At 44.9% G+C, this 72,089-nt stretch overlaps 2 protein-coding genes and 2 long non-coding RNA genes across 4 annotated transcripts; 1 reads left to right on the top strand and 3 right to left on the bottom strand.

The window, feature by feature from the left end:
- The first annotated feature begins 15,721 nt into the window (after positions 1–15,721).
- On the top strand, positions 15,722–19,297 carry LOC119363920 (sugar transport protein MST3-like). Its single transcript, XM_037629289.1, has 3 exons — positions 15,722–15,925; positions 16,014–16,336; positions 18,036–19,297. Exons 1-3 carry the CDS (start codon positions 15,793–15,795, stop codon positions 19,131–19,133), a joined length of 1,554 nt encoding a protein of 517 aa, XP_037485186.1. The 5' UTR covers positions 15,722–15,792; the 3' UTR covers positions 19,134–19,297.
- A 23,380-nt stretch (positions 19,298–42,677) lies between these two features.
- On the bottom strand, positions 42,678–47,533 carry LOC119363921. The gene is made up of 5 exons (XM_037629290.1): positions 47,297–47,533; positions 45,685–46,090; positions 44,135–45,578; positions 43,877–44,023; positions 42,678–43,499 (listed from the first exon to the last, which is right to left on the bottom strand). The coding sequence occupies exons 2-5, from the start codon at positions 45,733–45,735 to the stop codon at positions 42,943–42,945; spliced, it is 2,199 nt and encodes a 732-aa protein (XP_037485187.1). The 5' UTR covers positions 45,736–46,090; positions 47,297–47,533; the 3' UTR covers positions 42,678–42,942.
- Positions 47,534–68,651: 21,118 nt separating this feature from the next.
- Positions 68,652–69,958, bottom strand: LOC119367758. Its single transcript, XR_005176427.1, has 6 exons — positions 69,761–69,958; positions 69,505–69,691; positions 69,313–69,434; positions 68,993–69,245; positions 68,842–68,917; positions 68,652–68,763 (listed from the first exon to the last, which is right to left on the bottom strand). It is a non-coding gene; the product is annotated as an uncharacterized LOC119367758 (long non-coding RNA).
- A 79-nt stretch (positions 69,959–70,037) lies between these two features.
- Positions 70,038–70,949, bottom strand: LOC119367759. The gene is made up of 3 exons (XR_005176428.1): positions 70,780–70,949; positions 70,533–70,631; positions 70,038–70,114 (listed from the first exon to the last, which is right to left on the bottom strand). It is a non-coding gene; the product is annotated as an uncharacterized LOC119367759 (long non-coding RNA).
- Between the last annotated feature and the right edge of the window lie 1,140 nt (positions 70,950–72,089).

The raw sequence follows: 72,089 nt of genomic DNA on the forward strand, positions 1-72,089 counted from the left end.
CTGATGGAGATCTAGATCTAGCTGAGTAACAGTTACTTCAGACTTTGATGATGGGGGAAGATCTCACAATGATTACCAAGAAGGAAATGTCACCACAACTTCAGTGCAAATTTAACTGCAGCAAGTTCAAGGCCATGGACTGGGTAGTTCTTTTGGAAAGACATCTTGAAATTCACAAACGACTGGAGCGTTTTCAATTCTCACAAAAGGAGAATCATTACACGCATTCCTGGAATAAATCCATGCTTCGGCGTTTCAAACAAGATGATCGTGGTAGCTTACTATCTCACTCGAAGGATGTAGTAGATGGACGTTTTTTTTGTGGCACAAATGATTGAAGCGGTATGTGTTTTCAACCATTCCATACCCAGAATGAGGTCAATATTGGATGACTTCAAAACAATGGGGGGAAACATGGAATTCCAGCCCTTCAAGTTCAACAGGCATGTTAGGACTAACCATTGTGGTTCAACATTGGCCCGCAGAACGCAACTTGGAATTCTGGCCAAGTGATGGCGGTTCCAACAGGTAAGGAATGCATGTGGTTGTCCCACCATTGAGCAGCGGGACCTTTCGGGTGATAAGTCGCAAAGGCGACATAGTTGGCAGGGGTTACAACAGCAGACTCCAACTCGAAAGTGATGTTACAGAGCTAGTCATCAGCATCAAGGGGCTGAGTTGAGCTACGATAGATGACAGGGTTGAGACACGCAAAGTCTTGTAGAGTCACTGGGGCTGGTTGCTGATTCATATTGGGATGCGGGAACTAGCCATGACTCCTTCCATGAACTCGCGATTCAGCTCAACTGCTGTATCGTTCCGGCCATGTATTCGGGCGGCCATGACCAGCGGGTCTTACCATCCTGCTTAATGAAACATGGGTAGTTTAGCAAGGGGTGGAGCAAGTGTATGGAGTCACTCATGAGGTACTCATAACAATGAGCAAGGGCGCAGTATGTACAAAGCAGTAGTCATTAAAGACATACCGGTACATATACGGAACCAATTATACGCTGTTCATAAGATTTCGGACAAGAGAAACATCCTAGACATACTAGGTGGCACACATGCACGTGACGGAGGGCTACAATAGTGGGACATAGCAAAGGCTACATCAACGTCAGAGAAAACCACTAGAGTGAGGAATTTGCAAGGGACCACGCAGGGTGCCCTCGACAAGAGGATCCTGCGGTCAATGAAATTATGAAGCAGAACTTGGCGCTCAATTCAAAAAAGGCGTAATAAAAATCTCTGGGTGGATGTGATCACGAGATCCTAATGTTAGATTTAGCAAGATCATTTAACCCGAATAGAAGATATATCAGAGTCCGAGAGTATAGACAAGGAATAAAAGATCCTAATACCATCCATTGGCGACGTGGGCCCCGTAAGCCACACAACCATGTTAGAAAATAGTTTTTCAAAGACTAGACTCAACTTCGGCCAAGAAGTTGGAAAGGGGGTTCCTACAGGCAGTCGGCTCTGATACCAACTTATGACGCCCTCGATTCAATGGTACACTAATCATACATGTAAATATGTACGATCAAGATCAAGTACTCAGGGGAAGATATCACAGCACAACTCTAGACACAAATAAAATAATACAAGCTTTATATTACAAGCCAAGGGCCTCGAGGGCTCGAATACACAAGAGTCAGAGGAAGCAACAATATCTGAATGCAGACATAAGTTAAACAAGACTGCCTTAAGAAGGCTAGCACAAAAGCAACACGATGATCGAAAAGCCAAGGCCTCTTGCCTGGGACCTCCTAACTACTCCTAGTCGTCGGCAGTCTCCACGTAGTAGTAGGCACCCTCGGGGTAGTAGTAGTAGTCGACGGGGGTGACATCTGGCTCATGGGACCCGCCATCTGATCGGAGCAACCGGTATAGGGGAAAAAGAGGTAGCAAAGCAACCATGAGTACTCATACAAAGTACCCACAAGACTTACATCAGAACTACACTAAGTATGCATCAGTATCAAAGGAATGGGCTGTATCTGTGGACTGAACTACAGAATGCCAGAGGAGAAGGGAAAGCCTAGCATATCGAAGACTAGCATCTTCAAGCATCTTGTAGCATTTAGAAGAGTACAGAATAGCATTTCATAATTAACAAGCATGTTGTAGCATTAACACCAGAGATCCTTCCTCAACTCCCTGCGAGAAAGCAATCCCGGAGCCAACATATCCATCTCATGTCTCAAGTATCCATTTATAGTTGTAATAGGTCAGGATACAACTCCGAGCGCCATTACCATGGACACGGCTATTCGAATAGATAAACTTACCTGCAGGGGTGCACCACATTACCCAACATGCTTGATTACTCTGGCCGGACACACTTTCCTGGGTCATGCCCGGCCTCAGAAGATCAACACGTTGTAGTCCTACCTAGGCTCCGTAGAGAGGTCCCTGTCGGTCTACATCCTAAGCGCTCCGGGGTCTTGGGCCCATTGCCCTTTGCACTCCGGGTCGTTATGCGATGAGCCGGGACGAGTACCACCTCAACCTGGATGGAACTGGCCTGACAGGCCCACAATGCTGAACTGGACGTCTGACAGAGCTTTCGGAAGAAACGTACGACGCTGAGTGCCCATAACTGTTCCCGCGTGGCGGTTAGTGTGTATAGGCCAATGGCCAACTCAGATCAAATACCCAAACCCTTAGTGTATTGGGAGCCCGCGGAGGTGAGTAGAGACTCACGATCATGTGACCCGCCACCCCGTCTCGAGGAATACAGCAAGGGCCAGGCCCAACCCTCTCACTAGGGCGGTCTACCTGCCCGGTCGTGCCTCGTCTTTATCTCGCGGGTACCCTCCAGGTCAACCCGACTAACCAGAGACTATTGGGAACTCAGGCCCACCTCTACCGGCTGGTACCGCCAGTCCCTTCAGTCCCGCATAACAGTAACGCTTGCTGGTACCCCCACGGTCAGCCCGACTTCACATATCTCGTGGGTACCCCTCGGGGCCGACCCGACTTTAACCTGGGCCAGAAGTAAAACCAAGGTAATTGTGTCTCCATAACATCAAGGGGGAATCCGAGGAATCACCCTCGATGGAATCCACTTGATGTAATCGTCAAGGTGAACATATGTGGAATCACCCTCGAGGTTCACACTTGAGGTGTTGCACGTCAGAGTTGTATCGGGAGTGGTGAAGGAGGAATCACCCTCGACAGACCACGACCGATTAGCTACACTATAGAGTTATCATCAAGAGTGCAGTACGAGGTATCACCCTTGGCACTCGATAGTAGCCCTGCAGAGTCGTACAACTAAGGGGGGGAGGGTGATGTGATGTGTCGGGCTCTATACGTCGATCATGTTAATCGAGTCATCGGTGATGAAGCAGGGGCGACAGGGACAAGATGAGAGGCCACTGATGGATCACTAACCAACCTATACTAAGAAGTTTAGGATAATCAGGTAAGGTACAACATCAGGTTACAAAAGCAGGCTATGCGTCATATATAGGAACAATTAATTACAGTAGCAAAATCTAATGCAAGCATGAGAGAGAATGAAATGGGCGATATCAGAATGATCAAGGGGGCTTTGCTTGCCTGGAAGCTTTGCTGAAAGGTAAGAAGGGTTGTTGGCGACATAGTGGATCACAGGGCAGCGTCGGTCTCTTGGTCTACCAGAGAGAAGAGGGGGAAGAAACAGTCAGTATAAAGCAAACAGATGCATGACATGACAACATGCAAAGCTAGGGGTGTTCTAACGCGGTATTACGTGATTCCGGCGAAGGGGGGAACATCCAAAAATATTTTCCTAAAGTTTGGCATTTTCGGACAGATAAAACGGAGTGGCACGGTTACATGTTCGCTATGCTAGAGGCATGTGACAGACGAACGGAGGGTCCATTCGGATTCGTCATATTTTTCTGATCAATTTTCATATATAAAGTATTTCATCAAAGTTACAAATTATTTTATATTAATTTTCAAAGTTTTATACATTTTTAGATATTTATATTAACTATTAAATTCAAATTTAAAACATTAAATATTTTTATGCATAGACTGAGTCAGCCATAGTCAATGACACGTGGGGCCAGTCAAAGCCCAGTCAGCAGTCAACAGAGTTGACCACTGACCAGTCAAACTGACAGGTGAGGCACACCTCTCATACGCAACAGTTAATTAAGTTTAATTAATTGAAATGATTAGCTATCTGGACCGTAATATCAGTGACTGACTAAACTAACAGAGTAATTAATAGATTTAATTAGTAGTTTAATTAATTTATAAAAACGTTTTGAACTATGGGGCCCTCATGTCAGTGACCCAGAGGCGCTCAGTCAGCAGGGTTGATTGGGCCAACCCAGCCAACGGGACCCATTGGGCCCACTAGTCAGTGGCCCAGGGCATGCCACATGGGTGCCATGCCAGCGGACGAGACTTGCCTGCTCCCCGCTCGTGTGCCCATCCGTGCTCCCACGTACGTGGCTTGATTTGATTGGAACAAAATAAGGCCCGACCCCACCCCCTTAAAATCAGGGGGGGATAATTAGATTAGAAAGGAAAAAGAAAAAAGGACAACCGTAGGATGAAGTGGGAGCACGGATGGGAGCATGGGGGAGCAGGCAAGCCGGATCCCATGCCAGCGCCGGCTGCCGGAGTTGCCCCAGCGAGCCCGAACGCGACGGCGCTCGTCGGGAGGGGATCGGGCTACGAGGCATCGTTTGGCGCGCGGGGCGGCTCTTTCAAAAGAACGGAAGCCCCATCATTTGGTGGCGGTGGCGTGGCCGGAGGAGGCCAGGAACGACGGCGGTGGCAAACACGGGCGGTGGCGGCGCTCTGGTTCCGATCGAGAACACGGAGGGGGCGACCTAGGGGGACCAACGCGGGCACGGCGCGGCGCTGCGGACGCTCTCGAGCGCGCCCAAAGTAGCAGCGGGCGCCCAGGAGCACGCACGACACGCAGACGGAGGCAATGGCGGGCGGCGGAGCCCGGTAACATGGCGGGGCGGCTACGAGCAGGGGAAGGAGTAGGAGAGAGAGAGGAGGCGGCGCGGGGCTCATGGTGGGTGAAGGGGAGCGGTCGAGGGAGCCGGAGGGAGCTCGACGGTGACAAAGCGGCCGACGACGTCCTTGGCTATCCGAGGTTGAGGAAGGGGTCACCGGCATCGTTGTAGTGGACCCCGACTCGATCTGCTCCACGTAGACGGCTTGGACGAGGGTGGCGGTGCTCGGGGACAGGTCGGAGAGGCGCGAGGGAGGCGGTGGCCGCGGTGGGGCGAGTTGAACGGCCGATGACTGCGCTCGGGAGGTGGGGATTTGGAGAAGGGGGGAGAGAGGAGAGGGCAAGGGGGAGCGTGCGGGGGGTGACTAGAGTAGGGGGAAAACCGAGGGAACATGGGGCTTATCCCCTCGCCGGCGACGTGGAGGCGTGGGGGAGGGGGGGCGAGCGGGTGCGACGGCAACCGCGGGCGCGAGTCGGTCGAACAAGAGAAGGGGGAAGACGACAGGGGAAGGGGTGCAGGCTGGGCTGCTGGGCCGGCAAGGCCCAGGGGTAGTGGGGTGGGGTTTCTCTCCTTTTTTTCCTTTTCTTTTAAAACCTTATAGTTTTCTATTTAGTTTTATTTTTGTTTTATAAAATATACTAATAGCACCTAAATTAGTATTACTAGCTATACTACTGCCACATTAACTTCGACTCCTAAATAAAATTGTTTAGCATTTTTATAATTGAAATAGCATTTAAACAATTATTTTAACGATTGCTTTAATTAGTTTAGGGCATTTAAACATTCTGCTAAAATGTTGGTTCACCACCATAATTAGTTATGAAATATTTTCAACATTATGAGCATTTTAGTTTCGACAATTTGAAAACTTTAATTATTTGACTCTGAACTCGAACCGGATTGAATCAAAGGGGATTTAGCAACTGTAAAAGTGATGACATGGCATCATTAGCAGGGGATTACTATAGCTTAATTATCTGGGCGTTATAGCGAGCCAAGATCTGGAAGAAAGTGTAGATGCGGGCCGCTGAGACCGAAGTAGGGACGCTGACGGGCCTAGGGAGCTAGAAGGGGGCGCAACTCCTGGAGCGTGCCGGAGACAAAGATGCACTAGGATGGATGGCCAACCAAGGGACCGCGGGGGTGGTGGAGGTGCAGATATGCCAAGGAGCCAATGAGCCAAGGGGGTCGGAAAGAGCGCAGCTCCCGTGCCTCGCCGATTGCGAAGCCGCGCCGGCCGGCCATTGACACATGTCCATGGCCGTTGGGCCAAAGCCGTCCCTACGGGGGGAGGGGGGTTGGCGGTGGAGGTGGTGTCAGAGTGGTCTCACGCGGAGCCAAATACACAACCTGCGAGCTACAGGAGGCAGTCGCCGTTGGGCACAACCTCAACCAGCAGCCTCCATGGTTGCCTCCCGAAGAGGCAGACCTGATGCTCGAGTAGAGGGGTGGAGGGTGGGGGCCGGGAGGGGCTGTAGCTGCAGCTAACAGGGCCCAACCGACCGACATGGCCGGCCGGCCGGAGCACCGCAGCTAGCCGAAGAAGACGCCCAAATCGCGTCAGTGCGGACAGGAAGCCACCGGGGGGACTGCGGCCGGGGCAGACCACATGCGCCACCAGCCATCAGAGGGATCCAGGGGAGGCCGTTGTCGCAGCCGGTGGAGGCCACCGCCGCGGACAACCCAAATCTGGAGCGGGAGGAGGGGGTGGGGGCGGAGGATGGGATAAGGAAGGACGACCCTGCCGCCGCCATCCTAGGGCACGACACGGCTTCACCGATCGGTCCTCCGGCGGCGGTGACGCGGGGGCGGAGGGTGGGTGCCGGGTCGCCAGCGGCTAGGTTTCCCCCAAGTCATCCGACTCGGGTGACATGGGGGTCAAGGGAGCTCGGGCTATTTCCAGAAGCTTACCAACAAGAGAGTTTGTGACTCCATTACTAGTGCAAGATGTTGAAGTTGGTTGCACAAGTTCTTGCCATAAATGAATATGAGTGAAGTTTGTTGGCGGAGTCACCCTCAAGAACTCTCTAGTTCTTCTTCTTTGGGACCCACATCAACTTGATGGGAATCCTTGGAGTTGTAGTAGCACTTGATGAAGTAGAATTTGATGAAGTCTTGGGACCCATTTGACCAAAGCTTGAGGTGGTTCTTCAAATGAGTCAATCTCTTGTTGAAGCTCGCCCTTGCCTTTTTGTTTGTGGTGTTGTGGAGGAAGATCATCTTGAGCTTGTGTTCCCTCAAAAGAAGTGGGGTCATACTTCTCTTGTTGAGGAACAAACTTCGTCTTGGGATATTGATCTTCTTCCCACCCGACTCCATTGGCATCGAACTTTCGTTCAAAACCAATACCTTGGTTCTTCTGGTGCCTTCCTTGCTTGCACACAATTTCCTCAAATTGCTTACTTCCGGAAAGACTCTTGTAGACACCCTTTTCTACAATCCCTTTCAACAAATTGTTTTATTTCTCAAGTGTAACTTGGCTAAGAGAATCATTAGTGGAATCAATAAAACTACTAGAAGCAACAATATTGGATTTAGTATTGTTATTGTTACTACTAGAGGTAGAACATTTCTTACTCTTGTTACTAGTTTGAGTAAATTTAACTTGTGGCATAAAATTAGACAAGAGAAGACGTTTGGCAATGTAAGAAGATATCTTCTTTCGAAGATCATCATTGGTTGCTTTTAGAAGCTCATGGTCTTGCTCTAAATTTAGCTTCTCGAAGCGTAGCTTCTCATGAGTCCTTATAAGCTCTCTATGATCTTCTTGAGTTGTTTCATGAGCTAACTTAAGAGTGTTTAGTTCTTTATTTAGACTCTCAATGTACTTGTTAGCATTGTTATTCGTTTCATCTTGACTATCATGATTACTAGCAAGTTCATTGTAGCTCACATCACTAGTTTTATCAACAAGCAAATCATACTCATCACTATTGAAATCAAGATACTCAGGGTGTGATACCTTGTGGCCTTTAGCCATGAAGCATCTTCCAATTACTTCATTTGGTGAATCAAATATGTCATGGGAGTTGGAGGATACGAGAGCAAGTCCGGCACCACCTTCATCTTGACTATAGTCGGAGTCGGAGTGATAACTTCTCTCGGAGTGGTTGTCGGAGTCGGAGCCGAAAACCCATTCACCAACATGAGTTTGATGTCTTCTTGTAGAGTAGCTCTTGATTGACGTGTCCTTCCTTTCAGAATCCTTGTTCCTTCGAGAAGGTCTTCGTTCATAGCAATCATCTCTACTGCTCTCTCTATGAGGTGATTCATCTCTTCTACCTTTTCTTCTACGTGAGTCATCTATTTTCTTGTGAGGTGCCGTGCACTCATTGGAGTAGTGTCCAGGTCTTCCACAATTGTAGCAATTATAGTCATGACTTGATGATCTTTGCTCATAGTGTCTTGAGTTGGAGCTTCTCTCTTTGCTTCTATTCTTGTAGAATTTGTTGAATTTCTTCACCACTAGTCTTATCTCCTCATTGGATACTAGCTTGTCACTTGATGTTGTAGGATCATCACTTGAAGCTTTGTATGCACCACTTGACTTGTTGTGGAGCTCCTCCTTATCCTTGAGTGACATCTCATGAGCAACAATCCTACCAATGACTTCCGTGGGCTTGAGATTTTTGTAATTGGACATCATTTGGATCAATGTGCACACGGTATCATATTTTCCATTCAAGGCTCTAAGGATCTTCTTTATGATGAATTTGCCAGTCATCTCTTCACTTCCTAAGCCGACAATCTCATTTGTGATGACATCAAGCCTAGAGAATATTTCTTCAACTCCTTCACCATCCTTTATTTTGAACTTGTCAAGTTGAGTTTGAAGCACATCTACTTGGATTCCTTGACAGACTCGGTACCTTCGTGCACATCAACCAAAGTATCCCAAATTTCCTTTGCATTCTCGAGGCGGGGTGAGAAGATCCACCATGTTCATATAACCATGCTTCACGGTCCCAACACTATGACGCGACCACGAGGTTATTGGGCCGGCCCAGTAACATCTCCTTGCAGGAAACCCTGTGCTAGGAGTCTACGAGCGCGACGACTATATCTTGCACTCAGCGAGATGGTTGGATGTCTGACTGAAGCGTCTACAATAATCAAGCCAGCCTATCCGCGCGAAAAAGAGAAGGAGAAGGGGAGAACGCAGGGATCGATCCAGGGAGATGGTCGGCGCTGCTAATCACTCCATCCACGCCCCGGTTGTGGTAAGTAGTAGGGGCACGACTTACTTGAGGCGATTCGAGACGGTTTTCTCCGTGTTTTTTTTCTTTTCTTTTTCTTCTCTGTTTTTCCATTCTTTTTGCATTCGTTTCTTTGGTTTTATTTTCACTTTCTCTTTTCTTTGTTTTTTATTCTTTTTTTTGGTTTTTTATTTTTTCAGTTTTCTTTGTTTCTTTTGGTTTTTCTTTCTACATTTTTTGTATATGTCAACAACATTTTTCTAATACCTGTTTTACATTTTTTCAATATAAATTTAACATTTTTTTAATACATGCTCAACAATTTTTCCATACACTTTTTTTACATTTTTCAAATGCTTGATTGATTTTTTTAAAATACAAGATTAATATTATTTTGAATACATGGTAAACATTTTTCCTATACACACTTTTAAACATTTTCAAATGCTTGATTAATATTTTTCAAATACAAGATTAACATTTTCTAATAAATGGCCAACATTTTTTCTATGCACATTTTTAAAATGCTTGATTAACATTTTTTGAACACATGGTCAACATTTTTTCTAATTACATTTGACTTTTCGAATACTAGATTAACATTTTTCAAATACTTCTTCAACATTTTTTTCAAATGCTTGATTAATATTTTTATATACGTTGATCAATTTTTCCACCATTTTTTTAATACATGGACCAAAATTACAACAGGGCACTATAATTTCATCCGAGTTAATTGCACGTTGGTACCACACTTGCTTACCTACTCACGAATCAGTACCACTACTCGTGCATGTCGCAGTTCAGTACCAACTCAGGGCCTAAGTGATGCAAAACAGTCTGAGCTGCGTATAAATGCGTATTGACGGTGTATCTGACCGCCGGGACCCGCTGTCAGGGGCTGATGTGGCATGCTCTTTTACAAATAAAACCCTTACCTTGTATTTAATCACGCACATATCCTCTGTTTGTCAAAAAAAGGTCTTGCCGCAAAAAATATTTGAAAAAAAGTGTTTGTGCATTTGAAAAAAAAGTTCAGAACATTTTTGGAAAAAGTTGAACGCGTATTTAAAAGTTGTAAATGTATTTTCTAAAATGTTCATCATGCATTATAAAATTTATTACGATAACACAATAAATTTTAGTACATGTTATCATTTTTTCGAGTAACTCTGCATTAAAAAATACAACAAATATACGCAGTAACTCTGAGTTGGGCATATAATTTTTTTAACAGTGTATTTGAAAATTAGAATGAGGATGCATAATAATTGTGCATGCATGTGGTCCTGAGTGAAGACACATATTCTTACATTCTTTTTTTAATCCACATAAATTTTAGAAAAAAGTTCATGCTTGGCACTAAATAATACTAACCCACATAAAATATTGCCGTGCGTGGGTTCTAGTGTGGTGCTTGTCACTAAATAGTACTAACATATAATTACAAAAAAAGCTGATAAGAATTATCCTTTTTTAGGAATATATGTGTGTGGTCCTGGGCCGCGGTTGGGCCGTCCTGCAGCCCATGCGAAGCTGCATCTTCTAGCTCGATCGGAATATCGGATCTGGGATTCGTGGACGAACCACACGGGCAGCGGGGTTTGACTCCAGTGGCTGTTCCTGTTTGGCCACCGGCGACCACGCCGCCCTCAGCCCTCGTCACCCACACCGCCACCATCACCCACCTGTGCAACCCCACCAGCGTCGCCGACCACCACCGCCCCGGCGAGCCAGCGAACAGGAGAGGAAATGAAGGGGATGGGAGAGGGGCACCGTGCTCTGGCGAGCCAGCCGCTGCTCCGACGAGCCAGCGGCTGGGCTCCGGCGCCCGGCAACGGGGCTCCGGCGAGCAAGCCCGGCAAGGTAGAGGCGGTGGGGCACAGGTGAGGCGGCTGGGAGTGATTTAATTAAAAACAAAGGTGTTTTCTACAAAAAATATGCCAAGTTGGCTTCTGGCACGCGGGTCCCAGCGGTCAGATACGCCGTCAATACGTCTTTATACGCAGCTTAGACCGTTTTGCATCACTTAGGCCCTGAGTTGGTACTGAACAGCGACATGCACGAGTAATGGTACTGATTCGTGAGTAGGTGAGCAAGTGTGGTACCAACGTGCAATTAACTCATTTCATCCATGGTTCACCTAGGTCCCAACTAGCTTTTGCCCTGCTCTTTCCACCGTGGTGATTGCATCTAGCAGAGCCCTCGGCCTATGATGACTGCATTTAGCACATGGCCATGCGGCTTCCCTCACGATCCATCCATTTTACCATTGGCTTCCTCGTTTCAGATTGATTGTGGGGGGATATCTATTTTTCGTGACCGTTCTCATAAAACAGTCTCTCTCTCTCTCTGTCTCTGAAAGAGATCGATAAAAGGACGAGCAGCCAATTTCATGGATGGCTTCGTCGGAAGAAATAGTTCACGTCAGTTTGGATAGAAGAAGAGTAGGTTGGTAGCTAGCGGGGTTTCCGTAGTCAGCGGTCAGCGTGGGTGTGAAAGAAAGAAAGAAAGAAAGAAAGAAAGAAAGAAGAGCAGCACAGGAGTAGCAAAGACTTGACTGATAGTGACATGCCTTAATCTGTAGACGCGTGCGTTTGACAATTCAAAAGTTGAGAGAAATGGTTTGATGATATTTTCCCGGTTTCCCCATCTCTCTCTGCTCCTTTTCTGCTACAGTACAGTGTTTCAACGGGAGAAGAAGAAAAACTAGTCTCTGCATGTCCCTATCGCGCATCAAGACGGCAACTGGTTCATTGATTGTACATAGATAGAATTGTTACTATACTATACACTGCATGACATATTGTTAAGCGGCAGGACAGTTTGCATAATGCATGTGCTAAACAAACTAAGATGCATGTGGATGAAGGCCAGCAGTCTGCGGATTGCGCGGCTTAGCTAAAGTAAGCAAGGCTTTTGTCTGCAGATTAAGTAACTAACGAAGCTAAGTTAGCTCGGCCGGTGTCTGTTCCAACGGATTGCGGCGGCGTGTAAACAAGTGATACATAATCTATCTCTGTGTCTGTACGCCTAGTTTCTACGGCCATACGCATGCAGGTATGACTAAGGACCGATCGAGCAGCTTGGTTATTCTTCTTATCCATAGAGAATACAAGAGAGATAGCCGTTGCCTTTGCAAACACTACTTACAAAGTCAACGATCCATCCATATCCAGATGTATATGTTTCCTTCTCCCCATTTCACATCTGTAACGCAGTGGAACCCAGCCAATGCTTCACAGGCAGCACGTGCACCCGGAGAGTCTTCTCTTCCATCTCCATCATCAGAAGAAGAAAAAAACAAGTAATCGTGCTCCGTGATTCGTGCAGTTAATCATGCATACCATGTATCCAACTGGTTGTCAGGCATGTGCGCAAGCAGTAAACAACTGCGCGCGTAATTCTTCTTGTCAGCTAGGGCAGAGTTGCGTATGCACTTGTTTAATTTGGAAGTATCTTTGAACTGAACAAGACGAAGGAGCCGTTGGTTTTGTCAGGCTCGGCAGCTAGTTAGCGGCCGACTTGCATATCAACATCGAAAGATCCGAAATGAGGAAGCTTCCGTTTTTCTAATTATATTATATGTACCTCTGATGAAAGGAACAGCATGATGGATGGATCGATGGATATACTGACCATCCCAGGGATAAGAATTAGGATGGAGAGCACACGAGATACCCTTGAATCGTTGGATCAACTTTAGGGTCCGAATTCATGGCCGATGCGTGCAGTAAAGCACCCCAAAAGAGTCACGAGCGAACCGCCAATTTCGCGTGGAATATTCTCCCACGAAAATAAAGCTGCTCGCTGGGTTTTTCTCCCCGAAAAAACGAAAAGAAGACCTGCTCGCTGGTTAAAACAGTTAACCACCGGCGGCGGTCGTATCTGATGCCAGGGTTTGCTGAATATTCTATTTCCGCGTGGGAAACAATATGAATATGCATGATTTGTTTCAGATTGCAGTTCAGACGATTGTTTGGACTTGCATTAGATTAGATTAGATTATTATTCGACCCTCCATCGACCAGCACAACTCGCGCACTACTCCCTGGGGCGGACGGGAGACGAATGAGTGTGTGTGTGCATGTGATTGAATTTGAACCAACGGTGCTCGATTGAATCATATCGATCAAGTCAAAACCTAGCAACCAGCTTGACAGCCGCATGACGGCCGGCCAGCGGGATTAAGATAATGCCTCCAACTCAGCATTCATATTTGCAGCCATCTCCCATCTCTCTATCTAGTCCCAATTTTGACCACCACCTCAGCCGTTGACCCGCTTGAATGCTACTACTAGCTGCAACCATACACACAATGCAATCTACCTGTTAGAGCATCTCCAACAGCCGCGCTAAACTAGCGCCGCGCCGCAAAATAGGTCGTTTTAGCGCGCGCGCAACGCATCAGGGCGCTCCAGCGGGCGCGCAAAAACGGCGCGCGCGCTAAAACGGGTTGGACGCGCGGTCAAAAACACTTACCCGCGCGGCGTATTTCGAGCGCCCACTACAGCGTGCGGCACACTCGAGCGCTCGCGCCCGCTCTTCCTCTCGCGCTTCCACCCCCGACCGGCCGCGCCGCCGCCGCCGCCCGCGCACCCCGGCGACCGTCTCAGGCTTCCCCGGCCTATCCCCGCGCGCCCGCGCTTCCGCCCATCCCCTCCTAGTACCGCCGGCGCCCGCGCGCCTCCGTCGTCCGAGGAACAGCGCCTGAGCGCTCGCTGCCGCGCCGCGCCCGCAAGGTGTTTGACAAAACGCCTACAAGGTATGTATTGCTCAAGCTTCATGAATTTGGTGCATGTTTTGAATTGTAGTTTTTATAGTATAGTATTGAACATTGTAGATGAGTTCGTCGTATGATTCTTCCGAAGAAGAATTTGATATGGAAGAGGAGGAGGATCTTGCAATGATCGTAGCTATGCATATCAATAAAAAACCGAAGCACGGTGGTTCGGTTATGGGTCGGGAGAAAATTTGGAGAGATAGGATTGATGCCCATAACAGATTGATGAAGAACTATTTCGTGGAGAATCCCACATACCCGGAGTCGTATTTTCGTCGCCGGTTTAGGATGAGCACCGACTTGTTCAGGCGCATTGCAGAGAAACTAGCGAGCCATGACCGGTTTTTCCAGCAAAGGAGGAATGCCGCCGGAGAGCTCGGGCATAGCACTTTTCTGAAGGTGACAGCCGCTTTGCGTATGTTGGCATACGGTATCCCGGCTGATCTAGTTGATGATCATTTGGCTATGGGTGAGAGCCAAGCCATCATGTGTGTCAAGCGCTTTGCAGTAGGAATTGTGCAAGTGTTTGGCGAGGAGTATTTGAGATCTCCCACTGCTGAAGACGCCGCAAGGCTATTGGCGATGAACAAAGCGCGCGGCTTTCCTGGCATGCTTGGCTCAATAGATTGCATGCATTGGAGTTGAAAAAATTATCCAAAGGCATGGCATGGGCAATTCCACGGCCAAAAAAAGGGTTCCACTATAATCCTTGAAGCGGTGGCCGATCAGGAGACTTGGATTTGGCATGCATTTTTTGGAATGCCTGGATCTTTGAATGATATCAATGTTGTCAACCGGTCATCACTGATGAATAAGATTGCAAACGGTGAGTTGCCACCTGTGCAGTTTGTAGCAAATGGCCGTACGTACAACTATGGCTATTATCTAGCGGATGGCATCTATCCAAAGTGGCAAACCTTCGTGAAGCCGTTGAAAAAACCGGAAGGTAAGAAAAATCTTGATTTCCACAATGCTCAGGCGGCGGCTAGAAAAGATGTGGAGAGAGCATTTGGGATTTTGCAAGCCCAATTTACTATTGTGAGAGGACCGGCAAGATTTTGGGATCAAAAAATGCTTTGGTACATCATGCACGCTTGTGTGATCATGCATAACATGATCATCGAAAATGAGCGTGGCCAAGATTTAGACTACTCACAGTATGAGTTCTTGGGACATCCCGTGCGAGTGCAGCGGAGGGCTGAAAGGGTAGCCCGTTTTGTTGCCTCCTATCATGCCATTCGGCGTCCCGCAACGCACAAGGAACTTCAGAATGATCTAATTGAAGAGTGGTGGGCATGACATGGACGGTAAAGAGTATGATGATATCTGCACTCGACATTGTATTGTTCATGAACTATTTGTTGTGTTGTAATAATTTATTTTGAACTATTTGTTGTTGTACTGAACGATAAACTATTTGTTTGAGTTGTAATGATTTATTTTGAACTGTTTGTTATTGATTTTTATTTTGTCTGCTTGATCATTTTTGCTCATCTTCTTTGAAATGTACATGTGGTTTGTGCGGCGCGCGCTGTATTTTTGCGCCCTGCTGGAGCGGCGCGCGCGCTGCATTATAGCGCCGCTGCTGGAGCCAGCGCAGGCGGGCGCGCAAAACCAGCCGCAGCGCGCGCGCTAACAGGTTTTTGCGCGCGGCGCTTTAGCGCGGCTGTTGGAGATGCTCTTAGCTAGCTAGCTACCAGTATTACCCAAACAAAGTTCTATATAAGGGGCTTGAGCCTCCCTGCCCTCTCACCACATCCCATACCTCCTTCATCATCAGCTTTGAGCCAGCTTAATCATTCTAGTGCTCTGAGTTCTTACCGACCGACCAACCATGGCGGGCGGCGCCGTCGTGAACACGTCCGGCGGCAAGGACTACCCTGGCAGGCTCACCCTCTTCGTCTTCTTCACCTGCGTCGTCGCCGCCACCGGCGGCCTCATCTTTGGATATGACATCGGTATCTCAGGTCTGTACATGGATCACGCATGCACATCCTCTACTCTATTCGACAAGCAAAATTACTGACTGTTGAGTTCCTACGTACGTACGTACAGGGGGCGTTACGTCCATGAACCCTTTCCTGAAAAAGTTCTTCCCGGAGGTGTATGACAAGAAGCAGATGAAGGGCTCCGCCAGCCAGTACTGCAAGTACGACAACCAGCTGCTCCAGACCTTCACCTCCTCCCTCTACCTCGCGGCGCTCGTCTCCTCCTTCTTCGCCGCCACCGTCACACGTGTCGTGGGCCGTAAGTGGTCCATGTTCACCGGAGGGCTCACCTTTCTCATCGGCGCTGCGCTTAACGGGGCGGCGGAGAACATCGCCATGCTCATCGTCGGACGCATCCTCCTCGGTGTCGGCGTTGGCTTCGCCAATCAGGTAATCACTAGTACCTATAATACTCCGCTCCTTAGCTCCTTCATTTGTACTCTCTCCTATTATCTGTGGCTTATGTCCTCGATCGTTGTAACTAACGTCAAGGCAGCCCATGTGATGTACGCGTATATACTACTGTAGTACGTAGTACTCCAAGTTCAATCGCCGACGATACTCTTTTTTAGTTGGATCAATCGTCGGTACATAACCTAACTAGTATAGCTGCACTTGATTATTACTACAATAATGATTTTGTTGATAAACTACTCCACAAAGTAGCATATATACACAAATTTAGTAGACAGTAGCCAGTGGTAGGTGGCAAGATGAAATGAATTTAGAGCTACGTACTACAAGTACTACATGTCATCCTCATATCCATCCATGTCGAGCCATCTAATGAGACAAGAAAGAAATATGCATGTCCAAGGTATCCATCAAATACATCACCGGACGAGTTTTCAAAAGAGAGCGAGATTCTCTATAGGAAGTTACAACCACCGTGCATGTGCAAAGTCCAAGCCAGTAGGCTATCTTATTTAGCAAATAATAAAATTTAATTAATTAATTAGTAGTTGTAGGGCCCACCTTGATGCTCCCCAAAGTCCAAGCTGGGCGTAGGTGATGTTTACTTGCAAGATGTTGACGACCGCTTTGTTGTTTTGATTCATTAGATTACTTGCTTCCATGGCCAAAGCTGTATATGTACCAGCTGCTAATTTTGACTCTTTTTAGCTACTATCCTAAAAATATGTATATAATACACTAAAACTAGCATTTCTACTACTGCGTACGTATCCTGATTGATCTCGCGTAGATATTAAATCTTCTATTGAACTACGATGGGCTGTTGAAAGTATACTACTCCCTTCGTTCGGAATTACTTGTTGAAAAAATGAATGTATCTAATACATCTAGATACATCCATTTTTGTGACAAGTAATTCCGAACGGAGGGAGTAGTGTATAGTATTCATTTTAGCAGCTGGTTCAATTCATTGGGCCGGCCGGCTAGCTGTTGGTTGAGTGCAAGTCCATCCGAGGATTCACGTGCATGCAGCAAGCAAGCCTTCTTCACGGTCTGTCGTAAACACCTGTTGATGCATGTGAAACTGATTAAAAGTTCCTTGCATCTACTACTCTTCCAAAAGAAATATGCACAGTACGAAAAAAGTGCATCATGAACAAAGTAGGAACCACGGAAAGAGATTCGTGGATGTCCTTGTAGTACGATTTGTCACATAATTCATACAGTAGGATATAAAATTGCCAGTTCAGAGAAATGAGATACGCAAGTTGGAATTTTCCACGGGCCATTGCTTTATTTATTTAATCCTCCAAAGACTTTGACTCCGTTAGATCAACGGCATCGTTTTCAGAGCAATAGTCATGTGAGGAAGAAGCAAGGAACAAAGACGTACTGAAAGCAATGCAAACAAAACAGTGGGAAGAATACTAGCAAATACTCCTACTGTAGCAATTTAATTTATTCGGATAGTAGAAATGTATCTCAAACATGCATTCTAATTAAGCGTGTCGTGTTACCCCCTCCTTTCCGGTTTAAGGGCTTATCTCAAAATTTTAGTTTTTCATTTTATAAGGTTCAATTTGGTATTAGTTTGTGCATTCAAATTTGATAAAAGAAAGAAAAATAAATATGTGTTTGATCTGACATTAGATTGGACGTTTTTTGATGCATGCAGTCTGTGCCGGTGTACCTGTCGGAGATGGCGCCTGCGCGTCTCCGGGGCATGCTCAACATCGGGTTCCAGCTCATGATCACCATCGGCATCCTGGCGGCGGCGCTCATCAACTACGGCACCAACAAGATCAAGGCCGGGTACGGGTGGCGCATCAGCCTGGCCCTCGCGGCCGTCCCCGCGGGCATCATCACCCTCGGCTCCCTCTTCCTCCCCGACACCCCCAACTCCCTCATCGAGCGTGGCCACCCGGAGGCGGCGCGCCGCATGCTCAACCGCATCCGCGGCAGCGACGTGGACATCAGCGAGGAGTACGCGGACCTGGTGGTGGCGAGCGAGGAGTCCAAGCTGGTGCAGCACCCGTGGCGCAACATCCTGCAGCGCAAGTACCGGCCCCAGCTGACCATGGCGATCATGATCCCCTTCTTCCAGCAGCTGACGGGCATCAACGTCATCATGTTCTACGCGCCGGTGCTGTTCGAGACGCTGGGGTTCAAGGGCGACGCGTCGCTCATGTCGGCCGTCATCACGGGCCTGGTCAACGTGTTCGCGACGCTCGTGTCCGTGTTCACCGTCGACCGGCTGGGTCGCCGGAAGCTGTTCCTGCAGGGCGGCACGCAGATGCTGCTGAGCCAGCTGGTGGTGGGCACCCTGATCGCGGTCAAGTTCGGGACGAGCGGCGTGGGGGAGATGCCCAAGGGGTACGCGGCGGCGGTGGTGCTCTTCATCTGCCTCTATGTGGCCGGGTTCGCGTGGTCGTGGGGGCCCCTGGGGTGGCTGGTGCCCAGCGAGATCTTCCCGCTGGAGATCAGGCCGGCGGGGCAGAGCATCAACGTGTCGGTGAACATGCTCTTCACCTTCGTCATCGCGCAGGCGTTCCTCACCATGCTCTGCCACATGAAGTTCGGCCTCTTCTACTTCTTCGCCGGCTGGGTGGTGATCATGACCGTCTTCATCGCGCTCTTCCTGCCGGAGACCAAGAACGTGCCCATCGAGGAGATGGTGCTCGTCTGGAAGGGACACTGGTTCTGGCGCAGGTACATCGGAGACGCTGACGTCCACGTCGGCGCCAACAACGGCAAGGGCGCCGCCATCGCATAGATTCCTTCCTTTCCTAGCTCCGTCTCCCTCGTGTACATTAATTGCTTTTCTTCCTCTCTTCCTTGTTTGTCCTCGTAGATGCATGCTTAGGTCAAACCGTGTGTTTCTCTTCTGTATGTGCTTCAAGATACTTGCATTAATTAAGATGGTACCATCAATCATCATTGTTCTCATACTACGTACGTAGTAGAAGTAGTAGTACTTTCACTTGGAAAAAGAATCAAGGTTTTATTCCTCATGAGGAAATAATCAGCCGCCTCCGCGCCCGTCCAATGCGCCAGCGAGTCACCGTGTGATCTCCCTCTGCCTATGAATTTTTGTGGGACACGTCTAGGGAGCGGCTGCTCCCCAGCGGTGCAGAGTGGCCTATCATTTGAAATATTTTTATCCTCACGTGATTTTAAAAAGAAGGACGCCGATAAGTGCCACACGTGTGGGTGTTAGAAGATCTGTCAATATATTTTGTGTGATGTATAAAAAGAACAGCCCACACACAGTGGCGAAGCTTAGTGGAGATCAAGCTGGGCCATCGCCCCCCTGTCCAGGAGATTTTTTCATATTATTATTAGTAAATTGCCTATAGATTCACAGAAATCTAGCCTAAACCTGATGTTGGTTGCCCCCCAGTCCATTTGCCCCTCCTAAGATGTGTCCCAAGCTCCGCCACTGCCCACACATCTACGTGTGGGCAAAACAAGTAATGCCCACACACCTCTTTTTTCCCTCCCGATCCCTCTCATACGCGTGCGTGTGGGCGAAATAGATAACGCTCACACGCCCCATACGTCAGGCCTCGTACCTCGTGGTCCCGCACGCCCCGCGTGACAGTCACTGCGTGCCCACAGTTGCCATGGTCTAGACCCTCGTCCATGTTCGTTAACTGCAGTTGCCATGGTTGCTCAACTGCAGTTGCCATCTCATGTCAAAAGTTTCAGATGTCATTTTTGGGCAACTGCGGCTGTTGCCATGTATGGTCTGGTTTACTATAGTTGCCATGATTTGAAAACTTTAGGGATTTGCCACCTACTAACACTAGGCAGTTGTCATGTATGGTCTGATTTACTACAGTTGCCATGATTTGAAAACCTTAGGAGTTGCCACCTACTGACGCTAGGCAGTTGCCGTGTAGCGTTACAAAAAAACATGGCAAAACAACATGTTCGGGTAAAAAAGAGAGAGTTGCCATCTGCTTACAAGTACACTAGGGCAGTTGCCGTGTACCTGCAAAATACATGGCAACTGACATGTTCGGGTAAAAAAAAAGAGAGTTGCCACCTGCTTATAAAGCACACTAGGGCAGTTGCCATGTACACTGCAAAACACATGGCAAGTGGCAACTTGGGTGTGGGAGATGAGGCGGGCGTGTGGACGAGATGGCAAATGCCTACACACCAGCCCTTGTGCGTGAGTGGAAAGTGACGTGTGGGCGAACTGTTGAACGCCCACACAGCAGCCCCTCCTGTGTGGTGAAACGGCCGTGTGGGCGACCGGGTGAACGCCCACACACCAGCCCAGTCCTACGTGGCACTAAAAACATGTCAAGATTCGTGCTCTCACAAACGGACGCGGATCCACGCGTGTGAACGAGATGCAAACGCCCACACGTGTGGGCGTTAGTGTTTTCGAAAAAGAAAAGTATTATCTTTTATATGAACCAAAAATGCTAAAAAGGACATTGATAATTAATCATCCCGCGTGATCTCTTGTTGTATGATGGATGTTTGCATGCCTCCCGCTCACGATGTCTTAATAATTTTGAGTTTTCAAAATTTTAAAAAGTCATATCTTTCAAACCGCGTGTCGGAATTCAGATTCATTTTCACCGTTGTAACCCTCTTGACGTGCTATTTGAAACTGGATCCCGCATGGCTATGTTTCGACGAATTTTTTGTGTGCAACTAAGTCCCTCGTTTTGTGCAACTGCCTAGCAGTTGATGTGCAACTACCTGACATTGGATGTGCAACTTTTCGCCCACCCATGGAAGTGTAGTTTTCATTGATGGCACATCTACCCCCAAACTACCTCCTCCTAGTGAGATGTTCAAATTCGTGTTCTGCCCAGGCCAACTGCCTAGTAGTTCATGTGCAACTTTCTCCCCGCCCGTGATTGTGCTTTCACTGTTTGATGCATCAGCCAACTGTCTAGCAGTGGATGTGCAACTTCGAATACAGTCACTGCCAACTGTCTACCAGTGATGTGCAACTATCCCTCATACCTCATGGATGTGTAATTTCCTTACTAGCATTCGAAACCACCCGTCTAGTGGGATGTGCAACTTTAACGCCCCGTTTATGTGCAAGTTTTACTACTTTCATGAATATGTAACTTTTCACTACCCTCATGAATGTGGAATTTTCAATATCCAACTATCCATGCTTGTGAGATGTGCAACTTTATATGTTGCTTCGGCCAACTGCCTAGTAGACTTTGTGCAACTCCATTTGTTGCCCCTGCCAACTGAAACTACATATCCACAAGTAGGGAGGGGAAGGAGTTGCACATTTAGTAATAGGAAGTTGGCTCAAACAATAGACTAAGTTGCACATATCACTGGTAGGGAAGGTGGGGCAGGGTGTGTCAACTGTAAAAAAGCTACACATCCACGAGTAGGGACAAGGGTTGCACATCGACTACTACATAGTTGGTCGGGACAGTAGACTAGTTGCACATCAAGTTTTCATAGTTGCTAAGTTGTAATCTCATGTGAAGTTAGATCATGCAGCTTCAAAAACTGGTTTTGAAATAAATTGTATCATGTAGTATTAAAGTTGCACAATGCAGTACTGAAGTTGCACAATATAGCGCCAAAGTTGGCGTAAAAAAAATTCATCAGAAACATACCCATGCGGGATCTAGTTTCAAAGATCTCGCCGCGAAGAATCCAACGGTGAAGACGGATCTGAATTCCAACGCGCGGTTTGAAAGGTATGGCTTTTCAAAAATTCGGAAAAACGAAATAATTGCATATGAAGTTGTTTCTTTCAAAACGAACTAACAAGTGTGAACACATTTAATACTAATAACGGCATGCACTTGCAGACAAAAAAACAACTCATGCATGGCTGTGAATCTCGGCCGCTTGTTTCCTCCAAAAACTGTGCGTGCGCTTTAAAGAATTTAGGATTTTGTGGCACTGCTCACGCACCCACCGTGCATCACCTCTCTGTTGGGGAACGTAGTAATTTCAAAAAAATTCCTACGCACACGCAAGATCATGGTGATGCCTAGCAACGAGAGGGGAGAGTGTGTCCACGTACCCTCGTAGACCGAAAGCGGAAGCGTTAGCACAACGTGGTTGATGTAGTCGTACGTCTTCACGATCCGACCGATCAAGTACCGAACGCACGACACCTCCGAGTTCTGCACACGTTCAACTCGATGACGTCCCTCGAACTCCGATCCAGCCGAGTTTTGAGGGAGAGTTCCGTCAGCACGACAACATGGTGACGATTATGTTGTTCTACCGACGCAGGGCTTCGCCTAAGCACCGCTACGGTATTATCGAGGTCGAATATGGTGGAGGGGGCACTGCACACGGCTAAGAGATCAATGATCAATTGTTGTGTGTAGAGGTGCCCCCTGCCCCCGTATATAAAGGAGCAAGGGGGAGGCTGCCCAGCCTTGGGGCACACCAAGGAGGGGAGGAGTCCTCCTCCTAGTAGGAGTAGGACTCCCCTCTTTCCTAGTCCAACTAGGAAAAGGAAGGGGGAAGGAAGGAGAGGGAAAGGAGAAGGAAAGGGGGGGCGCCCCCCCTTCCCTAGTCCAATTCGGACCCCATATAGGGAGGGGGCGCAGTTGCCCCTTGTGGGCTACCTTCCCTCTTCCATATGGCCCATGTAGGCCCAATAGTCCCCCCGGGGTTTCCGATAACCCCCCGGCACTCCGATAAATACCCGAATCACTCAGAACCTTTCCGATGTCCGAATATAGTCGTCCAATATATCGATCTTTACGTCTCGACCATTTCGAGACTCCTCGTCATGTCCCCGATCTCACTCGGGACTCTGAACTACCTTCTCTACATCAAAACACATAAACTCATAATATAACCGTCATCGAACTTTAAGCGTGCAGACCCTACGAGTTTGAGAACTATGTAGACATGACCGAGACACGTCTCCGGTCAATAACCAATAGCGGAACCTGGATGCTCATATTGTCTCCCACATATTCTACGAAGATCTTTATTGGTCAAAGCGCATAACAACATACGTTGTTCCCTTTGTCATCGGTATGTTACTTGCCCGAGATTCGATCGTCGGTATCTTAATACCTAGTTCAATCTCGTTACCGGCAAGTCTCTTTACTTGTTCTGTAATACATCATCCTGCAACTAACTCATTAGTTAAAATGCTTGCTAGGCTTATAGTGATGTGCATTACCGAGTGGGCCCAGAGATACCTCTCCGACAATCGGAGTAACAAATCCTAATCTCGAAATACGCCAACCCAACAAGTACCTTCGGAGACACCTATAGAGCACCTTTACAATCACCCAGTTACATTGTGACGTTTGATAGCACACAAAGTGTTCTTCCAGTAAACGGGAGTTGCATAATCTCATAGTTATAGGAACATGTATAAGTCATGAAGAAAGCAATAACAACATACTAAATGACCAAGTGCTAAGCTAACAAAATGGGTCAAGTCAATTACATCATTCTCCTAATGATGTGATCCTGTTAATCAAAGGACAACTCATGTCTATGGTTAGGAAACTTAACCATCTTTGATTAACGAGCTAGTCAAGTAGAGGCATACTAGTGACAATATGTTTGTCTGTGTATTCACACATGTATTATGTTTCCGGTTAATACAATTCTAGCATGAATAATAAACATTTATCATGAAATAAGGAAATAAATAATAACTTTATTATTGCCTCTAGGGCATATTTCCTTCAGTCTCCCACTTGCACTAGAGTCAATAATCTAGTTCACATCGTCATGTGATTTAACACCAATATTCAGATCTGTATGTGATTAATACCCTTAGTTCACATCGCCATGTGATCAACACCCAAAGGGTTTACTAGAGTCAATAATCTAGTTCACATCGCTATGTGATTAACACCCAAAGAGTACTAAGGTATGATCATGTTTTTCTCGTGAGAGAAGTTTAGTCAATGGGTCTGTCACATTCAGAGTCGTATGTATTTTGCAAATATTCTATGTCTACAATGCTCTGCACGGAGCTACTCTAGCTAATTGCTCCCACTTTCAATATGTATCCAGATTGAGACTTAGAGTTATCTATATCAGTGTCAAAACTTGCATCGACGTAACCGTTTACGACGAACCTTTTATCACCTCCATAATCGAGAAACATATCCTTATTCCACAAAGGATAATTTTGACCAATGTCCAGTGATCTACTCCTAGATCACTATTGTACTCCCTTGCCAAACCAGGGCAGAGTATACAATAGGTTTGGTCCATAGTATGGCATACTATATAGAACCTATGACTGAGGCATAGGGAATGATTTTCATTCTCTTTCTATTTTGTGTCGTGGTCGGGATTTGAGTCTTACTCAATTTCACATCTTTGCAACACAGGTAAGAACTCTTTCTTTGACTGTTCCATTTTGAACTACTTCAAAATCTTGTCAAGGTATGTACTCATTGAAAATCTTATCAAGCGTCTTGATCTATTTCAATAGATCTTGATGCTCAATATGTAAGTAGCTTTACTGAGGTCTTTCCTTTAAAGAACTCCTTTAAAACACTTCTTTATGCTTTCCAAAAAAATTCTACATCATTTCTGATCAACAATATGCCACTCACATATACTTATCAGAAAGGTTGTAGTGCTCCCTCTCAGTTTATTGTAAATACAGGCTTCACTGCAAGTCCGTATAAAACTATATGCTTTGATTAACTTATCAAAGCGTATATTCCAACTCCAAGATGCTTGCACCAGTCCATAGATGGATCGCTAGAGCTTGCACATTTTGTTAGCACCTTTAGGATTGACAAAACCTTCTGGTTGCATCATATACAACTCTTCTTAAGAAAACCATTAAGGAATGCAGTTTTCACATCCATTTGCCAGATTTCATAAAATGTGGCAATCGCTAACATGATTCGGACAGACTTAAGCATCTCTACAGTTGAGAAAATCGCATTGTAGTCAACACCTTGAATTTGTCAAAAACCTTTTTGTGACAAGTCGAGCTTTGTAGATAGTAACACTACTATCAATGTCCATCTTCCTCTTGAAGATCCATTTATTTTCTTTGGCTTGGCGATCATCGGGTAAGTCCACCAAAGTCCACACTTTGTTCTTATACATGGATCCTATCTCAGATTTCATGGCCTCCAGCCATTTCGCGGAATCTGGGCTCATCATCGCTTCCTCATAGTTCGTAGGTTTATCATGGTCTAGTAACATGACTTCCAGAACAGGATTACCATACCACTCTGGTGCGGACCGTACTCTGGAAGACCTACGAGGTTCTGTAGTAACTTGATCTGAAGTTTCATGATCATCATCATTAGCTTCCTCACTAATTTGTGTAGAAATCACTGGAACTAATTTCTGTGATGAACTACTTTCCAATTCGGGAGAAGGTACAATTACCTTATCAAGCTCTACTTTCCTCACACTCACTTCTTTCGAGAGAAACTCCTTCTCTAGAAAGGATCTATTTTAGCAACAAATATCTTGCCTTCGGATCTATGATAGAAGGTGTACTCAATAGTTTCCTTTGGGTATTCTATGAAGACGCACTTCTCGAATTTGGGTTCGAGCTTATCAGGTTGGAAATTTTCACATAAGCATCGCATCCCCAAACATGAAGAAACGACAACATTGGTTTCTTGCCAACCCACAGTTCATAAGGCGTCGTCTCAACGGATTTTCATGGTGCCCTATTTGAAGTGAATGCAGCTGTCTCTAATGCATAACCCCAAAACGGTAGTGGTAAATAAGTAAGATACATCATAGATCGCACCATATCCAATAAAGTGCGGTTATGACGTTCGGACACACCATTATGCTGTGGTGTTCCATGTGACGTGAGCTGTGAAACTATTCCACATTGGTTTTAAATGAAGGCCAAACTCGTAAATGAAATATTTTCCTCTATGATCAGATTGTAAAAACTTTTATTTTCTTGTTATGATGATTCTCCACTTCACTCTGAAATTCTTTGAACTTTTTAAATGTTTCATACTTGTGCTTCATTAAGTAGATATACTCGTATCTGCTCAAATCATCTATGAAGGTCAGAAAATAACGATACCCGCCACGAGCATCAACACTCATTGGACCGCATACATCGGTATGTATTATTTCCAACAAGTCAGTAGCTCGCTCTGTTGTTTCGAAGAACGGAGTTTTAGTCATCTTGCCCAAAAGGCATGGTTCGCAAGCATCAATGATTCATAACCAAGTGATTCCAAAAGTCCATCTTTATGGAGTTTCTTCATGCGTTTTACACCGATATGACCCAAACAGCAGTGCCACAAATATGTTGCACTATCATTATTAACTTTGCATCTTTTGGCATCAATATTATGAATATGTGTATCACCATGATCAAGATTCAATAAACCATCAACATTGGGTGTATGACCATAGAAGGTTTTATTCATGTAAACAGAATAACAATTTATTATTTGTCTTAGATGAATAATCGTATCGCAATAAACATGATCTAATCATATTTATGCTCAACACAAACACCAAATAATATTTATTTAGGTTTAACACTAATCTCGAAAATACAGGGAGTGTGCGATGATGATCATATCAATCTTGGAACCACTTCTAACACACATCGTCACTTCACCCTCAACTAGTCTCTGTTTATTCTGTAACTCTTGTTTCGAGTTACTAATCTTAGCAACCAAACAAGTATCAAATACCCAGGGGCTACTATAAACACTAGTAAGGTACACATCAATAACCTGTATATCAAATATACCCTTGTTCACTTTGCCATCCTTCTTATCCACCAAATATTCAGGGCATTTCCGCTTCCAGTGACCATTTCCTTTGCAGTAGAAGCACTCAGTTTTAGGCTTTGGTTCAGCTTTGGGCTTCTTCACGGGAGTTACAACTTGCTTGCCATTCTACTTGAAGTTTCCCTTTCTTTTCCTTTGCCCTTTTCTTCAAACTAGTGGTCTTGTCAATCATCAACACTTGATGCTCTTTCTTGATTTTTACCTTCATCGATTTCAACATCACGAAGAGCTTGGGAATCGTTTTCGTCATCCCTTGCATACTATAGTTCATCACGAAGTTCTAGTAACTTGGTGATGGTGACTAGAGAACTCTGTCAGTCACTATATTATCTGGAAGATTAAGTCCCACTTGATTCAAGCAACTGTAGTACCCAGACAATCTGAGAACATGCTCACTAGTTGAGCAATTCTCCTCCATCTTTTAGCTATAGAATTTGTGGAGACTTCATATCTCTCAACTCGGGTATTTGCTTGAAATATTAACTTCAACTCCTGGAACATCTCATACGGTCCATGACGTTCAAAACGTCTTTGAAGTCCTGATTCTAAGCCGTTAAGCATGGTGCACTAAACTATCAAGTAGTCATCATATTGAGCTAGCCAAACGTTCATAACGTCTGCATCTGCTCCTGCAATAGGTCTGTCACCTAGCGGTGCATCAAGAACATAATTCTTCTATGCAGAAATGAGGATAAACCTCAGATCACGGACCTAGTCCACATCATTGCTACTATCATCTTTCAACTTAGTTTTCTCTAGGAACACATATAAAACATAGGGAAGCAACAACGCGAGCTATTGATCTACAACATAATTTGCAAAATACTATCAGGACTAAGTTCATGATAAATTAAAGCTCAATTAATCATATTACTTAAGAACTCCCACTTAGATAGACATCCATCTAATCATCTAAGTGATCACGTGATCCAAATCAACTAAACCATGTCCGATCATCACGTGAGATGGAGTAGTTTCCAATGGTGAACATCACTATGTTGATCATATCTACTATATGATTCATGCTCGACCTTTCGGTGTCAGTGTTCCGAGGCCATATCTGCATATGCTAGGCTCGTCAAGTTTAACCTGAGTATTCTGCGTGTGCAAAACTAGCTTGCACCCGTTGTAGATGGACATAGAGCTTATCACACCCGATCATCACGTGGTGTCTGGGCACGACGAACTTTGGCAACGGTGCATACTCAGGGAGAACACTTTTATCTTGAAATTTAGTGAGAGATCATCTTATAATGCTACCGTCAATCAAAGCAAGATAAGATGCATAAAAGATAAACATCACTTGCAATCAATATAAGTGATATGATATGGCCATCATCATCTGGTGCTTGTGATCTCCATCTCCGAAGCACCGTCATGATCACCATCATCACCGGCACGACACCTTGATCTCCATCATAGCATCGTTGTCGTCTCGCCAACTATTGCTTCTACGACTATCGCTACCGCTATGTGATAAAGTAAAGCAATTACAGGGCGATTGCATTGCATACAATAAAGTGACAACCATATTGCTCCTGCCAGTTGCCGATAACTCGGTTACAAAACATGATCATCTCATACAATAAAATATAGCATCATGCCTTGACCATATCACATCACAACATGCCCTGCAAAAACAAGTTAGACGTCCTCTACTTTGTTGTTGCAAGTTTTACGTGGCTGCTACGGGCTGAGCAAGAACCGTTCTTACCTACGCATCAAAACCACAACGATAGTTCGTCAAGTTAGTGCTATTTTAACCTTCTCAAGGACCAGGCGTAGCCACACTCGGTTCAACTAAAGTTGGAGAAACTGACACCCGCCAGCCACCTGTGTGCAAAGCACGTCGGTAGAACCAGTCTCACGTAAGCGTACGCGTAATGTCGGTCCGGGCCGCTTCATCCAACAATACTGCCAAACCAAAGTATGACATGCTGGTAAGCAGTATGACTTGTATCGCCCACAACTCACTTGTGTTCTACTCGTGCATATAACATCTACGCATAAAACCTGGCTCGGATGCCACTGTTGGGGAACGCAGTAATTTCAAAAAAAATTCCTACGCACACGCAAGATCATGGTGATGCATAGCACCGAGAGGGGAGAGTGTGTCCACGTACCCTCGTAGACCAAAAGCGGAAGCATTAGCACAACGCGGTTGATGTAGTTGTACGTTTTCACGATCCGACCGATCAAGTACCGAACGCACGACACCTCCGAGTTCTGCACACGTTCAACTCGATGACGTCCCTCAAACTCTGATCCAGCCGAGTTTGGAGGGAGAGTTCCGTCAGCATGACGACGTGGTGATGATGATGATGTTCTACCGACGCAGGGCTTCGCCTAAGCACCGCTACGGTATTATCAAGGTCGAATATGGTGGAGGGGGACACCGCATACGGCTAAGAGATCAATGATCAATTGTTGTGTCTACAGGTGCCCCCCTGCCCCCGTATATAAAGAGCAAGGGGGAGGCCGGCCAGCCTTGGGTTACACCAAGGAGGGGAGGAGTCCTCCTCCTAGTAGGAGTAGGACTCCCCTCTTTCCTAGTCCAACTAGGAAAAGGAAGGGGGAAGGAAGGAGAGGGAAAGGAGAAGGAAAGGGGGGGGCCTTCCCTAGTCCAATTCGGACCCCATATAGGGAGGGGGCGCAGCTGCCCCTTGTGGGCTGCCTTCCCTCTTCCATATGGCCCATGTAGGCCCAATAGTCCCCCCGGGGTTTCCGATAACCCCCCGGCACTCCGATAAATACCCGAATCACTCAGAACCTTTCCGATGTCCGAATATAGTCGTCCAATATATCGATCTTTACGTCTCGACCATTTCGAGACTCCTCGTCATGTCCCCGATCTCATTCGGGACTCTGAACTACCTTCTCTACATCAAAACACATAAACTCATAATATAACCGTCATTGAACTTTAAGCGTGCGGACCCTACGAGTTCGAGAACTATGTAGACATGACCGAGACACGTCTCCGGTCAATAACCAATAGCGGAACCTGGATGCTCATATTGTCTCCCACATATTCTACGAAGATCTTTATTGGTCAAAGCGCATAACAACATACGTTGTTCCCTTTGTCATCGGTATGTTACTTGCCCGAGATTCGATCGTCGGTATCTTAATACCTAGTTCAATCTCGTTACCGGCAAGTCTCTTTACTTGTTCTGTAATACATCATCCTGCAACTAACTCATTAGTTAAAATGCTTGCTAGGCTTATAGTGATGTGCATTACCGAGTGGGCCCAGAGATACCTCTCCGACAATCGGAGTAACAAATCCTAATCTCGAAATACGCCAACCCAACAAGTACCTTCGGAGACACCTATAGAGCACCTTTACAATCACCCAGTTACATTGTGACGTTTGATAGCACACAAAGTGTTCTTCCAGTAAACGGGAGTTGCATAATCACATAGTTATAGGAACATGTATAAGTCATGAAGAAAGCAATAGCAACATACTAAATGATCAAGTGCTAAGCTAACGAAATGGGTCAAGTCAATCACATCATTCTCCTAATGATGTGATCCCGTTAATCAAAGGACAACTCATGTCTATGGTTAGGAAACTTAACCATCTTTGATTAACGAGCTAGTCAAGTAGAGGCATACTAGTGACAATATGTTTGTCTATGTATTCACACATGTATTATGTTTCTGGTTAATACAATTCTAGCATGAATAATAAACATTTATCATTAAATAAGGAAATAAATAATAACTTTATTATTGCCTCTAGGGCATATTTCCTTCACTCTCGCCCCTCCGTTGCAGCATACCTCGTAGCATTCTATCCACGTACGACAATCATGGGCTCAGACGCCCTTCTACGTTGGGCTAGGGCTCGCAGCGCACAAAGAGCAGAATCAATCACGGAGCGCACGACCGGTTTTCCCAGGTTCGGGTCTCTGTGAAGCATAAAACTCTACTCCTACTTTGGTGGAATTATATGTGGAAATGCCCAAGTTACAAGACAGCGCAACCTTGCCGACAAGGAGCTCGGGAGAGCTAGTGCAAATGGGCAGGGTGTCGACCCTTATAAAGGTTGCCATGGGCCTCCTTTTATAGATGAAAGGGGCTACCATAGTGGCAAAATGGTAAATACAAAAGGCAGATAGTGGCTATAGTGCTATCATACCTAATTCTGACGGTATAAGACACGAACATTTAATGCTCCATTAGGTCTCACGCTGAGGAGGAATGCCGGCAAGGCAGCCTAACTCCACTTGTGCCGCTCGCCCAACTACCTCTTATTCTTTCGCCACGCCCCTTGGACGGGTGTCAATAAAGTTGCTATTCAACGGCGGGCCGCCACGTGTCCCGACAAGCTCTACCTAACCACCTGCCCGCTCAACACCCGTCGGCAAGCTCCTGACAGCTACTGAAGGAAATATGCCCTAGAGGCAATAATAAAGTTATTATTTATTTCCTTATAATCATGATAAATGTTTATTATTCATGCTAGAATTGTATTTACCGGAAACATAATACATGTGTGAATACATAGACAAATAAAGTGTCACTAGTATGCCTCTACTTGACTAGCTCGTTAATCAAAGATGGTTATGTTTCCTAACCATGAACAATGAGTTGTTATTTGATTAACGAGGTCACATCATTAATAGAATGATCTGATTGACATGACCCATTCCATTAGCTTAGCACCCGATCGTTTAGTATGTTGCTATTGCTTTCTTCATGACTTATACATGTTCCTATGACTATGAGATTATGCAACTCCCGTTTACCGGAGGAACACTTTGGGTACTACCAAATGTCACAACGTAACTGGGTGATTATAAAGGAGTACTACAGGTGTCTCCAATGGTCGATGTTGGGTTGGCGTATTTCGAGATTAGGATTTGTCACTCCGATTGTCGGAGAGGTATCTCTGGGCCCTCTCGGTAATACACATCACATAAGCCTTGCAAGCATTACAACTAATATGTTAGTTGTGAGATGATGTATTACGGAACGAGTAAAGAGACTTGCCGGTAACGAGATTGAACTAGGTATTGGATACCGACGATCGAATCTCGGGCAAGTAACATACCGATGACAAAGGGAACAACGTATGTTGTTATGCGGTCTGACCGATAAAGATCTTCGTAGAATATTTAGGAGCCAATATGGGCATCCAGGTCCCGCTATTAGTTATTGACCAGAGACGTGTCTCGGTCATGTCTACATTGTTCTCGAACCCGTAGGGTCCGCACGCTTAAGGTTACGATGACAGTTATATTATGAGTTTATGCATTTTGATGTACCGAAGGTTGTTCGGAGTCCCGGATGTGATCACGGACATGACGAGGAGTCTCGAAATGGTCGAGACGTAAAGATTGATATATTGGAAGCCTATATTTGGATATCGAAAGTGTTCCGGGTGAAATCGGGATTTTACCGGAATACCGAGAGGGTTACCGGAACCCCCCGGGAGCTATTTGGGCCATAGTGGGCCTTAGTGGAAAAGAGAAGGGGCTGCCCTAGATGGGCTGCGCGCCCCCCCCCCTTCCCCTAGTCCTATTAGGACTAGGAGAGGTGGCCGGCCCCCTCCTCCTCTTTTCCCCTCCGAGGAATCCTAGTTGGACTAGGATTGGAGGGGGAATCCTACTCCCAGAGGGAGTAGGACTCTCCTGCGCCTCCCCCCCTTGGCCGTCCAACCTCCCCTCCTCTCCTCCTTTATATACGGAGGCAGGGGCACCTCTAAACACACAAGTTGACACAAGTTGATCCACGTGATCTATTCCTTAGCCGTGTGCGGTGCCCCCTGCCACCATATTCCTCGATAATACTGTAGCGGAGTTTAGGCGAAGCCCTGCTGTTGTAGTTCATCAAGATCGTCACCACGCCGTCGTGCTGACGAAACTCTTCCCCGACACTTTGCTGGATCGGAGTCCGGGGATCGTCATCGAGCTGAACGTGTGCTCGAACTCGGAGGTGCCGTAGTTTCGGTGCTTGATCGGTTGGATCGAGAAGACGTACGACTACTTCCTCTACGTTGTGTCATCGCTTCCGCAGTCGGTCTGCGTTGGGTACGTAGACAATACTCTCCCCTCGTTGCTATGCATCACATGATCTTGCGTGTGCGTAGGAAATTTTTTGAAATTACTACAAAACCTTACAGTGGCATCCGAGCCTAGGTTATTGATGTTGATGTTATATGCACGAGTAGAACACAAGTGAGTTGTGGACGATACAAGTCATACTGCCTACCAGCATGTCATACTTTGGTTCAACGGTATTGTTGGACGAGACGACCCAGACCAACCTTACGCGTACGCTTACGCGAGACCGGTTCCCTCGACGTGCTTTGCATAGAGATGGCTTGCGGGCGACTGTCTCTCCAACTTTAGTTGAACCAAGTATGGCTACGCCCGGTCCTTGCGAAGGTTAAAACGGAGTCTATTTGACAAACTATCGTTGTGGTTTTGATGCGTATGTGAGATTGGTTCTTACTTAAGCCCGTAGCAGCCACGTAAAACATGCAACAACAAAGTAGAGGACGTCTAACTTGTTTTTGCAGGGCATGTTGTGATGTGATATGGTCAAGGCATGATGCTGAATTTTATTGTATGAGATGATCATGTTTTGTAACCAAGTTATCGGCAACTGGCAGGAGCCATATGGTTGTCGCTTTATTGTATGCAATGCAATCGCGATGTAATGCTTTACTTTATTACTAAACGGTAGTGATAGTCGTGAAAGCATAAGATTGGCAAGACGACAACGATGCTACGATGGAGGTCAAGGTGTCGCGCCGGTGACGATGGTGATCATGACGGTGCTTCGGAGATGGAGATCACAAGCACAAGATGATGATGGCCATATCATATCACTTATATTGATTGCATGTGATGTTTATCTTTTTATGCATCTTATATTGCTTTGATTGACGGTAGCATTATAAGATGATCTCTCACTAAATTATCAAGAAGTGTTCTCCCTGAGTATGCACCGTTGCCAAAGTTCGTCGTGCCCAGACACCACGTGATGATCGGGTGTGATAAGCTCTACGTCCATCTACAACGGGTGCAAGCCAGTTTTTGCACACGCAGAATACTCAGGTTAAACTTGACGAGCCTAGCATATGCATATATGGCCTCGGAACACGGAGACCGAAAGGTCGAGCGTGAATCATATAGTAGATATGATCAACATAAACGATGTTCACCATTGAAAACTATTCCATCTCACGTGATGATCGGTCATGGTTTAGTTGATTTGGATCACGTAATCACTTAGAAGATTAGAGGGATGTCTATCTAAGTGGGAGTTCTTAAGTAATATGATTAATTGAACTTAAATTTATCATGAACTTAGTACCTGATAGTATCTTGCTTGTTTATGTTGATTGTAGATAGATGGCTCGTGCTGTTGTTCCGTTGAATTTTAATGCGTTCCTTGAGAAAGCAAAGTTAAAAGATGATGGTAGCAATTACACGGACTGGGTCCGTAACTTGAGGATTATCCTCATTGCTGCACAGAAGAATTACGTCCTGGAAGCACCGCTGGGTGCCAGGCCTGCTGCTGGAGCAACGCCAGATGTTATGAATGTCTGGCAGAGCAAAGCTGATGACTACTCGATAGTTCAGTGTGCCATGCTTTACGGCTTAGAATCGGGACTTCAACGACGTTTTGAACGTCATGGAGCATATGAGATGTTCCAGGAGTTGAAGTTAATATTTCAAGCAAATGCCCGGATTGAGAGATATGAAGTCTCCAATAAGTTCTATAGCTGCAAGATGGAGGAGAACAGTTCTGTCAATGAGCATATACTCAAAATGTCTGGGTATAATAATCACTTGATTCAATTGGGAGTTAATCTTCCGGATGATTGCGTCATCGACAGAATTCTCCAATCACTGCCACCAAGCTACAAGAGCTTCATGATGAACTATAATATGCAAGGGATGAACAAGACTATTCCCGAGCTCTTCGCAATGCTGAAAGCTGCGGAGGTAGAAATCAAGAAGGAGCATCAAGTGTTGATGGTTAACAAAACCACTAGTTTCAAGAAAAAGGGAAAAGGGAAGAAGAAGGGGAACTTCAAGAAGAACGGCAAGCAAGTTGCTGCTCAAGAGAAGAAACCCAAGTCTGGACCTAAGCCTGAAACTGAGTGCTTCTACTGCAAGCAGACTGGTCACTGGAAGCGGAACTGCCCCAAGTATTTGGCGGATAAGAAGGATGGCAAGGTGAACAAAGGTATATGTGATATACATGTTATTGATGTGTACCTTACTAGAGCTCGCAGTAGCACCTGGGTATTTGATACTGGTTCTGTTGCTAATATTTGCAACTCGAAACAGGGACTACGGAATAAGCGAGCACTGGCAAAGGACGAGGTGACGATGCGCGTGGGAAACGGTTCCAAAGTCGATGTGATCGCGGTCGGCACACTACCTCTACATCTACCTTCGGGATTAATATTAGACCTAAATAATTGTTATTTGGTGCCAGCGTTGAGCATGAACATTATATCTGGATCTTGTTTAATGCGAGACGGTTATTCATTTAAATCAGAGAATAATGATTGTTCTATTTATATGAGTAATATCTTTTATGGTCATGCACCCTTAAAGAGTGGTCTATTCTTATTAGATCTCGATAGTAGTTATACACATATTCATAATGTTGAAACCAAAAGATGCAGAGTTGATAATGAAAGTGCAACTTATTTGTGGCACTGTCGTTTAGGTCATATCGGTGTAAAGCGCATGAAGAAACTCCATACTGATGGACTTTTGGAACCACTTGATTATGAATCGCTTGGTACTTGCGAACCGTGCCTCATGGGTAAGATGACTAAAACACTGTTCTCCGGTTCTATGGAGAGAGCAACAGATTTGTTGGAAATCATACATACCGATGTGTGCGGTCCAATGAATATTGAGGCTCGTGGCGTATCGTTATTTTCTCACCTTCACAGATGATTTAAGCAGATATGGGTATGTCTACTTAATGAAACATAAGTCTGAAACATTTGAAAAGTTCAAAGAATTTCAGAGTGAAGTTGAAAATCATCGTAACAAGAAAATAAAGTTTCTACGATCTGATCGTGGAGGAGAATATTTGAGTTACGAGTTTGGTGTACATTTGAAAAACTGTGGAATAGTTTCGCAACTCACGCCACCCGGAACACCACAGCGTAATGGTGTGTCCGAACGTCGTAATCGTACTTTACTAGATATGGTGCGATCTATGATGTCCCTTACCGATTTACCGCTATCGTTTTGGGGTTATGCTATAGAGACGGCCGCATTCACGTTAAATAGGGCACCATCAAAATCCGTTGAGATGACGCCTTATGAACTGTGGTTTGGCAAGAAACCAAAGTTGTCGTTTCTTAAAGTTTGGGGCTGCGATGCTTATGTGAAAAAACTTCAACCTGATAAGCTCGAACCCAAATCGGAGAAATGTGTCTTCATAGGATACCCAAAGGAAACTGTTGGGTACACCTTCTATCACAGATCCGAAGGCAAGACATTCGTTGCTAAGAATGGATCATTTCTAGAGAAGGAGTTTCTCTCGAAAGAAGTGAGTGGGAGGAAAGTAGAACTTGACGAGGTAACTGTACCTGCTCCCTTACTGGAAAGTAGTTCATCACAGAAAACTGTTTCAGTGACACCTACACCAGTTAGTGAGGAAGCCAATGATAATGATCATGAAACTTCAGATCAAGATACTACTGAACCTCGTAGATCAACCAGAGTAAGATCCGCGCCAGAGTGGTACGGTAATCCTGTTCTGGAAGTCATGCTACTAGATCATGATGAACCTACGAACTATGAAGAAGCGATGGTGAGCCAAGATTCCGCAAAGTGGCTTGAAGCCATGAAATCTGAGATGGGATCCATGTATGAGAACAAAGTATGGACTTTGGTTGACTTGCCCGATGATCGGCAAGCAATTGAGAATAAATGGATTTTTAAGAAGAAGACTGACGCTGATGGTAATGTTACTGTCTACAAAGCTCGACTTGTCGCAAAAGGTTTTCGGCAAGTTCAAGGGATTGACTACGATGAGACCTTCTCACCCGTAGCGATGCTTAAGTCCGTCCGAATCATGTTAGCGATTGCCGCATTTTATGATTATGAAATTTGGCAGATGGATGTCAAAACTCCAGCGATCCATTTATGGACTGGTGCAAGCCTCTCGGAGTTGGAATAAACGTGTTGATAGTGTGATCAAAGCATTTGGTTTTATATAGACTTTCGGAGAAGCCTGTATTTACAAGAAAGTGAGTGGGAGCTCTGTAGCATTTCTGATATTATATGTGGATGACATATTACTGATTGGAAATGATATAGAATTTCTGGATAGCATAAAGGGATACTTGAATAAAAGTTTTTCAATGAAAGACCTCGGTGAAGCTGCTTACATATTAGGCATTAAGATCTATAGAGATAGATCAAAACGCTTAATTGGACTTTCACAAAGCACATACCTTGACAAAATTTTGAAGAAGTTCAAAATGGATCAAGCGAAGAAAGGGTTCTTGCCAGTGTTACAAGGTGTGAAATTGAGTAAGACTCAATGCCCGACCACTGCAGAAGATAGAGAGAATATGAAAGATGTTCCCTATGCATCAGCCATAGGATCTATCATGTATGCAATGCCGTGTACCAGACCTGATGTATGCCTTGCTATAAGTTTAGCAGGGAGGTACCAAAGTAATCCAGGAGTGGATCACTGGACAGCGGTCAAGAACATCCTGAAATACCTGAAAAGGACTAAGGATATGTTTCTCATATATGGAGGTGACAAAGAGCTCATCGTAAAAGGTTACGTTGATGCAAGCTTTGACACTGATCCGGACGATTCTAAATCGCAAACCGGATACGTGTTTACATTAAACGGTGGAGCTGTCAGTTGGTGCAGTTCTAAACAAAGCGTCGTAGCGGGATCTACATGTGAAGCGGAATACATAGCTGCTTCGGAAGCAGCAAATGAAGGAGTCTGGATGAAGGAGTTCATATCCGATCTAGGTGTCATACCTAGTGCATCGGGTCCAATGAAAATCTTTTGTGACAATACTGGTGCAATTGCCTTGGCAAAGGAATCCAGATTTCACAAAAGGACCAAACACATCAAGAGACGCTTCAACTCCATCCGGGATCTAGTCCAGGTGGGAGACATAGAGATTTGCAAGATACATACGGATCTGAATGTTGCAGACCCGTTGACTAAGCCTCTTCCACGAGCAAAACATGATCAGCACCAAGGCTCCATGGGTGTTAGAATCATTACAGTGTAATCTAGATTATTGAATCTAGTGCAAGTGGGAGACTGAAGGAAATATGCCCTAGAGGCAATAATAAAGTTATTATTTATTTCCTTATAATCATGATAAATGTTTATTATTCATGCTAGAATTGTATTTACCGGAAACATAATACATGTGTGAATACATAGACAAATAAAGTGTCACTAGTATGCCTCTACTTGACTAGCTCGTTAATCAAAGATGGTTATGTTTCCTAACCATGAACAATGAGTTGTTATTTGATTAACGAGGTCACATCATTAATAGAATGATCTGATTGACATGACCCATTCCATTAGCTTAGCACCCGATCGTTTAGTATGTTGCTATTGCTTTCTTAATGACTTATACATGTTCCTATGACTATGAGATTATGCAACTCCCGTTTACCGGAGGAACACTTTGGGTACTACCAAATGTCACAACGTAACTGGGTGATTATAAAGGAGTACTACAGGTGTCTCCAATGGTCGATGTTGGGTTGGCGTATTTCGAGATTAGGATTTGTCACTCCGATTGTCGGAGAGGTATCTCTGGGCCCTCTCGGTAATACACATCACATAAGCCTTGCAAGCATTACAACTAATATGTTAGTTGTGAGATGATGTATTACGGAACGAGTAAAGAGACTTGCCGGTAACGAGATTGAACTAGGTATTGGATACCGACGATCGAATCTCGGGCAAGTAACATACCGATGACAAAGGGAACAACGTATGTTGTTATGCGGTCTGACCGATAAAGATCTTCGTAGAATATGCAGGAGCCAATATGGGCATCCAGGTCCCGCTATTGGTTATTGACCAGAGACGTGTCTCGGTCATGTCTACATTGTTCTCGAACCCGTAGGGTCCGCACGCTTAAGGTTACGATGACAGTTATATTATGAGTTTATGCACGAAGGTTGTTCGGAGTCCCGGATGTGATCACGGACATGACGAGGAGTCTCGAAATGGTCGAGACGTAAAGATTGATATATTGGAAGCCTATATTTGGATATCGGAAGTGTTCCGGGTGAAATCGGGATTTTACCGGAATACCGAGAGGGTTACCGGAACCCCCCGGGAGCTATTTGGGCCATAGTGGGCCTTAGTGGAAAAGAGAAGGGGCTGCCCTAGATGGGCTGCGCCCCCCCCTTCCCCTAGTCCTATTAGGACTAGGAGAGGTGGCCGGCCCCCTCCTCCTCTTTTCCCCTCCGAGGAATCCTAGTTGGACTAGGATTGGAGGGGGAATCCTACTCCCAGAGGGAGTAGGACTCTCCTGCGCCTCCCCCCCTTGGCCGGCCAGCCTCCCCTCCTCTCCTCCTTTATATACGGAGGCAGGGGCACCTCTAAACACACAAGTTGACACAAGTTGATCCACGTGATCTATTCCTTAGCCGTGTGCGGTGCCCCCTGCCACCATATTCCTTGATAATACTGTAGCGGAGTTTAGGCGAAGCCCTGCTGCTGTAGTTCATCAAGATCGTCACCACGCCGTCGTGCTGACGAAACTCTTCCCCGACACTTTGCTGGATCGGAGTCCGGGGATCGTCATCGAGCTGAACGTGTGCTCGAACTCGGAGGTGCCGTAGTTTCGGTGCTTGATCGGTTGGATCGAGAAGACGTACGACTACTTCCTCTACGTCGTGTCATCGCTTCCGCAGTCGGTCTGCGTTGGGTACGTAGACAATACTCTCCCCTCGTTGCTATGCATCACATGATCTTGCGTGTGCGTAGGAAAATTTTTGAAATTACTACGAAACCCAACAGCTACCACGATGGAGCGATGGGAGGAAGCTCGTCAGTCTTGAGGTTGTCGGTCCGGAGCCTATCTGCGACTTGAGTCTTGATCTTCAGTACATATTTAGTACTTCTCGATGACGTGTCTGGAGGTCTTCTTCATGGTTTTTACCAAGTCTTGAGTATTTGTAAATAGTCATCTTTTGTTAAGCCCTTGTCGTCGTGAAGGCTGCGACTGTTTGTGCATAGTTAAGGTATAAACACCCGTGTTTAATACTCCGACACATTCACAACCGCCGCCTCGCCGTCGCAACATCGCTGGCCCCATCGAACCGCATGGGTTCTCTGCCGGTCGTCTTCCATCCAAATCAGACGACACCACGTGTCGGCTTCTGCAACGACGTCTACTTCGACCCGTTTTCACTAACATCGTCATCAACAACCTCACTTCTACAGCAACCACGACACAGTATGTACGTTGTGATTTAGTCATGTCTCTAATTATGGGTGTTGCTGCATGTGCGATGCTGCTATTTTGTTCATCTAGTATGCTAGAGCTATGCATGCCAATTATTGTTCTAGTCATTTATTATTTACTGAAATTAATCATGAATTTGACTAATTTTCTAATAATAAAACAATTAGGAAATTTTCTGAGTTAATTATGGCTGGGTTCGCTGATGAACTGAGGTTAGATAAGTTTATCATTGTGCACTTTAAGAGGTGGCAAGTGAAGTCCACGCTCTCACTTACTGCTCTGAAAGTTTTACACATTAGTATTAGCATGCTAGAGGGAATCTCTAATGAAGATCAGAGAAAATCCAGGGTGTCAATATTATTTTTGTTGCATGTGTTCTGAGTGTTCTTATTGACCGTCTCTGTGTTGTATTCATGCACATACAAGAAGGGAAGACACTATGCGATGCACTGAATGCTACATTCGGTGCAATAGATGCAGGAAGTGAATTGTATCTGATGGAGAGCTTCCATGATTATAAGATGGTGAATAATCATTTTGTAGTTGAACAAGCTCATGAGATACAATGCATTGTAAAGGAACTCGAACCCCTTAAGTGTGATTTAATCGACAAATTAATGATTGAGTGCATGATTGCAAAGTTGCCTCCTTCATGAAGGAGTTTCGCCACTACTATGAAACATAAGAGATAGAAGATATTAGTTGAAAATCTGATAACATCTCTTAACATTGAGGAGAATACTCGGGCTAAAGACACTACTAAGAAAGGAGACGAGTTTCATCTAGCGCCAATATGGTGCATAGATACTGAAATAACAAAAACAAAGTAAAGGACAAGCCTATTCTCAACAAGCCTGTCAAGACTACCACCTTCAAGAAGAAGAAGATGAACAAGACTGAGATAGAGTGCTACGTCTGTGGAAGCTCAGATACTTCTCCAAGGAATGCCTAGAAGGCTAGAACATGCAAACCATAGACGAAAAACGGCCACCAATAATGTCAGCATGATGACCGCTAGCAATAAGTTAGTAAACCAAATTGGTACTGGTATTAATGATGATACAAGTGTTTGACAGTCTCGTTATGTCACCTTAATTTTGATTTAATATCTCGGCTATCCAGTATAAATTTAATTTTCAATTTCACTATTGCATCAAACCCTCTATGCATTCATGCATAACAAGAACCAACGTGAAAATAAAGAATCCCCTCGTATGCTTAAAACTTTCACTTTCTTCCGAATTAAACCGGACCTGACACTCTATAGTTGATATGCATGGCATAATTGAGTTGACCAAATTTTTATGAAAACCAAGCTTCAACATAATTTCCTTCGGAAAATCCACTCAACACGATCGTTAAACCTATTAAGAGGCGCTAGAATGGTGGCCAACCAGCTACGCCATGTGGCACATGATCGTTGGTCACTGTGAGAAAGTACTTTTTAGAGTTTTTTTAAATGACAGGGAGACTTTTTTGAGAGAAGTTTTTCTAGGTTTTTTCTTTTTCCTTTTAAGATGGTTGTGATGTGCACATGACGTGATAATATTTTTAAATTTTTTTGACATGATGATGAGGTGCGCATAACTTCCTCTCAAGCGGCCCGCAATGGCGGGCCCCAACCACTAGTAGGCTTTATACATGTCCACCTTAATAGCACACAAACCCTCCTTACCTTCCTTCTTATTTTTAATTGTGTGATAGCACTCATAGGCCACTAGTCGGTAATCATTCTCCCGAGACAAAATCACTTTAAACCTCATGTAAGATTAGTTTCAATCGTGTAGCCATCATTTTGAAAATAACCCTGTACACCATATTACACAAATTAATTGGCTTGAACTGAGTAACCTTCTTCAGAGAATTTATTTTAGGAATCATCGCAATCACAGTCTCGTTCCACCCTGAAGGAATAGTGCAAGTATTCACCGCTTGAAGAACCATCTCAACCACGTGGGTGGCCCCACAGGAACCCATGGAATCGGTGCATCTAAGGTATTTTCCTGTGCAAAATGATTCCCCAACCTGATTTTGGGTAGGAAAACATAACTTAAAACTACTTTCAGGTTTCAGCTTGCAGTAACAGCCAAACCAAAACATGCTAGACAAAAACATCCAACTGACGGTACCAATTCAATTCACAGAGGTATTTGTGTTTTGTGCTAGACTTACAACATTCCTGTGTATTTTTATCCAAAAACACTGCCACGTAGTACTCGACAAAAAAAATAATACATGTCTTTAGCAGTATAAGAAAAGTGCTCTTCACCATACTGTTTGAGCTTAATTATTTTACAAACTTAACAGGAAAACTTGCAACATCCTTGTTCAATAGCCTTGGCTGGCTAGGCAGCTCTGCTCGGATGATCTCACTGCGATTTTTCCTCCATCTGAATTTGCTTCGCTGGAACTCCAGCACCTGCATATTCCACTGGTCTAGAGCCCAGCGCCGCCATTGGCATGTTCCGGGACCTCGACTGCTTCACCAAAGGGCCTGAAGTATGTGCAGGACGGGCATGCCGTGAAGATGTGCCAGCCACCAACCTGGAAGATTTGCGGTCCGATCTGGAACTGCGGTCAGAACGATGGGAAGAAGAGATCTTGCGTGTGTGACGGTCCGAGACCTCTTTTGAGCCAGTTGCTCTTACAGGCTGCTTGTTGTACACAGCAAGGTTTGGCAAGAGACCTAACAGGTACTTCTTCAGGTGCTGGTCACCTACGTTCTTCTGTGCCGGGTTGCCATCTAGGTTGATGGCTTCGAGGGAATTGTAGTTCGCAGCCAGTTGACCAAGGCCCTTAGATGTTGAGATCTTGTTGTGGCGCAAGTCCAGAACTTTTAGCTTCAGAAGGCGGTGAAGACCATCTACCTCACTGATCTTGTTACCAGCCAGATATAACTCCTTCAAAGAAGAACATGAAGCCAAACCTAAAAGGTGTCCCAAAACATAAATCAATGAGAAGCAAGCAAATCTATTCGTTTTACACTGTCATTAACTGCAACAGCATGGTGCAATTTTATTAAGAATCAATCATTCCATGTTTATCCACTGGACTGTATTTTCCTCTTCAAAACATTCAATATAACAAGGACCACAGAGCATATTGATTTCTCTATTCAGAGCATATACTTATGGAGAACATGATTAAATTATTATCAGGGCAACCCATATACTTATCAGAGTATTAAGTAGTATTGGTGGCAGAAGAGCACCAGACAGTGGCCCAAGCACTAAGCTGGCGCTCAGTTCTCCACAAGCTAACCATATATCATAAAGAGAAAGTAAAGGCTGTTGAAATCCATACCATGGCCAATCCTAGAGATCCTATTATAGCTTATGTCCAGCAAGCGTAAGCGCGTTAGTTCTCTAAGGCCTTCAATAATTGAGATATTATTTTTCGACAGGCTTAACATGTGAAGACCTTTCGGAAGAGCTCCTGCAGTTATGCGCACTGTGCAGAAAGCCAAGATATTAGAGAAATTGATGGCATTACCTCCTGAAACAAATGAATATTCCAATAATAGCGATAACTAATCTGCTGAATTATACGAAGAGAACTCACCTATTGAGTTCCCTGATAAGTTCAACAGCCGTAGGCCCGAGAACGCACTCAGTCTTGGGATTGCAACCAAACCAAGGTTTGCCAGTTGTGCAGATGAAGAAACAGGAGTCAACTTTGAAATATAAGTGTAAGCTATCTCCATGCCAAGAGGACTTTTAGCATCAGGGCGCACAGCAGAAACACTGATCACCGACTCGCTATATTTTGTTGATGCAGAACTTGAACTTTCTCCCTGCTCCTCCACAATAATGTCACTGTCAATATCAATTCGGCTGATCCAATCCTCGATCCTTTTAATGCTGTAAGCTCTTGGACTAAGTTCATTTAGGTCCTCGTCAAAATGCTGATCACCATTCATTCCAGTTTCATTGTGTTCAGCTTCCTCACTAATATCCTTCGAGTCAGACAGGTTCTTCAAATTAGGCATGTCAATGCCAAGTGACTCATGGTAGAGATCACTATTTCTGTGCCACAATTTCTCTTTGCTTTCTTGATCTAAAGCACCATTGATGACACAATTATGCCCTGAATCGGCACAGCAAGCGGCAACTGGATAAGCTTTGTTATCAGCAGCAATATATTTGCCATCCCAGTAGTCATGACTTAGCATCCCATCCCTCACAAAATTTCCATCCACACTTGCAGAGGACCGTTGGCCATCTTCAGCAGCACCAGATCGACCTCCCGAACAATCCTCCAAGCCTAATGCTTCAGAGATACCTGGCGAAGAAGGTCCAGCACAAAGCACATGCAAATTTGATTTCGAGCGATTTGTTTCATCGCCACTCAAGTAATCAACCTTTTCACCGTCCATTGAACATAAATCCTCAAAAGATCTGCAACGGGGGCCTAGTCTCTCAGAATCAACAGAAACTTCTCGATCACTATCAGAATTATTCTGAAATATAGCAGATTGTGACCTTGGAAATTTCTTATGATCATAAGAGTGATGCCTGTCAGAGTCAGCAGCATGATCAACTGAAGGTTCATAAACACCATGACTGATCAGGTCAGATGAGGCATCAAAAACATTCCCATTGTTCTTGCTGCCTAACCTAGTGGATTCTTCAACATCTGTATTGCTCTTGAAACCAGAGCAATGGCTTCTGTAATCATGGTCTGTAATATCACATTCAGTACCTTCACTGCCATGATGATCACAATCCTCTTGAAGCATGTTTCCAAGAGACTGACTCTTCTGTAGGTGCCCAACTTTCTCCTCCTTGTCATCATCAGAGCATGCATGTCTATTCCATTCATCAGATCTCCAGCATTCTTGGTGAGATGATGAGTTAATATCATACTGCCCACTAGCAACTGAATGGTTATTTTCACCCGCCATCTGGTTCGGGCTCGCTGATCCAGCAGTGAACTTCACTGTTTGTTCCTGAGAATCTTTCTTTGAAACAGTGAGCATGGTCTCATCTGCTAGCAGAAAGCACCCCTAAAGTACAAAAGGGAACAAAGATATTTGGGAAACTATTAGTTGGCAGCTCAAAACAAAGAATACAGTTGGAAATCATTCAAAATGCATCCGGTATTTTCCATACCTTCGGTTTCTGTTGTGTAGTTGAGGATGAAAAGCAGAAAAACCTAACCATAAGTCAACTCTAGTGTCAACTGAGCTAACACCAGATCCAAAAACAGAGTCAATCCAATCACATTGCTAAATCAGAGGCCTGTCTTGGAAGAGAGCTCAGCTCAAAAAATTTGTTACATCTCAGCTACTATCCTCAATTAACCGTAATCAACAAAAAGTCCCTCCAGTGCTCGCCGTAATCTCCAGATGTATGATGGGGTTACTCCCAGAGGCAGTGATAAGTTGATTGCAGAATTGTTGCAAATCCACACCCACTCAGAGGTGCGAGACCTGAATGATCTCTTGATATCTGCCAGAATGGAAGAAGGATTTAGGAACTAGACTATTCCAGGAGGTTGCATATAGTCGTGGAAATCCTGCAGAAACACGAAGAGTGTGAGCAATCTGGCACGCATCATACCTAACATGTGAAATATTGACTTGAAATGTTCCATTGCGTATGGTTTTAGCATGTTAAGCATATAATATATACAGCAAAAGGTCAACTATTTACAGTTAACTTTTGAGTAAAAAAGCAACCATTAATTGTTGATGTACACAACTACACCCTCTGTTCACTAATGTAGGACGTTTTTGCAGTTTAAATTGAACTGCGAAAACGTCCTACATTAGTGAATAGAGGTAGTACTAAGGAGAACCATTCCTTAATCATCACGGCCTACATTCAACTGAAACTGAAGACAAGTACAAAATATCCAGTTCCATGCAAGAACAAAGCATATGCGTACCACTGCCGTCCGGCTGAGATTATAACAAGTCCAAGCAAACTTAAGTTGATAGACTCCACAACTATCGCCAATATATACTAGTATCTTGCAAGTTGCAACAAAAAGGACAAGATCCAAACCGAAAGGGTTCTTGATGTCACTGATTCCGATCACAATTATTGAGATTTGAGAGATCCTGCACCTCAACCCCAGGAGTCCCTCCACACCCACACTTTCTCTCCTCCCGTGAGGGTGGAAGCAAGCGAAGGGCACTTTTTCCTGTATATCCCCGTTCCCGTGTCACGATTTGCACGAGACAGAAGCTGACACGTCAATGTCCTTTGACTGTATTTTACAGCCGAAAGATACAACTTTTGCACTGCTAACCATTATTAATGAGCCTTTTCAATCTGAAAAATCTTGTAACGATGGTGGGGAGGAGTAGTAGTATTATGCTCAGTGCAGCTATTTTTAAATATCTGGGATTAAATCAAAGAGAACGAACCAAAACAGCGTCGCAATTCTATCTATTATAAGCCACAGTACAGCTAAGCTTCCACTACAGCGCGAATATATTCGAGTAGCCTGGCCATAGATTCGTGTCGAATCCAATTCGATATGGATCCTTCCAGTGTTCTTGCTTCGAGGAAAGAAAATCAAGGAACGGGAATCCGCAACTGAAATCAAGGACGGGGCCCGGCCAGACGAACCGAGAAACAGCGCGAATCTATCTAGCTTGTATGGTCGAGCAGAGATCATGAAACCGCAAAACCAAATCTAACAACATGAATCCACTAGAGTCTAACTAAGGGAAGGAGACGATAACGAAGAAGAAGAAGAAGAAGACAGTGTTACCTTCCCCTCTCCCCTGCTCCCTCTCCCTCTTCCACGTGAGCGGCGGACGGCGGCGCTTTTGTACAGTCGGATTGGATCTGCCTATGTGTGCGTGCAAGTACGGCGAGTTGTACTCGGATTGGTTAGTGCGAAGAGAGAGGGAGGAGGAGGAAGAGGGGTTGTGGTGGTCGTGTGGTGCGCCGCAATCGCAATTCGCAATTGCTAACGTGCGGAGGGTAAGGTGCTGAGGTTTGATTCCATCCTCTTCTTTTCTGGATTTTTATTAAGGGGATTTGACAACTTTACCCTACAGTAATAGCAACTGAATTTGGTATTCTCCTGGAAACGGAATTTGGTACTCAGCTCCAACCGTTCGACCCAAACTGTCCGCGCGTGTTCGTGGGTCGAAACAGACCAAAGCGCCGGTCCAACACGCAGATCCAAACATAAAGCGTGTTCGCTTTGTGTCCATCTGAACGCATTTCAAATCCAAATCTGCATCTGGTTTGCATCCACACGAACACGGCACGCGTCCTCTTGTTGTCCGTCGCGGCCCCACCTGTCGGCCGCCCAACCATCGTACACAGTCGTATTAAACACGGCCACCTACCACGGGTCTGCCTGGCAGTGCGTAGAAGTTGCGGGTCGTCGTCCTTTTTAATGAAAGCGTACGTCGGGGCCGGCCTCATCCACTTCCCTCCGCCGTCCACAACTGGCCAAGTTGCCCCCTCGCAAGCGACATGCAACCCTAGCTCGCCTAGATAGCCATGGTTTTTTTATAGCAAGGGCAAGGGCAAGGGCAAACTCACCCCAGCTCCAGCTTGTCTCGGACGCCGCCGCCACCTCGACGCGAACCGCCGCCGCGAGAAAGGGAGTGCATGTACATCCCGGTGCACCAGGCGAGGTGGCATTGGCGACACCGAAACAGGAGACGGCGTACCTCCTACAATGGAGGACGCGCGCGCTGGTGGAGGAGCGCGCCGACGGCGAGCGTCAGATGGAGTTGGAGCGTCGTTGGGCATGGGAGGAGGAGGAGCGCCTGGAGAGGGAGGCAGAGGAGCGCCGGGAGAGGGAGGCGGAGGAGCACGCCCGCCAGCCGGCAACTCAATCGGCGCAGGATGCGACGCGGGCCTGGGATACGACATTCCCCTAGGCTGGCCTCGGGGCCGGAGCTGATCAACCTCACCTGCCCGGGGGAGGACGACGATGCCTAGGGCAGCGCACGAGGAGGCGCGTTATTTTCTATTTTTAAATATGTTTAATTAAATTTAAGTGGATTGCCCGGCGTTTGACAGGGGTTTTAATATTTAATTATGTTAGTTTGGACTTGTTTGTGCATGTTTTCTTTAAGTACGCGCAAAAAAAATTGTGATGGGCCAGCGTTGGGTGCATGCGCCGATCTAAACGGAAAAACGGAAACAACCGCCCGCTCGGCCGATTCAAACGGACAAAAAAGTTGACAAAACGCGCGTCCGTTTGGGTCGCTGCGTTGGACTTGCTGTTAGAGCATCCATAGTAGCCAAATCTGAATCCACGAACGCGTTCGGACAAAGACCGGGCGCGTTCATTTTGAGACTCCATTTGTGCATGCATGCAACTATGTCCCTTACTTTGTTTCCGAATTGCCTGATCAAATGCATTTGATTAGTGGGCTGAAGAAAGAGAAAAGAAAGAATAAAGAAAGAGAAAATATGGCCCGCGGTGGGCAACATCCTACGTGGAGTCGTGGAGGACTGCCCGGACATTCTCATATGCTCCCCGTATTTGGTATAGATATGAGGATTTGCGGATAGCCCAGTCATATGAAGACAAAGTTGGGGATCAGTTGGATATTTTTCTTCTTCTTGTGTACCGGTAGTGACCGGGTTGTCTATCCGGACGTCTGGGGAGGATTTGAGTGGTCCAATTGTAGATGTTGTAGGGCAACTCCAACATCGGGTACCAAAACATCCCTAAATGTTCGAACAACACAGTTCGGACACCTTTTCTCATTCAATGAAGTGCGTCAAATGTTCGCGGACAGGTTTGAATGTCTATAATTTCGCAAATCAAAATAAAATCTAGGGAGGTTTGCCAGGTTCGAGGATGTGCGTTTCGGTCTTGATCAGGAGAGCTTCCTTTTGTATATTCATTGGCCCAAAGGAAGGAAGAAGCGAATGCCTCGTGGTTTTTGTCATTTAATTGCCTTCGTGTCTCAAAAAAAATATTAATTGCCTTCGAACCACTCTTGCCCTCCCTTTCACTTTCTTTGCTAAATGTATGACTGGTACCAAACCTTATTGATGATGCAGTTCTTGAAGGGGAGCGTGGTACTAGGACCGCCACAGTGCCCATGCGACCCAGATAGAACCCAGCGGAAGAAGGGAGCCCGGAGGCCCGACTAGAGCAAGGGCACCATCTTGGTGAGCAAGCCAAGGTGGCTGTTGCGCAAGATCGGGTGAGCCCCATGTAAACCCTAGCCCCACTGTTGGAAATACGCCCTAGAGGCAATAATAAAGTAGTTATTATTATTTTTTGTTTATGATAATTCTTTATTATCCATGTTAAAATTGTATTGACTGGAGACTCAAATAGATGTGTGGATACATGTCCCTAGTGAGCCTCTACCGGACTAGCTCGTTGATCAAAGGTGGCTATGGTTTCCTAGCCATAGACACGAGTTATTATTTGATGACGGGATCACATCATTAGAAGAATGATGTGATGGACAAGACCCTAACTATAAGCATATCATATGATCGTATCAAGTTTATTGCTACCATTTTCTGCATGTCAAGTATCTGTTCCTACTAGACCATGAAGGCGCGTGTTGTCGCGCCCGTCCATTATATTTGTTACTACCTCTATCCAAAATATAAGATGTTTTAACTTAGTTCTGTAAACTTTCCAATGCATCTGCTTTCTCTGATAATCACCAACAACATCAAAGATGTGAATTTAGGCTTTATGTGCATAGGAGCAACTAAAAAATTCAGTTGAGTTTCATCAACTTTGCAAGAACAAATTACGAGCTATTGCTTGATACATGCCCTTACAGTTAGTGCTTGATACAAGGCCTCGTAGATTTTGGTGAAAGTGGGCTCAAAAATTAGATGTTCATATGATACTATGCATTTTTATTTTAGAATTTAGGTTTGAGAATGGAGAGATACACACCTTATCATGAGCAGGGCCGGTTCTGAGATTTCGGGGGCCCGGGGCGAAACTAAAATCCGGGACCCTTTTATTAGCACACTAGACAATTTTTTTTTGCACTACAACGAAGACACTTATTAGCTTACCAAACGGTAAGTCAATAAAACATGGGTTAGTTGAGGCGGTTTTGAGAAAAAAATTGTGGGAAAAACCAAATATGAAAGAAAAAAAATCAAAATAAGAAGGAGGCATAGGGAGGTTGGACTAAGGACAAACTTAAGACGGAACATTGTGTTCTTTATAAATAGTAGAGATGGTAATAAGTTAATAAAACATTGGGACAGTTGAGGATCAAATTAAGATGGGAGAGAGATAAACAAAAACAGGCGCAGGGACGTAGAAAGGTTAAACGAAGGACAAACGTAATACATAACCTCATTCTTTTAGATAGTATATATAGAGATAGATGAAATAATAAGTATATCAAATATTTTCTTCATACATGAAATGTTACCAAGAACATTTATAGATTACCTTAGAATTTTCTTCAAACATTCCATGATGTCAACATTGACTTCTATATGGTCATCGTCTCTTGATTAGCATTAGTTTTCTCATCCACAACGATCTCTGTGATACTATCAACTCATCAAATAATTTTTTCATCTCTTTTTTCTTACCATCGGACATAGTAGATCTGAAATTTAGAAGAGACAAGTACTAATTAAAAACTTAACACAAGGTCTTATGGAAAAATTCTAGGGCAGAAGATAAGACCAAATCACTAAGACATAAGCTACCTTATTTGAAATCAACGATGGTGTGTATGGCAAGGACCGAGGTAGCCTATGCGCGGTGGGCATTCTGCTGCGTCCGCTGGCGGGCGGCGGGCGGCGGCCAGCGCTCAGCGCTCGGTGGCTCAGGCGACTTTACAAATCGCGATTAGTGGAGATAGAGACGAGGGCCGGCAATCCATACGCAAACCTAGATCCATCGGATGGATCGATAGTACGTTTGTAATGTACGGTTAGGCTGCCAAAGCACGTACTTGCACGGTTCCACGAAGCCCAGTTTGCATTTTTCTTCGCCTCACCCAGCAAGGCCCAGATCACTAATGTACGTATGTAAGCAGGCCAGGTAGGAGGGGGCCCCAAGATATTGGGGGCCCGGGGCGGCCGCCCCCCTGCCCCCCCATCAGGGCCGGCCCTGATCATGAGTGCTTGTCATCTCCAGATAGACATGAGGAGAGTATGTTTTTTAGCATGCATCAAATCAAAATAACTTGAAAATTAAGACATAACCATGCGTTGCAAGATTAAACTGTATGCAGAACCGCTCACAACTTACGAACATGGGCGTCTCCACAGAGATAAGAGTATATGACTGAAGTCTGGGATACAGGAGCACACATGAGCAAATGGAGAAGATATGCCAATGGTATTAACTGGTCACTCCGTGTTATATGACTTGATCAGGGTCAATGCCCATGAATCCTAAAACTCTGTAGGGAGAGATTACCTAGAATAAGCCGTCACAAAATAACTTAGCCATCCAGGTACAGAATAGGTGAAATTAAATTGCACCAGAGAAATTTGTCGAGAGACAGATCAGCTTATTTGCTGGCGATAAGACAAAAGGGATTGATCCCACGACCTGATCAACCCATGCTCAATACGATCTCACGTCTCTTCCCGACCATGGATTGAAACCTGAAACGTCACCTCATCAGATAAATGCATTCCTTTTCAATTGAAACAACCACAAACCTACCAAAAATATCAGGAGAGACCTCATCACCCAATCGGGCACAACGCGGAACGGGGATCAGAGGCAACTTTAGAACCTAAATCGGAGGAGGGGACACGTGATCAGTAGTTCAACAACTTCTCATTCCTTTCTCCGTGGTTCATGCATGAGTAGAGGAGTTTCTGCTAGGGGATGCAGTAAAAGGTAAGCATGTGTGCATGTGAAATATAAAGAGACTTCTCTGATGTACCATGCCAGGTCAACCTAGGATGAAAGAAGTACAATTACATTAATAACACCACATAAGAGCGATTCCAAATTGAGCATACACAAGGCAAGCGCATCTGGTGTGTGAATTTTTACAATTAACTGGACAATGGTAAACATGACAAAGTATCAAAATGTTAGTTCTTAATGAATATTACTCCTAAATAAGCTTCAAACTGTTCCCTCACCAGTATATAACTAGACCATTATGGCGCGCGTTGTTGTGTCCGCCCATTATATTTGTTACTCCCTCTGTTCATAATATAATATGTTCTAACTTTTTTGAATCAGATATATATAGTTAAGTTTTAGTGTGTTTGTTCACTCATTTCAGTCTGTACGTTGTCCATACTATCAATCTATAAGTAGTCCATACTAAAATATCCAAAAAATCTTAAGTAGTAATCAAAGAGTGGAATTCATAAATATATAGACTAATTTGACAACAGAAATATTTGAGATACTTTGGAGTATTTCACATCAAGTTTCAGGTATAGGAGCACAAAAATCGAGATGCTGGAATGGTAACATCCAAGTTATCCTTGGGCACAACATTGTGAACTCGATTTCTATTATGGGTATAATTCTTGTGACATTGAGATTTATTTCCTTATGAATACCAAATAGTATCAGCCAGATGGTTCAATGTGAGAGCATAGACTCAAATAGCTCATGTTCATAGCTCACGTTCATCTCTAAAGTTGCTGGAAGACACATGTTAGCATTATATTAAGCAGTAGAATTCACATAGCTTGTACCATCCAAAATAATAGATCAAGGTATATTGATATGTAATAGGTTTGGTTACAGGCATACACATATTGTGAAGTGAGCAGATTAACGTGTTAGACATATTTAACAGCAAAAGGAGGGATGGTAATTTTTGTAACAACTGTGCTAACCTGCAGGCATGGCTTCGCTTCCTGATTTCCAACAAATTAGCATCCTTGTAATGTAGAAAACCTTTGTTCTGGCCCAAAAATCATTATGGGAATTGGTAACTGCCTACATATAATAATAGATATCCTTGTAGCGATCACTGATGGGATATATCAAATTTATGGCTATTGAAATGCTTCATTTAAAATCTTGCTCAAACTAGCTTAGTTCTGTAAACTTTCCAGTGTATCTGCTTTCTCTGATAATAACCAACAACATCAAAAGATGTGAATTTAGGCTTTATTTGCATAGGAGCAACTGAAAACATCAGTTGAGTTTCGTCAACTTTCCAAGAACAAATTACGAGCTATTGCTTGGTACATGCCTTTATGGTTAGTGCTTGATACAAGGCGTCATAGATTTGGTGGAGGTGGCTCACAACCTAAATTCTAAAATAGAAATGTAGTATGCTTGACAAAAAGTAACTGCTTTTTGATTTCTTTGGGTCATTCCGATTTTACCTGATCCATATCTGAACATGAATTGCACCACTACAAAAAAAGACACATTCGTGACATTTTGGGCCGAACAATTTTTTTCCTGTCATGCTTATGACACTTCTATGACGATAATTGTGACAAAACCCGGTATCATCATAGATGTGGTGGACTCCTACTTCTATGACAGAAAATTAGCTTTTCGTCCTGGGCGGGCTGGAGACGCAGCTGCATGACATTCTTTGGGCCGCCCATGACAGAAAAAACCATGTTAGAAGCGAGGGCGAGGAAAATATCGGGTTGTTCCCGGTTACGGTGGGTGGTCGTGGCCGAGCGATGCACAAAGGTTTGCGTGTTTCTCTCGTACACGCACGCGCGTGAGTGCGAGGAGTTGGGCTCTAATTGAACCCGAGCGAGGTGTTCGCCTACTGAACCCGAGCGATTGCTCTGTAGGCTACGCGTTACTGAACCCGAGCGATCGATCGATGGCTGTTAACTGTAACCCGATCGAGCGATTCCTTCGCTACTGTTGCTAACTGAAGACGATCAATGCTGCCTCTGGATGAACAGTGAGCGTTGTTGGGGGGTTTAGATGAACGGTTCCTGGTGGGGGTTGGATGAAAAGGACCCCGTGGTGTTGTCGCTGGATGAACAGGACCCCGATCGATCGAGCCGGTTGGGCGTGGATGAACAAGACCCCATGAAGGGCTGGATGAACAGGACCCCGTGGAGGGAAGGTTGATTAGTAGTCGATGGAGGGCTCGTTGAACAGTAGCCGGTGGAGGGCTAGATGAATATTAGCCCGTGGAGGGGTGGTGAACAGGACCCCGTGGAGAGGGCTGGTTGAACAGTAGCCGGTGGAGGAGCGCGCGGTGAAGGCTGGATGAACAGGAGCCCGTGGATGAATAGTCACAGGTGGAGGCTGGAGGAGGTCGACGGTGGATGAACAGTAGCCCGTGGAGGCTGGAGGAGGTCGGCGGTGGAGATGAACAGTATCTCGTGGAGTCCCGTTTTGCGGTACGCCACACCCCTCCTGATGAACAGGACCCCCGTTTCGACTGTAGCGCTCCAACACAAGTCCATTTCCTCCGTTTTGCGGTACGCCACACCCCTCCCGATCAACAGGACCCCGTTTCGACTGTAAGAGGTCCAACAGAAGTCCGTTTCCTCCATTTTGCGGTATGCCAGACCCCTCCCGATGAACAGGATCCCGTTTCGACCGTGGCCGATCGAACACAAGGCAGTTTCCTCTGTTCTGCGGTACGCTAGGCCTCGTTTCCATCGGCTGTTCCGTCCAAGCCCTCCCGATGAACATGACGACGCATTCCGTTCTGACCCAGTCGGTTGGCTCCCCATGAACATCATGACGACGCAGTTTCTCCGTTCCGACCCAGCCATGTACACGAGCCCTGGTCATACGTATGCGCGAGTAGGCGTTCGATACCCCGCCCGTATGTATGTACGTGATCGTATTTACTTTCTTGCACCCTGGCCGCTATACGTACGTGTGCATGCTACGTGCACGCCTCTACTACGACACGTGCGCGCCTCTACTACGACACGTGCGCGCCTCTACATCGACTAGTGTACGTACACGTTCGCGATCAGAATGACAACGCTACGTACGCTTCGACCAGGTGGGTCCCGACTTTCAGGCACTTCCTTGCGTGCAAAGATGTAGCTGGTGGGTCCCAGCAGTCAGGGGGTGAATCATTGTTTTTCCCGTAATATGGACGCACTTCCTTGCGAGCGAAGATGTAGCTGGTAGGTCCCAATAGTCAGGGGGAAACATTTTTTCGCCAAATACGGTGGCCCGTCCGATGGGTCCCTGCTGTCAGGTGGAGGAATCATTATTTCTCGCGTAATAAGGAGGTACTTCCTTGCTGGGCCGTGGACCCAGCTATCAGCCTCTCCACGTACAGTACTCTTCCGATGGAAGCCGGTCGTTGACCATATTGACCACGCCACGCCGAGAACACCAAGGCGATGGACGACGGCGAGGCCTAGGAAGGGGACGACGTGGAGCCAGGGAAGATGTGGCAGTGGATGCCCACGTGGAGAAGAGTACGAGGGTTCAATCGTTTGGCTGCTGTGTGAGGCTGCCGTCACCGCAGAATAACATGAGGTGTGGGTGAGTGAAGTGATGGCCTGGCCAGCGATGGGAGTAGTAGGGGGCGGTGAGGCCTCCGTGGCAGCACAGCCGGCCACGGGAGGCAGGAGCAGGCGGCACGACCGGCGCTGCTTTGGGCGACTGGAGCAAGAAGACCAGAGGTTGAAGAAGCACGACGGCCGTTGGATGGACATCATACGGTAACTGCAGCTAGAATCGTTTATATTGACTAAGTTGACAAAGCCCTTGGTATGCATCAACTTAGTAGGCCCACAGGCCAGCTTCCGAAATGGTGCGCCCCAGATGTCAGGGGGAGGAATCATTTTTTGGGCGGGTGAAGTTAGAATATCCGAGATTGAAAAAGAAGCACGACATCCGTTGGATGGATATCCAACGGCCACTGCTGCTAGAACCGTGTGTTGACTATAAGTTGACAAAGCTTTGCATACACGTCAACTTATTTTTTAGGGACACGTCAACTTAGTAGGCCCACAAGTGTGTGGTAGAGAATTTATAGCCCATTTGAGATTTGTAAGAATGTACAGCCCAATTTTGAATTCTAATGGAATTTACTACAACTCATTTACAGTTTGTTAAAAGTACAACCCATTTTCTAGCTAGGACAACGATCAATAATTTCAACCAACCGTTTAAAACAGAATTCAATAAAATTTCCCAAATTTTGATGGGATCCGAAATATTTTTATCCCAAAATTTCTAGTCAGCTTAAATATAATTTAAATATAGATTTGTATTACATAAAAATCCAACGAAACATTACGCGCGTAACAATTAATGAAATTAAAATTTTCAAAATCCAAAAATAATATTTTATAAAGTAATTACGTGTTTGGTGCATTTTTTATAGTTACTGCCCAGTTTTTATAATTACATCTCATTTATTATTTCTTAAAGCCCATTTTCTTGTTAAGCCTAATGCATCCCTTCTAGGAAAGATTTGCAGCCCAGCGGGGCGAAGAATAACAAGTTGATCTTGCCTGGGTATTCCTCAAAAAAAAGTATAGCTGGGCTAAACATTTTCAGCTTGAAAAAAATTAATATCTGTGTTGGATATCTGGTCTAGGCTAGAAGGGCCACAACCCGCCTAGTTAATACCCTGCTCTCCTCTAACAACAACGAAAACATCGCTCAAGAAAAACTCTGCAGTGCTCACCTCTCAAAAACACAAATACTGCTTGAGCTGCTTGGTCCCAGCTGTTGGCCGCTCCTTGTGCAATTCTCTCGTTTATTGACTACATAGGTTAACAATGGTGTGAGACCGTGATGTCAGGAAACCAGGAGGAAGCAAAGAAAATCCAGTTGTATATAATAAGAAGGCACTTGCGTACGTGCGGATATGGCCCTGTTGGGTCCCCACTGTCATTCTCTCCAAGTAAAGTCATCTCCTCATTCCTCATGTCTGTTGACCATGTTGAAAATGCGAGACGGCGGCGCCACGGCGAGCGCAACAATTCGAAGGACGATGGAGAGGACCTCGCGGGCCCTACTGATGGTCTGATACAACGCCTGCTGCTCATTTGGGAAGCTAGGATCATAGGACCACATGTCCGCGACGGCATTGTCGTTCGCTTGTTCACCGGTGCTCGTTGAGGAGACAGAGGTTGCAGCACAGGTCCTACTGCGCTGGTAGCTCTTCCGCCATTAGGGCGTTGAAGTGCGGCTGCACCTGCTCTATGGTGAACACGGCATGAACTGGTTTGGACAGTGGCGCCGGCTCCTGGTCGAAAGCTACGTCCATTGTCTGATTGTCGTCGCTCAGCTCGGCGAGCTCGCTGGCGAGCCAGCATGTCCGACTACTGGACCGACCCGCTGCCAAGCACGAGTCTGACTGCCCTGGCCCACCCAGACCGCCTCCTTCGCCCGCGCGCGCTTTCTGCCTGAAACGGTCAGCGCCGCCCGCCACGCTTCCCGGTGCAGGAGATTGCTCCGCCTTCAAACGACACAAGTGCCGTCTGTCCGTCCATCTGCCGCCCACATTAATGATACGTGGTTGCCGAGGCGGCTACTCCGACGCCACACGTCCATCCCTCCGTCGTCCACCATTGCTATATAAACTGCTGCACCGTCCATAGCCGTACTCATCCGCCTCCGTTCCTTTTCTCTTGTACGCACCACTACTGCCCACCATGGTTTCCTCACGCTCCAGCGCTCTTTGGGACAGGCAGACGATGGACCACAAGGAGATGGCATCCATTGCTGCCGACTGGCTAGCTGGCAGGCAACCAGAGGACGTCGACGTCCCAATGCAGAACATGGTAGTCGACGATCCGGTGCCAACCCCCTCCTCCGCGCCATCCTCGTCAATGCATTGCACCATGACCATCGGCGAGGCCCGTGCCCAATACATGGACACGGTGAGGCAGAAGCGTCAGGAGTAGTTTCAGAAGGCACAAGCCGACGCTGCTTACAACCACCATCTCCTCCAGGAGCACCTGCAGGGGGAGGAGCAGATCGCTGCGGAGCTGGTGGAGCAGGACGCGTTACTCGACTCGTACCGCTCCGCCCGCGAGGGCCGCCTCGAGCGCTGGCAGTACCGCATGCAGGTGGCGGAGGCTGCGGCCGCCTACAAAGAGGGCGATGAAGCGGGCGAGGTGCTGTTTGGCGAGACCGAGGACGAGGCAGAGGACAATGCCGGCTCCGACGAGTCCCCGCTCCGCTGGCATCGACAAGGCCCTGCTCGGCCGAGGCCTCGCGGTACCAACAATGAGGCAGAGGACACCGCCGGCTCCGCCGAGGCCCCGTCCCGCCAGCACCACGGCGGAGGCCCTACTCCACCGAGGCCCTGCCCTGCCAACAACAAGGCAGAGGACATCGCCGGGTCAGCCGAGACCCCACCCTGCCGGCAACAAGGGGGAGGATTTACCCCGCTCCGCCTAGGCGCCGCCCCGCCAGCAACGAGACAGAGGACATCCCCGGCTCCGCCGAGGCCCCGCCCCGCCGGCACGGAGGCGGAGGCCCTACTCCACTGAGGCCCCACCCCACCAACAACGAGGCAGAGGACATCGCCGGCTCAGCCGAGGCCCCACCCTGCTGATACGTCCATTTTGCATCATGCTTTTATATCAATATTTATTGCATTATGGGCTCTTATTACACATTATATCTCAATACTTATGGCTATTCTCCCTTATTTTACAAGGTTTACCATGAAGATGGGGGAATGCCGGCAGCTGGAATTCTGGCTGGAAAAGGAGCAAACATTGGAAACCTATTCTGCACTGCTCCAAAAATCCTGAAACTCCACGAAACCTGTTTTGGAATTAATAAGAATTATTCAGTGGAAGAAATACATCAGAGGGCCCACACCCTGGCCAGGAGGGTGGGGGCGCGCCCACCCCTACTGGGCGCGCCCCTTGTCTCTTGGGACCCCTGGTGGCCCCCCGGTGTCCATCTTCTGTTATATGAGGGCTTTTACCCTGGGAAAATCATGGGCAAGCTTACGGGAAGAAACTCCGCCGCCACGAGGCGGAACCTTGGCGGAACCAATCTAGGGCTCTGACGGAGCTGTTCTGCCGGGGACACTTCCCTCTGGAAGGGGGAAATCATCACCAACGTCATCACCAACGATCCTCTCATCGGGAGGGGGTCAATCTCCATCAACATCTTCACCAGCACCATCTCCTCTCAAAACCCTAGTTCATCTCTTGTATCCAATCTTGTATCCAAACCACAAATTGGTACCTGTGGGTTGCTAGTAGTGTTGATTACTCCTTGTAGTTGATACTAATTGGTTTACTTGGTGGAAGATCATATGTTCAGATCCTTAATGCATATTATTACTCCTCTGATTATGAACATGAATATTCTTTGTGAGTAGTTACGTTTGTTCCTGAGGACATGGGTGAAGTCTTGCTATTAGTAGTCATGTGAATTTGGTATTCGTTCAATATTTTGATGAGATGTATGTTGTCTTTTCCTCTAGTGGTGTTATGTGAACGTTGACTACATGACACTTCACCATTATTTGGGCCTAGAGGAAGGCATGTGGAAGTAATAAGTAGATGATGGGTTGCTAGAGTGACAGAAGTTTAGACCCTAGTTTATGCGTTGCTTTGTTAGGGGCTGATTTGGATCCATATGTTTAATGCTATGGTTAGATTTACCTTAATACTTCTTTTGTAGTTGTGGACACTTGCAATACGGTTTAATCATAAGTGGGATGCTTGTCCAAGTAAGGGCAGTATCCAAGCACCGGTCCACCCACATATCAAATTATCAAAGTACCAAACGCGAATCATATGAGCGTGATGAAACCTAGCTTGACGATAATTCCCATGTGTCCTCGGGAGCTCTTTTCTCATCATAAGAAATTGTCCAGGCTTATCCTTTGCTACATAAAGGATTGGGCCACCTTGCTGCACTTTATTTACTTTATTTACTTGTTACTCATTACTATTTATCTTATCACAAAACTATCTATTACCTACAATTTCAGTGCTTCCAGAGAAAACCTTACTGAAAACCGCTTATCATTTCCTTTTGCTTGTCGTCGGGTTTGACACTCTTACTTATAGAAAGGACTACGATAGATCCCCTACACTTGTGGGTCATCAAGACTCTTTTCTGGTGCCGTTGCCGGGGAGTGTAGCGCTTTTGGTGAGTGGAACTTGGTAAGAAAACTTTTATATAGTGTGCTGAAATTTTCTGTTACTTGTCACTATGGAAACTAATCCTTTGTGGGGCTTGTTCGGGGTATCTTCACCCCGACCAAAAGAGCAAAGAGTACTGAACTTTTTGAAAATATTTACTTTGAGATTCCTTCGGGTATGATAGAGAAACTGCTAGCTAATCCATTTGCAGTAGATGGAACATTGCATCCCGATTTACACCTTATCTTTGTGGATGAAGTTTGTGGATTATTTAAGCTTGCAGGTATTCCCGATGATGTTGTCAAAAGGAAGGTCTTCCCTTTATATTTGAAGGGAGATGCATTGACATGGTATAGGCTATGTGATGATACGAGATCCTGGAATTATAAACGATTGAAGTTGGAATTTCACCAGAAGTTCTATCCTATGCATCTTGTTCATCGTGATCGTAGTTACATATATAATTTCTGGCCTCGCGAAGGAGAAAGCATCGCTCAAGCTTGGGGAAGGCTTAAGTCAATGTTATATTCATGCCCCAATCATGAGCTCTCCCGGGAAATGATTATTCAAAAAAAATATGCTCGGCTTTCTCTCAATGATCGCAACCTGCTCGATACTTCCTGTGCTGGTTCTTATATGCTGAAGACTATTGATTTCAAATGGGACTTATTTGTAATGCCCTGAGACTGATGCTCAAGTTTCCTTCCATTTATTTTAGTTGTTGTCGTGTGTGTATTATGTTTGTTGCATTATCATAATTGTTTTGCTTATTTCATTCCTATGTGTTTATGCCATGCTCATGATGTATGCCATTGCCATATTTTGTTTATTGCATCATGTTCATCTTTAATTATTTTGCATTATGCCATCCTTTGCCTGATGCATCATAGTATAGCATTGTGTCATTCATGTTGTTTCCAAGTCCATCATGTGCATTGCCCCTACACTATGTTTGTTGATTGCTCCATGTATGATCATGCATCATCACCTCTACCTTCCTTCTTCTTCCTCTTCTTTTATTTCTTTGTGCAAGTGAGTTCTTCCCTGCCCTCATTTATGTTCATTCTTTTCCTATAAATCTTGCACATTGCCTACACCCTCTCTGCCATTTTTCAGCTCATTTGAAGATGTTTTGGTTGGGTTAAAAAATACCTCAAGTTTGAATTATATTCAAACTTGTTTTATTTTTCTACCTCTAAAAATGCCCAAACCAATTATTTCAAATACTAAAAAACTCCAGGAGCTTGAGGATAGTTTTATATCTGAAAAACTCTTCTCCTAGCCCCCTGGCCATTTTTCTTTTCTTTTGCTGTTTATTTAAATAAACAAAAACTTAAAGGAAATGGAAAAGGCCTCAGCAGCAGCCAGCCGGGCCTCACCTCCAGGCTGGCCCAGTTTTTCCCTCGCCCGCAGCCCGCCAGCGCCGACTCTTTCCCTCTCTCTCTTGCCGGGCCTGCCTGCCAGCGACCCATCCCCCTCATGGTCACCTGCTCCGTTCCTCTCCGTCTCCCTCGCTTATGAGCCAGAGCGCTCGCACCGTCGCGCCGTGAGCTCACGGACGTCGAGGCCCAGCGCTCGCGCCCCCTTATAAGCAGCGCCTCGCCCCTAGGGTTTCCCTCTTCCCCCCTTAGCCGCCACCACCTCTATCTTCTTCTTTTGTCTCCTCCTTCGTTCCCAAGTGAGGAAGCATAGAGAGTTCAGAGAAGAACCACCGAGCGCGTTCCGCCATCGTTTGTGAGGCCTCCTCGTTGTCTTCTTCAACTTCAAGCAAGGCTAGGAGCAAGAAGGGTCCAAGTATGCGCGATCTTCTTCCTCGACTTCGTCTGCTTCCTCTGCGTCGCCAAGTCACGCGCCTGGCATCCTCCCCTGCTTCCTTCTTCCTCGGATAGGAACCGCGTCGGGTTCAGAGCTCGTCCGCGTCGCCGCTGGTTTGTCTCCGTGACCGTCTGCGTGTCCTAGGGTGAGCTAGGTATACCTGCTTCCCTCCCTCTTCTTCCTGTCGCGTTTAGGTCACCGGAGTCACTACTAGATCCATGCCATCGTCGTGCCCTCGCTGCTCCGGCGAATCTCTGAAACTTTCAGAGAAACGCTACCGTGCCCCATCGGATCTTGTCCCCGCTCACCTCGCTCGGTCCCCTGCTTTGCTTCACCTCATTGCCTCGCTGCATCCTTGCCTCAAGTGCCGCACGCAAGCCCCACTGCATGCCTACACGCCCGCCGTGGCCGAGCGCCTCGACCTGCAAGCCCGACCCTGTCTCTCTGTCTTGCTCCGCTTGGTTCAGATCCAATGCATGCATCTTCAGCGAGTCCACACGCATCACCAACACCCGTAGAAGCCCCGCAACACACGCACATCTCGCTTGCAAGCCCCGTTGCCTGCTTCGACCTGTAACCACCATGATCGAGCCAAGCTCCTGCTCGTCCTCGGTTTCCAGTACCCGTAGCCTTGTATGCGCATGCCCGCAGCAGCCGCCGCTTGGTTCACCTGCACGCACACCCTTTTCCGCACACCCGCTGATGCCTAGCAGCAGAGATCGGCGCGGCGTTCGCTCGCCGATGCCGTGAGCTTTCTCGGCGTAGCCATGGCTGAAGCTCGCCACTTCTGTTGTTTGACCATCAAGGAATCACCTTGTAGTGCACACAACACACGCACCAGCCCAACTGGTTAGTCCTCCCCTTTCCCCACGGGCGTAACACTCTTTTCCATCAATTTTTGCCTTACCAGGTCAAGCTTGTTCATGTTGGATCAAGTCTAGTTTCCATCACAAACATCTTCTAGGCGGGCTGGTCAGCGCGCCAGTTTTCCTCACAGAGGAACTGGGTTTGAGTCCCAGCAGCCCCAATTTTTGCTCTGTTTCCTTTTATTTTTCTGCACACGCACACTCAGCCGCTGGGCCAAATCTCCTCCTGGGCCGCTGCACTGTGTTGCATTCGACTCGCGTAGTTTGTTTTTCCTTCTCTGTGGTTTTAGTATTTTCCAAGCGCATGCATAATTACATTACTGCCACTGTTTTGCATTATTAATAACTAAATATGCATGCATCCAAATTAAACAAACTATATATGTAAAATGCTTATTTTATGTAGTTTCACAATATGCTGCTTTTATCCATGTTTAAAATGATTAAACTTGCTGTTTGCATTAATTTGCATAAATTCTATGTTAAAATGATTTATTTCATAACTAAATAACCGTAGCTCCAATTTTAATAAACTTTATATGTAAATGGGGTGAAAAAATGCATAGATTAAAATATGTTTTAGGGCAGAACAGTAGCTAATTCAAAATATGGACATGAGGATTCTCCGGAATTGTTGTTTCTTGCTTTCGGACTCACTTAAACTTGCCTAAATAGTTAGTTTATTTATGCTTCAGCTCTTGCCATGTTTAACAACATTTAACATTGTTTGGTAGCTTAAACGAGATTAAACTAAATATGTCAATGTGGTGTTTTGTCAATATGCAACTCATTGCATATTGAGCTCCACTTAAATTGTAGTATTGTTTATTGCACTTTGCCATGCCATGCATTTTTTAAATCGGACATGCATCATACTTGTTTGTGCATCATGCCGTGTTTATGCTTGTTGGTTTACCATGTTGTTTGCTTCTTTCCGGTGTTGTTTCTTCTTGATAATTCCGGTAATGTTGCGTTTGTGAGGATTCGTTCGACTACGCTTGCTCGTCTACTTCATGGACTTGTTCTTCTTCCTAGCGGGATTTCAGACAAGATGACCGCTACCCTGAATCTCACTGCTATCATTGCTATGCTAGTTGCTTCATTCTATTGCTATGCTGCGCTACCTATCATTTGCTCTTCAAGCCTCCCAAATTGCCATGTCAGCCTCTAACCTTTTCACCCTTCCTAGCAAACCATTGCTTGGCTATGTTACCGCTTTGCTCAACCCCTCTTATAGCGTTGTTAGTTGCAGGTGAAGTTGAAGATTGCTCCATGATGGACAGGGTTATGTTGGGATATCACAATATCTATTATTTAATTAATGCATCTATATACTTGGTAAAGGGTGGAAGGCTCGGCCTTATGCCTGGTGTTTTGTTCCACTCTTGCCGCCCTAGTTTCCGTCATACCGGTGTTATGTTCCTTGATTTTGCGTTCCTTACGCGGTTGGGTGATTTATGAGACCCCCTTGACAGTTTGCTTTGAATAAAACTCCTCCAGCAAGGCCCAACCTTGGTTTTTCCATTTGCCTCACCTAAGCCTTTTTCCCTTGGGTTTCCGAAGCCCGAGGGTCATCTTTATTTACCGCCCTGGGCCAGTGCTCCTCTGGGTGCTGGTCCAAATTGAGCGATGTCAGGCGCCCCCTGGGCAACCAGGGTCTATGCCAACCCGACGTCTGGCTCATCCGGTGTGCCCTGAGAACGAGATATGTGCAGCTTCTATCAGGATTTGTCGGCACATCGGGCGGCTTTGCTGGTCTTGTTTTACCATTGTCGAAATGTCTTGTAAACTGGGATTCCGAGACTGATCGGGTCTTCTTGGGAGAAGGAACATCCTTCGTTGATCGTCAGAGCTTGTGATGGGCTAAGTTGGGACACCCCTGCAGGGTATAAAGTTTCGAGAGCCGTGCCCGCGGTTATGTGGCAGATGGGAATTTGTTAATGTCCGGTTGTAGAGAACTTGACACTTGACTTAAGTAAAACGCATCAACTGCGTGTGTAGCCGTGATGGTCTCTTTTCGACGGAGTTCGGGAAGTGAACACGGTTTTGGGTTATGTTTGACGTAAGTAGGAGTTCAGGGTCACTTCTTGATCATTGCTAGCTTCACGACCGTTCCGTTGCTTCTCTTCTCGCTCTTATTTGCGTATGTTAGCCACCATATCTTGCTTAGTCGCTGCTACAACCTCACCACTTTACCCCTTCCTTACCCATTAAGCTTTGCTAGTCTTGATACCCATGGTAATGGGATTGCTGAGTCCTCGTGGCTCACAGATTACTACAACATCAGTTGCAGGTGCAGGTTATGCGATGATCATGACGCGAGAGCGATGTTTACTTGTTTTGGAGTTCTTCTTTTGCTTCTTCTTTGATCAGGGGATAGGTTCCAGGTCGGCAGCCTGGGCTAGCAGGGTGGATGTCGTTTGAGTTTCTGGATGTTGCTCTTATGTATGATGATGTTGTGTTCGTGTGGCATTCTATGCCTCTTGTATGTATCCCCAACTATTATGTAATGATACGATGTAATGATATCCACCTTGCAAAAGCGTCTCCAATATGCGCTTCTATCCTTAGTGGGACCTTCGAGCTCCTTTAGGATAGGGTCGCATATTGGGCGTGACATTATTGGGAAGAATTAAACGCAACTCTGAAGATTGGGGTTCCGACGATGGTAAGGAGTCAGGTATGACACCTAAGTTCGATTGTGTTAAATCTTTTATGGATACCGATGCTTTTCGGTGATTTAGCACTAAGTATGGATTTGACTCTGAGATAGTAGCTTCTTTCTGTGAATCTTTTGCTACTCACGTTGATCTCCCTAAAAAGAAGTGGTTTAAATATAATCCTCCCGTTGAAGTGAAAGTAGTTGCACCTATTACAGTTGAAGAAAAGACTGTCACTTATAGTGATCCTATCGTTCCTACTACTTATATTGAGAAACCTCCTTTTCCTGTTAGGATAAAGGATCATGCTAAACCTTCAACCGTTGTTTGTAAGAGTAATACTAGGACTTATACACCTCCTGAGCAAATCAAAGTTGAACCTAGTATTGCTATGGTTAAAGATCTCTTGGATGATGATTTAGATGGGCATGTTATTTATTTCTGTGGTGAGACTGCTAATATTGTTAGACCAGATACTAAGAGACATAGACCCTTGATAGGCATGCCTGTTATTTCTGTTAAAATAGGAGATCATTGTTATCATGGCTTATGTGATATGGGTGCTAGTGCTAGTACAATACCCTATGACTTATATAAAGAAATTATGCATGATATTGCACCCGTTGAGTTGGAAGGTATTGATGTTACTATCAAGCTTGCCAATAGGGATACTATTTCACCAGTTGGGATTGTTAGAGATGTTGAAGTCTTGTGTGGGAAGGTTAAATACCCTGCTGATTTTCTCGTTCTTAGTTCCCCACAAGATGACTTTTGTCCCATTATTTTTGGTAGACCCTTCTTAAATACTGTTAATGCTAAAATCGATTGTGAAAAGGATACTGTCACAATTGGCTTAGACGGTATGTCTCATGAGTTTAATTTTGCTAAGTTTCGTAGACAACCACGTGATAGAGAATCACCTAGTAAGGATGAGATTATTGGTCTTGCTTCCATTGTTGTACCTCCTACTGATCTATTAGAACAATATTTGCTAGACCATGAAAATGATATGTTTATGAAGGAAAGAAGGGAAATAGATGAAGTGTTCCTTAAACAAGAACCTATGCTTAAACACAACCTTCCCGTTGAAATTCTTGGGGATCCCCCTCCACCCATGGGTGATCCCGTGTTTGAACTCAAACCATTACCTGATAATCTTAAGTATGCTTATCTTGATGAGAAGAAAATATATCCTATTATTATTAGTGCTAACTTTTCAGAGCAAGAAGAAGAAAGATTATTGAAAACTCTGAAGAAGCACCGAGCTGCTATTGGATATACTCTGGATGATCTTAAGGGCATTAGTCCCATGTTATGCCAACACAAAATTACAGTGGAGAAAGATGCCAAACCAGTTAGAGATCCTCAACGACGACTGAATCCCAAGATGAAAGAAGTGGTAAGAAAGGAGATACTAAAGCTCCTTGAGGCACGTATAATTTATCCCGTTGCTGATAGTGATTGGGTAAGCCCTGTCCATTGTGTTCCTAAAAAGGGAGGTATTACCGTTGTTCCTAATGATAAAGATGAATTGATCCCACAAAGAATTATTACATGTTATAGGATGGTAATTAATTTCCATAAATTAAATAAGGCTAGTAAGAAAGATCATTACCCTTTACCTTTTATTGATCAAATGCTAGAAAGACTATCCAAACACACACATTTCTGCTTTCTAGATGGTTATTCTGGTTTCTCTCAAATACCTGTGTCAGCGGGAGATCAACCAAAAACTACTTTTAGTTGCCCTTTCGGTACTTTTGCTTATAGACGTATGCCTTTTGGTTTATGTAATGCACCTTCTACCTTTCAACAATGTATGATGGCTATATTCTCTGATTTTTGTGAAAAGATTTGTGAGGTATTCATGGATGATTTCTCCGTTTATGGATCCTCTTTTGATGATTGCTGGAGCAACCTTGACCGAGTTTTGCAGAGATGCGAAGACACTAGTCTCATCCTGAATTGGGAAAAGTGTCACTTTATGGTTAATGAAGGCATTGTTTTGGGGCATAAGATTTCCGAGAGAGGTATTGAAGTTGATAAAGCTAAAGTTGATGCTATTGAAAAGATGCCATGTCCCAAGGACATAAAAGGTATAAGAAGTTTCCTTGGTCATGCCGGTTTTTATAGGAGGTTCATTAAAGACTTTTCTAAAATCTCTAGGCCTCTGACTAATTTATTGCAAAAAGACATTCCTTTTGTCTTTGATGATGATTGTGTAGAAGTATTTGAAGTACTTAAGAAAGCTTTGATCATTGCACCTATTGTTCAGCCACCTGATTGGAATTTACCTTTTGAAATTATGAGTGATGCTAGTGATCTGTAGGTGTTGTTCTAGGGCAAAGAGTTGATAAGAAATTGAATGTTATCCAGTATGCTAGTAAGACTCTTGATACTGCCCAGAGAAATTATGCTACTACTGAAAAAGAATTCTTAGCAGTTGTGTTTGCATGTGATAAGTTTAGACCTTATATTGTTGATTCCAAAGTTACTATTCACACTGATCATGCTACTATTAAATATCTTATGGAAAAGAAAGATGCTAAGCCTAGATTCACTAGTAGAGTGCCCGTGCGTTGCCACGGGCTTCTGAAATAGTTTGTTGAAGTCACATAAAGATAATGCATGCTAAATATCGCGTGTAGAGACAATATAAAAGGATCACAATTGCATAACAATTGAAGTCCAATTCACTTGTAATGTAAACTCATAACAAGATATCAAATTGAGAACGTATATGTATAAAGTAATGATCCAAATAAAAATATATTACAGAATATTGAGATCTACTTGATGCGCTTAAGAAATTCTCGTACAATATCAGGCAAGTTGTCTTTAGCTTCATTCGCACGATGTTTGAGCAAGTATAATAAAAACCGCTTCCTCAACTCATACCCATCCTGCAAAAGCAATATACATAGTTAGGACGAATACTTCACATGGAAGATTTAAAAACATGTGTAATGCACAATACTCACCGCACAAACCGGTTGCACAAGGTCTTTACCGTTTCACCAGAGCATAAAATGAAAGACATAAAAACCTGACAAATCCCTGCAATTTACTAAATTGTTATTGTATTAAATATGGTGATAATAAAAATAAATGTTTGTATGATAAATTTATTACCCGTCTATGCTCGTTGGAATACCATTAGGAAATACACGTTCGCATTTTGATATATCAGAATGCCATCCTGGTTGCTTTATTTCGAGTGCTTCTTTGAATTCCCTCGCAAAACTTTTTAATTTCACTAAGTGCCTCAAAATTTTCATCTCCGTCGTTTGTATTGTACGAATAGGATCCAGAATAGATACATGACATGCCTCTTTTTCGATGACGTACAAGATGTATCGACGATGGATTCATATGGAAGATAAATCTACAAGTGGTAGGTATTACAGACAACAATAAACCATGACAAACAACGGAAAAAATACCTTACTTACCATGTTGCACGATATTTTGTTGTTGTCTATCCCATGCCAGCTATCAAACAAAGTTGCCAACTTCTGAATAGTTTCCTTATCGCAAAAACTTTTGACTCTCGTGTTGAATCCCACAGCATGGACTGAGTAAAAAATACTATTTAAAAACATGTTCATACTAATGATGTTGAATGAAGAATTATGATAACTTACACAAAATTGTAGATCCATGTAGTGTATTGGAGGGTCTGTGAACAATACTCCCTCGTCGCATGCCAGAATACGCACAGCAATATTGAAACAATCATTGTCCATAGACTGCTCCATGTTAAGTATGCTTTGAAGTTTTTTGAGACTTAAGCCCATTGGACGGGGTGTCGAGCTTCGGTCCCATTCTTTTCTGAGAATTGGATGGTAAGAATAACAACAGTGTATACTGGCACCTTACATATTGATAAATGATACTTACTCCAAACACTTGGCATCATCAATGGACATGATATAGTTGCAAAGGCCGACAAGCAATTCACATTGATCCGTGGGCATGTTGGGGATTGGGCTAGGATGTTTGTCTTTAATGTCTGGTTGATGGTATATTGGACATCATTTTAGCTTATTCTGTTCTGAATCGAGCAAAATGACAACTAATTTTCGTCGAAAGTGCTTGATATCCTCCTGCAAGATATACAAAAAATCGATATAACATTATTCCAATAAAATAATGAGATAATGTATAAAAGGAAATACCTGGGTGAACTGATCTGTTAATACATCTGCTGTCCAATATTCCATAAAATTTAGCATAAATAGTCCACAAGATGCGCTATAATATCATAAAAAATACTTCAGAATATCACACATCTGAATCAAATAAATAGACCATTTCAAAAAAAATTGTGTTCATTATACCCACATGGCTTGAATCAACTAATAGATACAGTGCGACATTTTACTATCAATATGTTATACTATATTATATTTTTATGTTGATGAGTACCAAAGAAAATAATTTTCAATTTGTGACAAGTGCTTACCCATCCGTTTGTTTTGCCTCTAGGAACTGTTCTACGACATTTCATTTTGTAACATTGAGATCAGACCACTCATGATCTTTATTAAACTCCGGACTTTGTTCTCCAAGTTTCAAACGATTCTCAAGTCCTAGTAACTATTTTATATATGGAAAGTAGGTTATGGCAAATAAACATATGTCAAGAGTACCAAAAAAGAATAGTAGTTACCGTAATAGTAAGGTCACTCCGATTGATCCGAGAACCAAGCGAGTCCAATACTTGAATCTCACGTTTTTGGGCATTGACGACTGCCAGATACCAATGACTCTGCTCAATGTTAATCGGAATGAATAGCTGGTGTAAAAATCATATATGTTGTAGTCGTAATTAGATATAAATTATAACAAATCATTATACACATGGATTAATTAAAAAAATACATCATGATAAGCATGGATGATGAGGCGAGACTAACCATATCTTTTTGTACATAAGTATTAACATGATGTACGATGCGGCGATATTTTGATGGGTCTATGTCTCTTTCTCCATCTTCTTATATCTGGCCAGAAACGAACATGCTAATAATATGTACCTTTGCACCCGCCCTGTCTCGTAGATGGTCGTGAGCCAGCATGCAATATATGTAAGCATTTATCACCTGCAATTCCATGTATGGATTATATCTATGTTTTACACGATATTATATATTGTTTATATTAATAATCACAAATTTTATGCAATTGGTCTTACACCATCGTGTAAGAACACATCATCCTTCATAAGACATTGCAGATCGTCGTTTGATAACAAGGCATCTACGATGTCCACGAATATGGTTTTCTTGTGGGCAGACATGATTGATTCGATGACTGTAATATCTCTAGGGGTACAAACATAGTCTGTCGGCATCATTATTATTATTATTATTATTATTATTATTATTATTATTATTATTATTATAGTGCCTGATCTATCTAAGTAGTACAGAGCTGATTCGGCTAACGCTACAGATCTGTACGGGACAGGGACACCTAATCGTGATTATTTCCAACAGAGGACGGAGCAGGGGCCGAGCCAGCGTATAATTTCTATGCATTGCAATAGGAGAAAGAAATGTAACCAAACTCTTAGCCAATAAGCACGACTCAAGAAAAAGTATCACCGCTTATCCTCTTTCTCACCCTCACTAATGGTGGTGATGTTTACTTGATCATAACGCCTTCGAATGTGCTCAAACCCACGATAATTAGCTCGATCACCACATGGCACACTTGTCAAGCGCAAGGGGATGTTAAACACTTCCAAAAAAATCGTCAGAGTGTATGTGCGGGTCACCCTCCACGGGCTGCTTTTATCCTCTAAAATGAAATTAACCTTAATTCATTATCCCATGGAATAGTCATGCTAACCTTTTGTGATGCTTCGAATTAAGAAAGTGACCTCATCTCTCCTTCCTCCTAACATCGGTACCCCTTGCCATAAACCAGGAACAGATGATTATGTGACTTGTGATGGTTCATCTGTCTTTCTTTTGTGTGCATCTTTTTTGGATTGTACATATTCATATGATTCTATTACGGCTCAAATAATCAAAAATGTATCACAGGAATTCCACCCATAAATTTCAATAATAGATTTCTTATGCTCCTAATTTTGTATGAATTTAATCATCTAATTCATACACATAGGACTAAAAACCTAAATGATAGTGCCATACTTCTGCACATAAATTCACAAGTTAACTAACACCAGGATCAACGATAAGCTAAATGAGATCAAACT

Source organism: Triticum dicoccoides, chromosome 2B (assembly GCF_002162155.2).
Source record: "Triticum dicoccoides isolate Atlit2015 ecotype Zavitan chromosome 2B, WEW_v2.0, whole genome shotgun sequence".
NCBI classification, from domain to species: Eukaryota; Viridiplantae; Streptophyta; class Magnoliopsida; order Poales; family Poaceae; genus Triticum; species Triticum dicoccoides.

Bases quoted from the DNA above. Each gene is read 5' to 3' on its own strand.
- LOC119363920 (XM_037629289.1), top strand. From the start codon at position 15,793: ATGGCGGGCGGCGCCGTCGTGAACACGTCCGGCGGCAAGGACTACCCT. The intron at 15,926-16,013 runs GTCTGTACATGG...ACGTACGTACAG, and splicing joins ATATGACATCGGTATCTCAG to GGGGCGTTACGTCCATGAAC. The intron at 16,337-18,035 runs GTAATCACTAGT...TGATGCATGCAG, and splicing joins GCGTTGGCTTCGCCAATCAG to TCTGTGCCGGTGTACCTGTC.
- LOC119363921 (XM_037629290.1), bottom strand. From the start codon at position 45,735: ATGGTTAGGTTTTTCTGCTTTTCATCCTCAACTACACAACAGAAACCG. The intron at 45,579-45,684 runs GTATGGAAAATA...TTTGTACTTTAG, and splicing joins CTACACAACAGAAACCGAAG to GGGTGCTTTCTGCTAGCAGA. The intron at 44,024-44,134 runs GTGAGTTCTCTT...CTTTCTGCACAG, and splicing joins CTTATCAGGGAACTCAATAG to TGCGCATAACTGCAGGAGCT.